Source organism: Xyrauchen texanus, chromosome 37, assembly GCF_025860055.1.
Source record: "Xyrauchen texanus isolate HMW12.3.18 chromosome 37, RBS_HiC_50CHRs, whole genome shotgun sequence".
Lineage (NCBI taxonomy): Eukaryota > Metazoa > Chordata > Actinopteri > Cypriniformes > Catostomidae > Xyrauchen > Xyrauchen texanus.
This window is the reverse complement of record NC_068312.1, coordinates 15,170,711-15,240,627: the sequence shown is the minus strand read 5'-3', so window position 1 is coordinate 15,240,627 and position 69,917 is coordinate 15,170,711. Positions and strand designations below refer to the sequence as shown.

At 37.0% G+C, this 69,917-nt stretch overlaps 6 protein-coding genes across 10 annotated transcripts; 4 read left to right on the top strand and 2 right to left on the bottom strand.

Moving 5' to 3' along the window:
* Positions 1-12,830: 12,830 nt before the first annotated feature.
* LOC127631322 (RNA-binding protein Musashi homolog 1-like) lies at positions 12,831-30,691 on the top strand. The gene is made up of 15 exons (XM_052109415.1): positions 12,831-13,100; positions 13,345-13,385; positions 14,264-14,345; positions 14,487-14,571; positions 20,803-20,844; positions 22,763-22,855; positions 24,898-24,946; positions 26,848-26,930; positions 27,061-27,178; positions 27,487-27,567; positions 28,257-28,313; positions 28,651-28,713; positions 28,871-29,022; positions 29,189-29,249; positions 29,377-30,691. The coding sequence occupies exons 1-14, from the start codon at positions 13,042-13,044 to the stop codon at positions 29,228-29,230; spliced, it is 1,047 nt and encodes a 348-aa protein (XP_051965375.1). The 5' UTR covers positions 12,831-13,041; the 3' UTR covers positions 29,231-29,249; positions 29,377-30,691.
* A 1,322-nt stretch (positions 30,692-32,013) lies between these two features.
* On the bottom strand, positions 32,014-33,651 carry LOC127631324 (uncharacterized). 2 transcript variants are annotated; one of them, XM_052109418.1, is made up of 7 exons: positions 33,552-33,651; positions 33,358-33,428; positions 33,087-33,246; positions 32,792-32,968; positions 32,557-32,594; positions 32,354-32,458; positions 32,014-32,214 (listed from the first exon to the last, which is right to left on the bottom strand). In XM_052109418.1, the coding sequence occupies exons 1-7, from the start codon at positions 33,598-33,600 to the stop codon at positions 32,116-32,118; spliced, it is 699 nt and encodes a 232-aa protein (XP_051965378.1). In that variant the 5' UTR covers positions 33,601-33,651; the 3' UTR covers positions 32,014-32,115. The 2 variants fall into 2 exon arrangements, with proteins under 2 accessions (XP_051965378.1, XP_051965377.1); XM_052109417.1 differs by having other exon boundaries at positions 33,087-33,428.
* A 2,270-nt stretch (positions 33,652-35,921) lies between these two features.
* Positions 35,922-39,872, top strand: LOC127631329 (transmembrane protein 233-like). The gene is made up of 3 exons (XM_052109426.1): positions 35,922-36,258; positions 39,477-39,611; positions 39,774-39,872. Exons 1-3 carry the CDS (start codon positions 36,067-36,069, stop codon positions 39,783-39,785), a joined length of 339 nt encoding a protein of 112 aa, XP_051965386.1. The 5' UTR covers positions 35,922-36,066; the 3' UTR covers positions 39,786-39,872.
* A 2,416-nt stretch (positions 39,873-42,288) lies between these two features.
* LOC127631325 (5'-AMP-activated protein kinase subunit beta-1-like) lies at positions 42,289-59,699 on the top strand. Of its 3 annotated transcripts, none has more exons than XM_052109420.1 (8): positions 42,289-42,422; positions 42,850-43,006; positions 46,912-47,063; positions 49,252-49,345; positions 49,459-49,573; positions 49,673-49,806; positions 53,809-53,877; positions 54,003-59,699. In XM_052109420.1, the coding sequence occupies exons 2-8, from the start codon at positions 42,857-42,859 to the stop codon at positions 54,078-54,080; spliced, it is 792 nt and encodes a 263-aa protein (XP_051965380.1). In that variant the 5' UTR covers positions 42,289-42,422; positions 42,850-42,856; the 3' UTR covers positions 54,081-59,699. The 3 variants fall into 3 exon arrangements, with proteins under 3 accessions (XP_051965380.1, XP_051965379.1, XP_051965381.1); XM_052109419.1 differs by having other exon boundaries at positions 42,323-42,422; positions 42,816-43,006; XM_052109421.1 differs by lacking the exons at positions 53,809-53,877; positions 54,003-59,699 and adding an exon at positions 49,908-51,131 and having other exon boundaries at positions 42,323-42,422; positions 42,816-43,006.
* A 2,138-nt stretch (positions 59,700-61,837) lies between these two features.
* Positions 61,838-65,351, top strand: LOC127631328 (phospholipase A2, minor isoenzyme-like). Its single transcript, XM_052109424.1, has 4 exons — positions 61,838-61,945; positions 64,082-64,232; positions 64,756-64,889; positions 65,039-65,351. Exons 1-4 carry the CDS (start codon positions 61,897-61,899, stop codon positions 65,158-65,160), a joined length of 456 nt encoding a protein of 151 aa, XP_051965384.1. The 5' UTR covers positions 61,838-61,896; the 3' UTR covers positions 65,161-65,351.
* Positions 65,352-65,501: 150 nt separating this feature from the next.
* asgrl1 (asialoglycoprotein receptor-like 1) lies at positions 65,502-69,709 on the bottom strand. 2 transcript variants are annotated; one of them, XM_052109422.1, is made up of 8 exons: positions 69,612-69,709; positions 68,931-69,014; positions 68,763-68,846; positions 68,557-68,646; positions 68,346-68,384; positions 68,088-68,227; positions 67,883-67,995; positions 65,502-67,358 (listed from the first exon to the last, which is right to left on the bottom strand). In XM_052109422.1, the coding sequence occupies exons 2-8, from the start codon at positions 69,010-69,012 to the stop codon at positions 67,193-67,195; spliced, it is 714 nt and encodes a 237-aa protein (XP_051965382.1). In that variant the 5' UTR covers positions 69,013-69,014; positions 69,612-69,709; the 3' UTR covers positions 65,502-67,192. The 2 variants fall into 2 exon arrangements, with proteins under 2 accessions (XP_051965382.1, XP_051965383.1); XM_052109423.1 differs by lacking the exon at positions 69,612-69,709 and adding an exon at positions 69,122-69,508.
* Between the last annotated feature and the right edge of the window lie 208 nt (positions 69,710-69,917).

The window sequence follows — 69,917 nt, the reverse complement described above, 5'->3', positions numbered from 1 at the left end:
CGGGTAGGGGCACGTGAAGCATTCACCTGTACCTTCCCGATACCCCATGAAACCTCTCTATTCCCTCTACCTCTGGTGTTTCGGGAGTTAGAGGTTTCCAGCAAAATGTTGGGTGTTCCGACACTTCCTGCCTTAGTCCAGGACACAGAATACTCAACATCCTTTCAACAGGAAGTGTCAAAATTGATACCCATCTCAGATAACATGGCAGCGTGGAAGCTACTGCCAGATGTTTCTATGTGGGTTCTAAGAACAGTAGAAAAAGGCTACAGAATTGCCGTCCTCCGTGTCTCAATGGCGTGGTCTCCACTACCGTGAAACCGAAACAAGCATGTCTACTGTGGAAAGAACTGCAAAATCTCTTGGTCAAAGGGGCCATATAACATGTTCCCCTTCCAGAGAAAGAGTCAGGTTACTACAGCAGATACTTCCTGGTTCCCAAGAAGGGTGGGGGGTTGCGTCTGATTTTAGACCTTCGAGGCTTGATTCGCTCAATCAGGGTGTTCAAGTTCAAGATGCTAACTGTCAAGAAGGTCATGTCTCAAATCCAATATTACGATTGGTTGGTCACGATCGATCTCATGGATGCATATTTTCATATAGAAATTCTGCCACAACACAGGAAGTTCCTGAGGTTCGCTTTTGGAGGCAAAGCTTTCCAATATCGGGTTCTTCCATTCGGCCTAGCCCTATCACCCTGCACATTCACGAAATGCATGGATGCAGCATAGGCTCCTTTGCGACTCCGGGGCATCTGCATTCTGAATTACATAGACGACTGGCTGGTACTAGCACAGTCACAAGAACTGGCAGTTCATCACAGGGATATCAGCTTAGCTCATCTGGTTTCTTTCAACGTCAAAAAGAGCGTTCTCTGACCCACTCAGGAAATTACCTATCTGGGCATTGTATGGAATTCGATCATAATGCGGGCACAATTGTCTCCTGCTCGAATCATGTCCATTCAGAACACCCTGAGCAAAGTCAGTCAACGAATACTAGGTCTCATAGCATCTGCGTCCTCAGTGATCCCTTTGGGCCTTCTACACATGAGACCGTTTCAGTATGGCTCAAAGCCAGGGGATTTCAGCCAGTCCCCTAAGGCAGATAAGGATTACATTCCATGCACTTCGTACCCTTTCTATGTGGTTCAGAACCCAGTTCCTCACTTTGGGTCCCACTCTTGGTGCATCTTTCCGTCGCAAATTGCTAACAACAGATGCCTCCCTGATGGGCTGGGGAGCGGTCTTAAGTGGTTGTCCAGCTCAAGGGGAATGGTATGGTCATCAGCAAAATTGGCACATCAACTGCCTTGAGTTGATGGTGGTATTTCTGGCTCTGAAATACTTCCTCCAGTATTTGAGAGGCTGCCATGTCCTGGTGGACAACACAGCAGTAGTCTCTTATATAAACCATCAAGGAGGTCTACGTTCACGACAGCACAACAGACTGGCACGGCAGATTCTCCTTTGGGCTCAGGGCAAGCTCCTGTAAATCAGAGCAGTTTATATCCCTGGATGCCTGAATGTGGAAGCAGATTTACTGTCCAGACAGAGTGGGAGTGGAAACTCCACTCCGAGGTAGTGGAACAAATCTGAGTGAGATTTTACAAAGCGGAAGTGGACCTCTTCGCCTCCCAACAGACAGCGCAATGTCCCCTCTACTTCTTCTGAATGCGCCTGTATGCGTTTCCTCCAGTTTCTCTGCTCCTTGGCTAGAGTTCGCCAGCAAGGGTCTTGCCTCTTAATGATGGCCGAACAGGGTATGGTTTTCGGAGATAATGTCTCTCCTCGATGCCTCCCCAGCCCTAGCTGTGGAACTTTCATATTTGGCCCCTGAAGGGTACCAACTGAGGGACACTGAGTTTTCACCTGAAGTTTACGGACACTGGGTTTCCACTCTATCGGCTTGCCATGCCTTGATTGACGGGGTGCCATTGGGGAGACATCCTCTGCTCACTCGCTTCATTCGTGGAGCCATGCCACTGAGACCTCCTGCTAGGACCAGGATCCCTTCATGGAACTTAGCAATAGTCCTTGAGGGTCTGGTTGATACCCCCTTTGAACCTCTAGAGTCAGCGTCTGATAAACTTCTGACTCTCAAGATGGTTTTTCTTATGGCAATTACTTCTCTAAAAAGAATTGGGGATCTACAGGCTCTGTCTGTCTTGACAGCCTGCTTAGATTTTGCCCCAGGAATGGCTAAAGCAATTTTGCACCCTCATCCTGACTACCTGCCTAAGGTTCCTTTCTCGACTGTACATCACTCTCGAAGCCTTCTTCTCCCCGCCGTTTACAACGCTGGAGCATGAAAGTCTTCACGGACTTTGTCCAGTCCGTGCCCTTCAGACTTATGTCCACCGCACTAACCAGTGGCATAAGTCAGGGCAACTATTAGTTTGCCATTTGGGCCTCAACAAGGGGGCAGCCTCACCAAGCAGACTATGTCGTATTGGATGAGGGATGCTATTGCCCTGGCCTACGAGGCGTGCTGTCAAGCTTCGCCAGTAGGTATCAGGGCTCACTCTACCAGAGGGGTCGCCTCCTCTAAAGCCTTGGCTAAAGGTGTCCCTCTGCAGCATGTTTGTGATGCGGCAGGCCTCTCCGCACACATTCATAAGATTTTATAGTTTGGATGTTCATGCCACTCCGGGCTCTTATGTCCTTGAGTCAACATCACAAGCTCATATCTGAGACTCCTCGCGCTCTTTTGAGCACAACTACACAACCGTAAGTGGTCCAGACATCCACAGTGCAGCGCAGTGGGTATTCTCGTTCCCAAAGTACTAAATCAGCGCAGCATCAAAGTGTAGCTTTTTGACATGAACGTCTCGGGTTACTTAACTGTAACCCCTGTTCCCTGATAAAAGCGGAACAAGATGCTGCACTTTATTGCCGCACTGAGATGCCCCAGGACTGCTCTTCAGACAAAATACCTGACGATGTACTTGTGACGCATCTATTTATAGCCCTGCTACAGGTGCATCCAATGATGTCACCAGCAGAGGCTTTAAATTCTGGTCAATTTCATTGACGTGTTGCACACTTATTCATAGCTGGTCACACCTAAAGTTATTCCCAAAGCGCTAAATCAGTGCAGCATCTTGTTCCCCTTTTATCAGGGAACAGGGGTTACAGTTAAGTAACCAGAGACGTGTTTCCTCAAGACATATTTTAGTGGTATCAGACATGTAGTAGCGACATTTTTCTTGTGGTATTAAAAAAAACCTGCACATGGCCTAGCATAATCTTCATGAAAATGTCATTATGAATATGATAACAAACTGAATAAAGACTTATACAATATAAAGACTATATTGTATAATATACTATATATTAAACCACAAAGCTGGCATGTATAGTTGCAAAATAAAACAATTATAATTTCCAAAGTAAGGTATATGTCAGATAGAAGTACCAACACACAGTGTACACATGAGCATCCAAATTTGGGCAATATAGTAGTGTACTCACTTTCGCTTTACAAAATATTTAATGAGTGAATGTGATTTTGGATACAGTACAGCTCACAAGTCGTATGGACTTTCATGATAATAGTATGGTGCTTTTTTATGTGATAGTATGGTGCTTTTTTATGTGATTTCTGGAGCTTAAATCTCCCAGTCCTCATTCACTGTCATCACAGTACATGGAAAAAGAGGGGCCAGGATTTTCTTCAAAACTTCAACTTTTGTGTTCCACAGAAGAAAGAAAATCATACAGGTTTGGAATGACATTACTTTTAGAAAATGATATGTGAACTATCACTTTTAGTCTTTCTTTGCATGATGTCATGATTAAACCATTAATAATTAGCCATAACAATATCAACAAATCCTAACATCATAAAAAAGTGTGTGTGAGATAGCGTGTGTGTCGGTGTGTGTGTGACAAAACAACGTCAAACCCACATTCACTGGACCAGACAGGCCTGGCAAAAAGTGAGTGTTACACTGAGGGCTGTACTCTGGAGCGGGAACGATTTGTAGGTGGAGGGTCCGTCATGTTCTGGAGCGGTGTGTTACAGCATTATCGGACTGATCTTATTGTAATTGCAGGCAATCTTAACACTGTGCATTACAGGGAAGACATCCTCCTCCCTAATGTGGTACCCTTCCTGCAGGCTCATCCTGACATGACCCTCCAGCATGACAATGCCACCAGCCATACTGCTCATTCTGTGCGTGAAATTTGGCTTTTAAATAAATTAATGTACAAGCACAGCTGGTTTGCTTGCATTAATGCTTGAATGACCTTCAAACAACAACGTCAATTGTTGCGCATTAACTTAAGGTAAAATGGTGCCCTCTAGTGGTAGACATGTAGCATGTAATGTCAAGGTCTGAGTAGCCGGGCACCTTGGAACTGCTATAACACAGCCCTTTTAGCAATAATTAAAGAGTAAAGTGATTATGAAACCTAAAACTATTCATTAAATAGAAAAATTTAATAGGAGATGTTCAAAAATATTAAACCATTGTTTTTCCCAATAAATATTGTAATTAATAAATTGTACATTAAATTGAACATTTAATCTTGCCCATATTTAAATTAAAGCTTCATATTTTTTCTGTGGTTTTAGTTCTCCATACAAGAGACATTAGTACACAAATCTTTTAAAATGTTCCCTATTCTTATGTTCTTTAGTGAGAAGCATCAACACTGACTGAGAAAAATGACAGATGAAATGAAAAACCCTTTACTTGAGAACACAGTTTGCCCTTTCAGTTCAAATCTGCTTCATTATTGACCCTTGCCTGAATATATGCTAGGGTTGTAATTGTGATACCCACCAGCTATAGCAGAATATATTGTGATTTGGAAAGGACAAAATTCACAAGTTATTCTATTATTAAACTGTCTTGAAGTGTTTGAAATCAACATACAAAACCACTGCTAGAGAAAATCGAGAAACTCAAAATTTTGAAGTTATAGAAACAGCCCTTGTGACAACTTTCCTGTTTCAATGACTTCTAGCATGCTGTCCTCTATATAGTGTGCAGAAATGTGCCCTGTACTATTTTAAAGTCTTTTAAATGTTTGACAAGTACAACACTGTTTAGTTCACTAGCAGTACTGCAGCCCTACAAGTCCTCCTCTGTACACCATGTGATTAAGCATTCTGGGGAGGTTGGGTAATCCTGTAGTGATAGGGTCACATGTTGAGGTGTGTGTGTGTGTGCATGTGTGCGTGTGTGTGTGTGTGTGTGTGTGTGTGTGTGTGTGTGTGTGTGTGTGTGTGTGTGTGTGTGTGTGTGTGTGTGTGTGTGTGCGATTGTGAGTTTATGTGTATGTGCTTAAGGGGGGACGGAGAGATTAACAATGGCTGGCACTAATTAAATACTTAAGACTCAGCCATAAGCAGTGAACATGCTGACTAAAACCTCAGCAACACTTGGAGACTGATATGAAATATAAAATAGCTGCTGAAAATCATATGGCAAATGACAATAAATAAATTGTTTAATTGCATGTAATCAAAATCTATGTGGGTGGAAGAATAATTCCAAATATGTTAGAATTAACTGATTGAATTGGGTAGGTGTAAAAGTAGCATACAGGAGGTGAGCTGTAGTTTCTCTCAAAAGTTGGGTGATACTGTAGGATCTTCTTACTGCTTAGCAGCTGAACTAGGCTGATATTTCATTTTGGTAAGTGTTATTAAAGGTAACATATGTTGGGTTTTCCATCCAATTCCATCATTCCATCCACACTGAAAACATTTTTAGTTGGTTTTACATAATTCAATTATGGGCATCAGTTCCACATAATCAAAATGCTCTACTTAAAAGTTTTGTGTTGCATAAACCCAAAGGAATTAAGGTAATCTCACTCTTCTTCGCAATGGTAACATCAAAAAAATATCCATCATTAACGAAACTTCTCTATATCCCTACATAACAGAACATTAAACACTAACAAGTCTCCTAGTTCTTTCATTTTGTGTAGAAATACATTAAAATAACACTTAGTTTAAAAAATGTAGTCTCTCCAATCCAGTCTCATGCAAAGCATGTTGGGAAATGTTAAAACCCTGTTCCGTTTCAAAAATGCTTTGATGCAACAAATCTTTTTCACATAGTCCCAACACAATTGGATTAAGTAAGCATAGTTAGATTGAACACAATTAAATTAAATTGAGACCAAATGCTAAAGAATTGTGTTGGATTCATTTAATTGAATTAAGTAAATTGAGAAAGCATTAAAAATCATGCTGCGTGAACACAATCAGTTAGAATTTGATCATTTCACATCAATGTAATCAAAACACCTTTTTATGGGTTTGTTGAATTTTACTTGGATTTTACACAATATAATTATGTTCTCATCTCAAACAAAAATGATTTAGGCTGATTTTAAGTGTACTGTTTTAATATATTCAATAGAGCTGCTTTCCATTTTTTTCTGTGCATTATAATGAGGGAGCCGCCTCGTCATGATGGAGAAGCTGAATGACCTCTACCTGCTTTGGGGACAGTTTTATTTGCAAGACTGGGGCAAGTATCTACTTTATTAAATGCATTCACGAGACAACGCAGAATAAGCGTAATATCTGATATAATGTGGGCTGAAATAGCTGCGATGCCCACACACTGCCAAGTCTCCGCATACCTGGGAGCACCCGCTCTCAAAACTGTTCAGGTGGATTGTGAGGACCAGCTGTGGGTTAAACACCTCCGAATGTCAAGCGCTATGTTCAAAGAATTGTGTGCCAATGTTGGACCTTTAAGTGGGCTAGTCACATCAAGCTATCGCATACTCATTACAATTGCAAGATTGGTCAAAACAGGTCATCATTTTGCCAATAAACTGTAAAATTCACCTCCTCCTAGCACCTTAAATTTTAAGCAAATTTAGAGAGTTTATTTGCATATCAAGCATTTCTATTCAGGATTTTTTATGTGCAATTTCAAAATGCACATAGAAATAGTTGGCTGGAAACCCACCTGTAGTTACAGAATGATCATTTATATTAAAAAAAAGATTATCTTGCAAAAATAAAATATTAAAATTTTACAATGTAAAGTGAGGTGATTTTTACACAGCAACCACCACGCATGTTGATGCTTTTTGAGGAGAATATAATCTCTTTTTATGCGAGTGAGATGAGAAAAGAGCTCTCTTGGATATTTATTTGCACATGTATTTTGCTATGAGTGTATTACAAATGGAAACCTGAAGCCAACTTCTTTTTTTTATAATGCCTGTATTAATGCCTGTATTATATAACATAAGGTACAGTGATATAAATACACGTGGAATGATGTACATTAAGAATAACATGTATATTTTACAATTTTAAAACATTTCTCTTTTTTTATAATGGCAATGCTGTTATATTACACTTGCGATAAAATTAACAGTGGGGTTCTGAAATTCATTTGTGTAGAGTAAAATATAGCATGTAAAGAGTCTTTTTCATGGATTTTGCTATGAGCTTAGTGCAAACGAATGCGCCTAGCACCCTGACAAAAAGCTTTTATCTCATTGGTCGGTCAGTTTCCATCACAGTCCGAAGGAAACACTCTGAACACTCTTCATAAAAAAAAAATTTGGAATGTTGGGGGAACGATTTGTTGGACAGGATGTGAAGAGTAAATTACTTTTCCCTTGAAGTAATTGGTAAATTAATCTGAGAGAGAAGTAATTAATTTGTAGTGGATTACCATTTGAGGAACTTGCCTCACATGTGGTAACACATATGAAATCTATATGCTGATGTATATGCATAGGCGGAAATCGTTGTCCCCCCCTAAAATATCATTAAAATATGTGTATTGTAAATAATATAATGATATATTCTTAAAATAATTGTTTAAGAAATAAAATAATATAAATGCAAACGGGGAAACAACAAAAAACCCCTTGGTGTCCCCTTCAAAAATTGCTCTTGAGAATTGTTATGTTTATTGTCCCCCCCAACATTTTGATGAAATTTTCGCCCCTGTATACACTCACCTAAAGGATTATTAGGAAAACCATACTAATACTGTGTTTGACCCCCTTTCGCCTTCAGAACTGCCTTAATTCTACGTGGCATTGATTCAACAAGGTGCTGAAAGCATTCTTTAGAAATGTTGGCCCATATTGATAGGATAGCATCTTGCAGTTGATGGAGATTTGTGGGATGCACATCCAGGGCACGAAGCTCCCGTTCCACCACATCCCAAAGATGCTCTATTGGGTTGAGATCTGGTGATTGTGGGGGCCATTTTAGTACAGTGAACTCATTGTCATGTTCAAGAAACCAATTTGAAATGATTCGAGCTTTGTGACATGGTGCATTATCCTGCTGGAAGTAGCCATCAGAGGATGGGTACATGGTGGCCATAAAGGGATGGACAGGGTCAGAAACAATGCTCAGGTAGGCCGTGGCATTTAAACGATGCCCAATTGGCACTAAGGGGCCTAAAGTGTGCCAAGAAAACATCCCCCACACCATTACACCACCACCACCAGCCTGCACAGTGGTAACAAGGCATGATGGATCCATGTTCTCATTCTGTTTACACCATATTCTGACTCTACCATCTGAATGTCTCAACAGAAATCGAGACTCATCAGACCAGGCAACATTTTTCCAGTCTTCAACTGTCCAATTTTGGTGAGCTCTTGCAAATTGTAGCCTCTTTTTCCTATTTGTAGTGGAGATGAGTGGTACCCAGTGGGGTCTTCTGCTGTTGTAGCCCATCCGCCTCAAGGTTGTGCGTGTTGTGGCTTCACAAATGCTTTGCTGCATACCTCGGTTGTAACGAGTGGTTATTTCAGGCAAAGTTGCTCTTCTATCAGCTTGAATCAGTCGGCCCATTCTCCTCTGACCTCTAGCATCAACAAGGCATTTTCGCCCACAGGACTGCCGGATACTGGATGTTTTTCCCTTTTCACACCATTCTTTGTAAACCCTAGAAATGGTTGTGTGTGAAAATCCCAGTAACTGAGTAGATTGTGAAATACTCAGACCGGCCCGTCTGGCACCAACAATCCTGCCACGCTCAAAATTGCTTAAATCACCTTTCTTTCCCATTCTGACATTCAGTTTGGAGTTCAGGAGATTGTCTTGACCAGGACCACACCCCTAAATGCATTGAAGCAACTGCCATGTGATTGGTTGATTAGATAATTGCATTAATGAGAAATTTAACAGGTATTCCTAATAATCCTTTAGGTGAGTGTATATGCCATGCAAGTTTGAGTTAAGATATTAAAGTTTTGGGGGGTAATCAATGCATAAATAAATGCACACTAAGAGCAATTTGATGTTTGCACCAGCCAAACCAAGATGCATTTTAGTTTGTTGGTGTATTACACATTAATGCCAGTTCGATTTTTGCTTTAAAGGCTTCCTGTGCATGTGCCTGAAAGGGATAACTGAGGTATGATTGCTAAATCAATTTAGATTTACATTTAAGATAAAATGTGAATGGAGACCAAGTATATTGCAGAAGAAAACTACATTAACATTCACTGACATATGTGTACAGAATTGATCCAATCATATAAGAGGACCAGCCGAAGACCAAAATGTAAGTAGTGAGGATTAATGTCTTAAATTCAAAATGTTAATACCATACGTTTACAAGTATGTGAATTAGATAGAATGAGTAGCAGGAGTGAGGCAGACAACTCAAGCACATACATTCAGGCAGCCAAGCACTGCTTACCCACAATCCTATTAAGATATTTAAATCTCCAGAAGATCTGGCCAGTTGTAGAGAGCCACTTGACAATGTGCAGTGGCCTTTTACCATCTCACATTCATGTCAAACTAAGCCATACAGGCAGATAAATCTGTATTGATTTGAAGGTGCCCCCAATAGCACTTGCTCAGTCTCAACTGGACTCAGTCAGTATTGATGCCTTTCTCACTAAAGAACTTAAGAATAGGGAACATTTTAAAATATTAGTGTTCTAACGTATTTTGTATGGAGAACTAAAACAACAGAAATAAACTAACTGAAACACATGTCTATCAAGCTGGTAACAATTATTTAGCTGAATCCCTCCTTCTGAAATTGTTGTTATAGTGATGCTGATATGCTGCCCTGATATGGACAGCCCCTAGAGAGTAGAGCACGACTAAACTGTGTTTCCACCAGAGCAGTTTCACCAACAGGTGTCAGAGAAAAGAAAAAAGGAATATGGGTCTTTCCTAAAATTCAGTGCCTTTTCAGATTTAAATCTTTTCGGGAATGTAAACACAGGAATGATAAGTACAGTATCTTTATGTTTCAGCATTAAAGGGACATGCTAAAGATTTTATAAGACATAGGTAAAGCTAAATTACTTAATAAGGTAACACTAAAATAACATTCAATTCATTAACATAAGTTATTCCTTAATAAGGTAAACAAACTTAAATACAATTTTTCAATGTTAGTTTGTGTTAGTTAATAGTACATTAACTAATGTTAACTAACACAACGTTTATTATCTATTAGTATATGTTTAAATTAACATTTACTAAGATTAATAAATGCTTTAAAAGTGTTGTTCATTGTTAGTTCATGTTAAAGAATGTTGCTAACTAATCTTAACAAATGGAGCCTTAATGTAAATTGTTACCCTTAAAATATATTACTGTTAAAGTAATGTTCCGGGTTCATTACATGTTAAGCTCAGTCGACAGAATTTGTGGCATAATGTTGATTTCACAACATTTTATTTTGACTTGTGTATTCTTTTATTTAAAAAATCAAAAATCTGTTACAGTGAGACATTTGCATTGGAAGTAAATTGGGCCAACTAGTAAACATTAAAATACTCACTGTTTCAAAGGTTTAGCCAAAAAACATACACAATATGCCTGTTAACATGATTTTAGTGTGATAAAATCGCTTACTAACTTATACTAGCCATATATATATATATATATATATATATATATATATATATATATATATATATATATATATATATATATATATCGTCATTCCATGGTGATGTAATGTAAAAAAAAATCTTCAGTATTAAAATGACTATTTAAACAACTTTACATCAGAGTTTTAACTGAAGAATAAATCTGTCTTTTTTTTTTCAATTGTAAGCTTCACATTCCTGCTTTTAAACCCTAAAAAAAATTGGCTCCATTCACTTTCATTATAAAGTGCCTCACTGTTTTATTTTTATGAAAAGGAGGGACGAGTCGATATTACTAATTTTGGTAAATAACATTATGCCACAAATGCTGTCGATTGAGCTTAACTTGTATTAAACCCAGAATAATCTTTTAACATAATTTTAAAATGATATAATTTTACGTGTGACTTCATTTCATGGCATAGATCTTCAATTAAATGTAAAAGGATCATGACATAATGGGGAGGAGAATAAGTCAAGGGGCAAAAACATATCCACTATGAGTGTTAAAACTATACTTTTACCACGTTAAAGAGAGAATGTTTTACTAAACACTTAACGGTATGGAAATGTAGAAATACAATGATTTAGCATGTATTGTTGTTATAGAGATGTTTGATGTGCAACTCTGGGGAAATGGGGGATACGACAATGATTTTATTTATTTTAAAATTTGACTTTTAGGACCACAACAGTGTGCAATATTATAAATTGTCTTTAATCTTTTTAACAAGCATTGGCTTCTAGTTATCTAAACTTTGTTTATTTATATATATATATATATATATATATATATATATATATATATATATATATATATATATATATATATATATATATATGCACACACATCGGAAGTTCGTCCTTCGTTTTCGAAGAAGACCAATTTCGTCACCATCGTAGAGTAGGGAAGGGGAAGGGAAGATATGTTCATTGACCAGGGTGTGAAACTAGCACCCGCCAATACATACAAATGTATGTCATGCATGGGTAATCTTTTCTTTAGGCAGCATTAACTGTTTTACTAAAATGCAATAACACACAAATTCGATATGAACACACATTTGGTAGCATTATTTTGGAAACACAAGGGAATTTATTAGGCTTATTTATTTTGATTATATTGTCTTTACATTTGTAATTGTCTTTAATTCTTAATCGGTAGGCTATTAGTAATTTTTTGACAGATACTCGTGTGATGACAAATTGAGTCGACGGTGAATGTCTGGATTTCGGGAGGTGATTAAATGCATTATTTTTTTTTTATCACTTTTTTGTTTAGTGTAAAGTGCTATTTGAATTTAGAAATGTCTTTTGTTTCAGTTTATTATTTCAATATAGGAATACAATTTTTAAATCAAAATCAATAAAGCAAAAAAATTCACCGACCCTTAGCAGGTGGGCTGACGATGTAATCGGATATCGCAATATTTTTTAAGGCAATTATTAGGCCTACTAAAATATTTTTTAGGGCTGTCGATTTAATGCGTTAATTTAGTGCGATTAATTTTACAAAAAATAATGCGTTAAAAAAAATAACGCATTTAATCGCATTTGACACTGTTGAATTTGACAGCCACATGAACAAACAATGCTGCTCTTTTGCACAGTTTTGGTCTCAAAATTATCTTGGAGGGCGGGTTTGGAACGAGGGGGCGTGGTCAATTCAACAGCTCAGTCAAGTGAGCTTCAGAGCCCTAAAATCACTTACAGCACCTTTAAAATGTACCAAACTATTGGAATGACCCATATCCCATATTGTGTGTGTGTGTGTGTGTGTGTGTGTGTGTGTGTGTGTGTGTGTGTGTGTGTGTGTATATAATTATTGACTGGCCTCAGCTGGTTTTAGGCGTTTGTTTTATTTTTATAAAGTAAATAGGTTGGGGAGTAAATAGTGTAAATTGATAGATAACGCAAAATAATTTGACTGGTTATTCGGTGCAGAGACGTACAGTTAACATAATCCCAAATCGTTGAAGATCTGATTTGATCACCGTATTACTGAGGTAGGTAATCCACTGACTCGCGGTCAGTTCTCGAGGGCTCCCGTGTCTCACACCGGGACTGGACCAAGAGAGAGGTGGAGTCTTTGGGCTTTGAGCTCTAACTCACCCTATGCCAATTCCCCTCTCCACACTTTCTGCCTCCTTTCTCACACCACACTCGGACGGGACACAGCCTCGCGATGGAGTCGGAAGGCAGCCAGAGTAACCTGTCCTCATCGGACTCTCCCCACGACCCCTGGTAAAAATCAATTCACTCTCTTCGTCCGATATCAATTACAAAGTAACTGTAACAAAGAGGGATGGCGTGTTTGGCGGTGTCCAGCGCACCTCACATCCATTCAGTAAAGGTTCATCGAGATTCACTGCCGTTATTTGAATGACTGAAGATCTTAATGGCGCTCCTCAATGTCCATTGAATGTCTCTGATTTACATGCAAACGCACAGCACTTGTTGATCGCCCGTTTGTCTTGTTTTCAAACAGCAAGATGTTCATTGGTGGTCTGAGTTGGCAGACAACGCAAGGTGAGTAACACTTTTATAAAGTGTCTAAGCATGTCAGCACAGGAGACAGTGCGCTCTGTTTTGTTAGAATCTGGTTAATAATAATAATAATAATGAATAGTTAATTTCTAATTATAATCAAACACTCATTTATCACGTTATGCCCCTTAGAAATACAAACTTCTCTATCAATTGAACACAAAATCAAAATTGGATTCTTTAGAGACTTCTTAAAATCAAAAAGTCCTAGATGAAGAAAGTAAATCCCATGGGTTGCTCTGTAATTTGGCTTGATCCTTTATACAAAGACCATACAACAGGTTTAGCTGTGTGAATTGAGAAAGTTTCACTGCTGTCATGCTGTAGGCTGTTCTCAGTATGTAGGACGCATTGTTGTTTTGAATTACGGCAATGTATTGTTCAAGGCACAGAACCCTTAACGGCCTTCCTGACATCTGATTCTACCATTATTATTATAATTTCATAGATGTACATTTATGATCTCAGCTGACACTTACATTGCAAAAATGGCAAATAAAATAATATTTATGCACCTAATCTGTATTTTTAGTCATATGTTAGCCTTCAACTGAAGAGATACACTATATTTTACAATCAAAAATCATACATGACATTTCTAGATGTGTGTATCTGAATAATGGATTCATAAAGACAGTTAGTTACAATGTTATTCATATTTAAATAGTCAGAAACAGACTTATGTATTTCTGTACATGATGACCTCACCTTATATATTTTACACCAGGCTTCATAGGTCATCTCCATTGATTATGTCATTCATTTATTGTTGAAGTCATCAGCAAATAATCCCCTTGTAAGATTTTTGCCCATCTGAATGTTAAATGCAATAAAGAATTCTACTTTTCGTCCTTTTTCAGAGGGTTTGAAAGACTACTTCTGCAAGTTTGGTGAAGTGAAAGAGAGCATGGTGATGAGAGATCCAGTTACAAAGCGCTCCAGGTAAGGGAACAAGCAACCTGCCTGTGACACCACAGCAAACATACAAAGCATCTACAAAGGCTCTCAATAATGACTGTATTGTCAGTATACAGTATGCAGAATAGGTGGAGATTTTGTAATTTAGATCCCTCTTTTGCCTAGGGGTTTTGGATTTGTCACGTTTGTTGACCAAGATGGTGTGGACAAAGTTCTGTCCCAGAACACACATGAACTGGACTCAAAAACTGTGAGTTTTTCCCTCATTACTTACACTGCTTTTAGTTATAGCCAGAGATTGCAACTCAATGATTTTGATTTATTTTGTCAGAGGGTTGATGAAGTATTGATAGGATAGTGCCTTGATATGGTGATTAATAGTCACTCAGTGATGTTGTGTGCTGTCATGCATTTTCAGTTTGGGTTTTGGTCAAGCAGTTTGGAAAGACACAGAACGGAGAAAGGGATGGGAAGAAACTTCCCATCTCAGCCTCCCCTTTCCTCAATGAGGTTGTCAGGGAAGCATTCCTATTCTGTGGCAATCGCTATGGTAACTAGGGGACCCGGACAGGGTATGCTGGGAAGCCTTTGTGGTGCACACTAGACACATTAGACATTTAACTCATGTGGAATTCAGACCTTTCCTTTTTATTTAAACTTATCCCTCTGTCCTATGAGCTTTCATGTCTAATTTTTAAATGTGCAAGATGTTATGTTAAATGTTAAGTTTGAATGTTATGAACTGGGCCAAATAATGTTATGATTATTGAATCCAGTTAATGAAATACGCAATATTCTGCATCAAAATTGATTACTACTATCAGTTAGGGTGTTAATCAACCAAGAAAAGTGGGAAACTTTAATGAGTGGTTTTGTGCGTTGTAGTGCATCTATTCTTGAAAGTCTTTGTCATTGTTTAGAGCAGGCGGGTCCTGGGACAATGGTGCCTGTTGGTTTCCATGGTGACAGTGGAGTCACCCCCCCAGGGGGTCAGGCCTGATTGAGAGGGGAAAAAACTTTCTCCTCTCTCTCTCTTTCTCTCTCTCTGTCTGTCTCTCTCTCTCCCTCTTCTGAAAGTTTGAACTAGTTACTCTATTGAGTGCCTAAAAACTGCCTTGCACTATGGCAACAGGTAATACATGGCTGACCACAATGTACCCGTGCGTTTCTGTTCTTCAGATATATTCGGCATGCCAAGTAAAGTTGTTAAAGAGATAGTTTACCAAAAATGAAAATTCTGTCATCATTATACAACCTCACGTTATTCCAAATAACACAAAATAAGATGTTAGCTTGATTCACCTTCCACTTTGAATGCATAAGATGAAAGTAAATGTTGACTGAGGCTGTCATTCTGCCTTTTATGTGCTTCAGAATTAAAAAAGTCACACAGGTTTTGCACCACTCACTCACTAACTCAATGATGACAGAAATTGCATTTTTGGAAGAATTATCCTGATACAACTAAAATCAAGTCATTGTAGTTGACACAGAGCTCTCCGGTGACTTATTCTAACAGTTTCCTGAGGCTAACTGCAAAAGCTCATCTGACTCTTAAATAAAACCAACATAACAACTAAAGTGAACATTTTAGAGTGTGTCTCCCAGCTCCAGTCTTCCACAGCATGGCCGCTGTGCTGTTTTCTAAGTGCCTCCCCCCTGAGAGAGGCAGGCAGAGCCAGGGGAACATGGAGGCCTTTGTCCTGCTTTACCTCTATGACTGTGCCCCTGTGAAGGTGCCTTATGGCTGCTCGCATGGGCCGACTTTAAACTGGAGATTAGCTTAACGAGCTCAGCGATGGGGTGGTGAAGGAGGGGAGGCCAGAAAAGAAAGAGAGAAATGTTTGCGGTGCAATACATAAAAATCTGAATTTGCAGTCAACAGTCTTTCCATGCATCTTTTAAACATTTGCGTGGACAGTGCAATCGTTGTGTAAGGTGGTGTGCATGCGTGTGTATGTGATTGATCCACACACTGCTACAAGGAACCAGAGATTGACCCTGAAAGATTGACCCGGTTTGTTAAATCCACTGACTTAAAATAGTTTTGACAGGGGCGGCAATTGTTGCTGTTTAAGGACACATCTTGTCCAAATGTTATTATAATATATTAGAAATACCCTTCTGTTAGCAAGTGAGTAGAGATTATTTTTACATGTTAGAGAAAAAATGTACAGTATGTATGTTTATTTTTCCCCAAAAAGGAACACTCCTGAGTCAAAGAGGATTCTTATTCCCAGAGCCACAGAAAAATATTGACAACTTCTTAGAAACACCCTCACAGTAAACGCACAAATTGAGATCTCTATATGAAATGTACATCTGTAGATCATGTAAGACTGAAATGTGCATTGCTTTAAATAATTGGTTGGGGAAAAATTAAGCAAAAAAAATGATCGCAATAACATCAACTTCTTTACAAATCACGAGTAAAATGGCAGATTATCGGTTCATAAACACTTACTTTTCACCCTGTTCTTCACACAGTGCTATCTTATTATATCCAAACACTTTCATTATAGTAAAGGGGCACATTTTAGCATTCCCCTCAGTGTCTGTTCTTGTTACAGGCCCTGGCAAAATGTCTAAACAAGCTCCTACAGATTCCATTAGTTTTAAATGTCTGTCGACACTGTCTTGGATCAAAAGAATCTCTAATGACAGTAATATATTTTGTGTGACCGTATATTTGCGTCAGTGGCTGTATGTTGATTTATTTGTCTGTGTGTGTGTGTGTGTGTGTGTGTGTGTGTGTGTGTGTGTGTGCTATTTGTTTGTTTTTGATTGTGCACAGGAGTGGTCGGGCCTCAGCAATGTAATGGACCGGAGGTGACTATCAGAGTAGTCTAGACATAAAATGTAGTTACTGCATCAGATGTTCAGATTAGCTTAGCCTCTTCATTTTACTCTCTACATTCACAACTTATAGTCTTAATTTGTATAAAATAATGGGGTGACTCTGGTAAACTGCTGTAGTTTACTTCAGAGGTGCTAGCCCTTTAGTGTAGCTCTATTCGAACCCTCTCTCGGTCAGACTAATCATTATTGTTGCTAGAGCTGTACTGCCTTCACTGTCTTCTAGAATTTAACCTCAGTACAGCATGATGTAGACTAGTGTTTGGTAAATAGCTGGACTAGAAATGTATAGACTAATATAGAGGTCTGGGTATCTGTAATGTAGTATGTCTATTTTCGCATCTTGCAACGGGGTGCTAATCAGTTGTTTTTATTTTCTGCAAATATCCAAATGTTTTTGCTCAAATTACACAAATCTACTATTACTTTAGCTACATTATTTCAATGCTATGAATTACAAATGTAGTTTCTGAGTTTTCAAGGAGCTGGATAATATGAGTGGTCTTTTACGGCTCATTGATAGAAGTGCATACATTTTCAGATTTCATGCTGATGACAGTCTCAATGAAAGAAAGAAAGTAAGAAAGACATGCAAAAACAAACAAACAAACAAAATAATTTTTGTTTGCCTGACAAAAGAGTGTGTGGGTCAAGGGTGCTCTTCTGCTTGCGGTTTCTGTGCTTTCTTTTGTTTGCTGACCATACTTTCTCCACAAAAACATGGTTGTGGTGTTTTTCTGAGTGTTTTGTAATGTCGTCCGGTGATGTTTACAGGAAAGCTGACCCTTCTCTTGTCCTGTACATGAAGTCACTGATGGCCATGGCACCCTCTTCTGTGTAGTCATGCTCTTTCATTTCTTCTTGTCTCTCATAGAAACTAGGGCTGGGCGATATGTCTTAAAAAATGATTGATGATATTCAATATATATCTCAATAATTATGTATTTGCTCTAAAATGGCTCAAAAGTGTTAGATTTTTTATCAGAGGAACCGTCATTTCATCAAAAGCAAGAATATTCAATATTTTAAAGACATTAAAGGAAAATCTAATAAATCGTTTTTCATTAAATATACATATGGGAGAATGAAATTCAATCATTTAGACTGATATGCACTTTATATTTATATTTCATACACAATGATATGTAGTAGTTTAATAAAAGCATAACTTACCTTCAAATGTTTTACAGTGCAAAGCAACTTCACTGACTTATTTTTGAAACCCCAGTTGAACATTGCATAATAAAAGATTATAACATTGGGACACGTCAGGTTTATTATTATAATATATTGCTGAATTATTATTTTTATTCTGATTATTACATTTGCGTTATACAAAAGTAATATATTTCTGTCCTGTTTACTTCACCTTCACCCGGGGCTTTTATTTTGACACTGAAAGTGCTGCAGTATTTACTTAAATTTTACAAGGAACTTTTATTACGACACAAAAAAGGCAATGGACCTTTTTCACACTGTTTGCAATGCTGAAGTAAACATTTGTAGGGTAAACTTCGACAGCGGTGAATGGGAGTGAATGGAAGACCATAGCAAATATTATTTTCACTTACCTCATTTCATTTGATTTTCATTTAATTTGCTCTAAGACCAAAAGAAAAAAATTATGTTTACATTTGAATGACTTTCCAGAAGAAAAACAAAATAGAGAGTTGTGGATTAAGACAGATGGGAGAAGATGCCAGATTTTACTGTCACTCTCTCAGCAGCTGTAATTGAAACCCCCTCACAGCTGTGGTAATAATTTTTTTAAACGAATTCCAGGGCAATATAACACAAAAAATAATGTTATAACTTACACTCAATGTTGGAAGTGCGCAAATGCTTGAACCTGCATCACTTTGATATCGCAATGAATGTGAACTGATCTGAGAGTGTTGCACACAGATCAGTCCATCACCGGTTTGTTCTGAATCGCACTCAGACGTGTTTATCTGTCTTTAAATCACAGCTTTTTGTGGAATAATAATCACTTATGACCATCTTGCCATTTTGATATTATTTTGATTAATTGTGCAGCCCTGAAGGATTGTGAAATTAGTCTACTGATGCGCTCTTTATGAAACTTTATGGTCACATGAAAGCACATTAAAATCAGATATTCACGATATTGGTCAATTTTACATCATCAGCAAAATTATTTCGATTATATCATTAATATTCGATGTATCGCCCAGCCCTAATAGAAACCTGTAAACTTTTCACCGCGTTTCTTTACTGTTTGTGAACGTTAACACAGATTAATTTATTCTGTTCTTAAAGGGCTAGTTCAGCCAAAAATGAAAATAAAGTAAATGTTTACTTATCCTCATGTTGTTCCAAATCTGTATAACTTTCTTCCTTAGAACACCAAAGAAGACGTTTATTAGATTGTCAGAGCTGCTCTCTTCCAGAAAAGAGAATGGTAGACTGTTAAGCTTCATAATGGACAAAAAAAACACCATAAAAGAATTCCATACACTGTAAAAGTGGTAACCTGTAATTTTTACCTTATGGATATATTTCTACTTGACCTAAACCATAAAATTAATTTGTTGGGATAACTTAGTGTTGTGATTTTGATTTTAGTCATATTCAAATATTTTTTTAGTATTATTGACTAAACACACTTAACCAAACAAAATAAATGTTTTTAGGTTATCTGACAAATCAAAGGAGTAGTTCACCCAAAAATTATAATTAACTCATCATTTACGCACCCTTGTGCTATCTCAAACTTTTCACTTTCTTTCTTCCGCGTAACACAAAGAAAGTTATTTTGAAGGATGTGTGATGTGTTTTTTTCTGTACAGTGTAGTCAATGGGGTCCAAAAATTTCAAGTTCCAAAAAGGACATAAAGGCAGCATAAAAGTAATCTATATGACTCGAGTGGTTTAATCCATGTCTTTTGCAGCGGTACGATCGCTTCGCAACAGACCAATATTTCTCAGAAATCTTTTAATTTGTATTCTGCAGAAGTAAGAACAAGTCATACAGCTCAAGTTTGTGATGGCATGAAGGTAAGTAAATGATGAAGCAGTTTTGGTTTTCTGGGGAACTTGTAAATCTTGCTTAACAGTCGTGGTCATCATTCACTTGCATTGTATGGGAAAGAGCAGCTTGGACATTCTGCTAGAAATAACTCCTTTCGTGTTTCATGGAGTAAAAAAGAAAGTCATATGGGTTTGGAACAACGTGGGTTTTTAAATGATGACAAAAGTTTCATGATAGATAGATTCCATTTTTTTGGGTGAACTACTGTATTTCATTATAGAGAGCTGCCACTGTCACTATTGTTCTCTTTACATGAAACAGCGCTGCGTCTCATTTCTCATCTCTCTTGTCCTTTTCTCTGCATGTATGAATGTACCATCATTCTTAAACAGTACAAAGTTAATATAGGGTGCAGTCAGCAGCTTTAAATCACACAGGCTTCTGAAAGGGCCAAGACAGCAACTGAAACCAGAGTGCAGAGGATGTGAGCACTGAGGCCTTAAAAGATGTTGGGGTTCTGTCAGTGTACTTCACACTGATGTTCTCATTTATAGTCGCAGGTGTGTTGATGCCAATGTTTCCCTTTCTTCATAGTTTCTAAACTAAACATTCTCTTCTCAACCTCTCCTCTAGATTGACCCAAAAGTTGCCTTCCCGCGACGAGCCCAGCCTAAGGTATGTGCTTCTACATGTGTCATTGTGACCTGTCCAGAATGGCTGACTTTCTTGGTAGCTTATAAAGCAATATGCCACGAAAGGCTGCAATGTAAAAAGTGGTAGTGTGCAATTGTTACCTTAAAAGCCCCTGCACACTTCCTACAAAATCAAAGAATGAATGGGTGTGACGTCATTAAGAACTAAATCTGGCCAAAATGAAGGTGTATTTGAGTTCGTACAATGGCTCGTAACAGTTTGCCAGGGTGAAATTTCAGGAAAAACTCTTACCGGCTGCTAAACACCTTTTAACTGCTATTGTTCCACGTCATCGGTATGTTTGACCTGGAGCTCCACCTACTTTGAGGCTGACAGCTGATTCCTTTTCAGTCGGCTAAGATCAGTCAACATGAACACACCGGCGAGTTATTAGTGAGCTGGTGCAAACTTACCTATGTCTGTATGAACATTTACATAGAGACATTTTCCAAGAAAATGTCATGTGATTTTTTTTTTGTTTAATTAGTCTACAAAAGGAATTAAATCAACTCAAATACACTTAAGTTCCCATTTTATTAATGTGCCATCTGCAGCCGAAGCTTTTCACTCAACAGCCCAAAGTAAGACATGCCCATCATAATTTTTTGTCTGTATTCCACCCATTAACACTCTTTTATACACCCATAAATAGTATTAGTGTCATTATAAATTGAGAGTTTAATCGGTTCATATTATGGCCGTGTATAGTGTGTTAGAGCGTTATCTCCATGCTCTAAATGTAAACATTCAAAATGTAAACAAGACAAATTACACATTATCTACTGTATTATATTATTTTAAATCAGCTTCTTTACTGATCTCGTGTGAATGCAATTCCGAGAATGAGGTTTTAAGTCAGTAATAGTATTTGTTGTTAAACATATTGTCTTTAGCATCCTCATATTTACCTCTAAACACCTCCCCCAGCAGCGTGGCTGGTGTCTGAATGTTCGCAAACTGTATGTCATTGCTCAGCTGTTTCTGTCACGATCCCCTGTTGTCTGCTCTGTGTTTCTCCCCTGTCACCAATTCCGAACTACACTTCCCACAATTCCCTGCCCTCATCACTGCCAGTGTCATTGTTTTCACCTGTATGTAATTTAATCATCATCACCCTTCTGTATTTAAACCCTGTTTGTTTGTTCATTCATTGTCGGTCGTCAATTTATGTTATGGTTGTCTTTGACTGTGTTCCTGCCGTGCCCGCCGTGGATGTTTCTAGTGTTTATATTTTTGTTATCCCCTCGTGGATGTTTTGTTTGTTCCCGGTGTTTTTATTTATTCTGTGTTTTTCTTGTTTATTTAATAAAAAACATAAAATTACATACAGGTGAAAACAATGACACTGGCAGTGATGAGGGCAGGGAATTGTGGGAAGTGTAGTTCGGAATTGGTGACAGGGGAGAAACACAGAGCAGACAACAGGGGATCATGACAGTTTCTAACTTCATTTTGGCTCTGAGTGAAAAATGAAGACTTAGCTCTGAGTGTGCTGTGGCCTTAACTTTTTCTAACTTTAAAAAATGACTTTCGTTGGTGTAACCTAATATAATCAGGTTTATTTAGACTTTAATAAAAATATTACAAATATTTCTAATTATTTTTATGTTACAGAATCTTCTAATCTTTCATTGAAACATATGCAGATTCGAAGTGATTTGGGTGTAAAACTTTGGTAAAGCACTTGTTTTAGGTGTCCTGACAAAACATAAATTTTACAGCGAGTGCATTACAATGATTTTACCTCCAGTTAGTGGTGTTCTTAGGGATCATAGCAGCTTATTGCATTACTGTAACATAAAATGTGCAGTCACATGTGTGCATTTATAATAGTAATGTTTAGTTACTGTTTTTTTTTTCTCTTTACATGTTAACATCTTCACCCTCTCTCCTTCTTCAGTTGGTAACTCGGACAAAGAAAATCTTTGTTGGTGGCCTGTCAGTGAACACAACTATTGAAGATGTAAAACAGTACTTTGACCAGTTTGGAAAGGTAAGCTGCCTTTGTGTGAAGCAATTGAAGACATTACAGGATGATAAAAACCATCTTTGAATGAACTAGTTTAGATAAAATGGGAGAAGCTATTCTTTTCGTGTACAGAGTGAAATCTGAGCCAGTTCTGTAGGGAAGCGTGAAGGAGGAAGAGAGAAAGGCACAGGGAGACTCAGAGAAAGAGTTGGTCAATATTTCAAGACTTGTTGAAGGAGTGAGTTTTGTTTGCTGGGTAAAGTGGGGGAGATTACTTGAATCTGAATTAATCTGATGGAACAGCTGCTCCTGCCCTCAACCCCCTCCCACCCTGTTACCACAGTGACCCTACCCATCCATTGTCCCAAAGTAATTTAGCAGGCAAATTGTTTAGTGTTTGGGGTGTGTTTTTCTGTGAGTGTGTAGGAGAGAAAAAGAAGGAGAGACTGTGTGTTTAGGGGAGGATGAATGTTCATAACAGAATACAAAAACAGTACCTCAAAACAGAATCTTCTAATCTTTCATTGAAACATATGCAGATTGGAAGTGATTTGGGTGTAAAACTTTGGTAAAAAGATTTCTGCATTCTTAAGCCGTACTTGATTTTGGAATGCAGAGAGAGAGAGAAAGAGTGAAAGAGGGATGATAGTCGTAGCCACTGTGGGAAGTAGCAGATTAGTTTGCCTCACTGGTCACTTTGTGTGTTGGCCTGGTTTGGACAAGGGATGGAGAGAGGGAATGATGAAGAGAGAAAAACAGACACCATGAAAAGAAGCTAACAGAATAAAGCACTCTTTTGGGATGACTGTACTCATTAATAACTGCTCAGTTACAAAAGATACTAGTTGATATTTGTTTATAGAAAAGTTACTAAAGTAGACAGACTGATTGATTGATTGATTGATTGATTGATTGATTGATTGATTGATTGATTGATTGATTGATTGATTGAAAAAAGAAAGAGTAGATAGATAGATAGATAGATAGATAGATAGATAGATAGAAAAGAAAGAGTAGATAGATAGATAGATAGATAGATAGATAGATAGATAGATAGATAGATAGATAGATAGATAGATAGATAGATAGATAGATAGATAGATAGATAGAAAAGAAAGAGTAGATGGATGGATAATAACACAAATATTAATTTATACTTACTTCTAGCAGAACCTCTTTGGTATTTGAATACTTATGATCTTGTTACTGATCTTCATATTTTAGTTTGGCCACATCCACACTTATACATTTTCAGTTGATAACATAATTTCACAAAGTATACGGTACTAGAGAGCGTTTTCAAAAGTCTCTGTTTGCAGTGGAGGAAAATACCGATTCATTGTGGATGAGAAGTGTTTTAAACTGAAAACATAAACAGTATGTGTGGACATGACCTTAGTATTTGAAAAACCTTATGAAACAAAGTTGTGTTATTATATTGTGTGTCATAATATCTTAATATCATATTACCTTAAGGGGCCTGACTTTAGACAAAATGAGTTTCTCTGGTGTAACGAATATAGTTTGGTTGATTCAGTCACATATAGAAATATTTTTAAAGCCAGTTGATGCATCAATATTACCACATGAAGCCCATTGTTTGAGTTATATGACAAAACAGTCTGCAAATATGTAAATGTAAACATTAAAAGTGTGTGTCAGTGTCCAATGTACCCTATCAGTTTGTGTTTTTTTATTTGGAGGTTGTGCTTTGGGTAAAAGCTATGCTAAATTGATGTTTTACCTGAATTATAGTTATTAAATGTAATCAAAAAGACTAAATATTTGGGTCTAATGAAATGCAGAAGTGTTCCTGCTGCTCAACTAGTAGAGAATGGCACTAACAACAATGAGGTTCACAGAGAACATACTGATGGTAAAAAAGTATTCCTTGAATGCACTGTAAGTTACTTTGCATACAATCTGCCACAAGTGATAATTTAAATGCTAAGACTGCATATTTTTGGGGAAAATATGACTAAAACCATTTTGCTTTAGATGTTTGTATGGACTAATGGTTGATAACAAATCGTAAATGCATTCATCTCTCTCTCTCTTTCCTACAGGTGGATGATGCAATGCTTATGTTCGACAAAACAACCAACAGGCACAGAGGTACATTTTCTTTATTTCATTAAACAACCAAACATTGGCAGGTCAATGGCAGCCGTTCAGAGTTAAGACTCCTTTCCTATTTGTTTCTTCTTACCTAAACCTGGTCCAATCTGTCTCCTCTCCGTGGCCCTCCATCCTGTACTCTGTTGGATAAGCGGTAGGTGAGGAGAGAGATTGAGTAATTAGTGTGTTCGATAATCAGGGTTTAGGCTAAAACCTCGTTAAGCACCCTTCCCTCCCCCACCCGGTCCCACTGCACATTGATTATGACAGCTTGCATGGCTTTACAGCAGCCTTTCAACCCAGCAGAGAGGTGGAGTAAAGGAGGCACATGGAGAGACAGAGTAAGAGAAAAGCAAGAATCTGTTTATAAAGATGCAAAAGTCGACACGTGTTTTTTAGAGGTTTTAAATAGAATATAGTGCAAAGAAAGCTTGTATAATGTCAGTCTTAAAGAGTATCTCTCAGGGCTACTCAGCTTCACAAATAGACAGCTGCAAGTGGAGAGGTTAGTGCAAGAGCAAAAAACTTTTTATCATGTATACCACTTACAAAAAAAGAACTGTGGCTGTACCATGGTCCAGTGATGCATAAGATGGTAATACCATGATACTTTGATATATACCCTTTTACTGAATGAGTACCATATTCATGAACAGTAACATAGTATTTACATTTTACTCCAAGTCACTTTTAAGATACCATAGATCTACATTGGTACATGCTACTGAAAACATGGTAGTACTATAGTGCCTTAAAAGAAAAAAAAACTTGCTAGTATGGTCATTTTATATATATATATTCTTTATGTTTGTGGCATTGCAATCATTCTGGAATAAAGGACAGAAATGCTTATGGTTTACTGAAATTATGACTGATTGGATCAGTGAAGTTCTTGCATACCCTTAAGTACAATGAAATAAAAATGTTGACCTAAAAATTTGCTTCATGTGGTAATAACAAAAATAACTGATTTAATTCAAGTCAGACATGATTTAACATCACTGAGTCAATTGTAATACATTAGGTTGCACCAACAAACCTAATCTTAATGGTTAGATCAGGTAGAGATTGTTCCTTAAGGTAACAATTCTTAAAGGGATAGTTCACTCAAAAATTAAAATTCTCATCATTTACTCACCCTCATGCCATCCCAGATGTGTATGACTTTCTTTCTTCTTCTGAACACAAACGAATATTTTTAGAAGAATATCTCAGCTCTTCAATGTAAGGGAATGGTGGCCAGAACTATAAAGCTCCATAAAGCACATAAAGCCAGCGTAAAAGTAATCCATAAGACTCCAGTGGTTAAATCCATGTCTTCAGAAGTGATATGATAGGTGTGGTTGAGAAAAAGATCAATATTGAAATCCTTTTTTATTATAAATCTCCACTTTGACTTCCACATCCATCTTGGCGATTTGCATTATTCATGCATATCCCTACCGACTGGTTGGGGCTTGTCAAACATGGAGATTTATAGAAAAACGTTCTTAAATATTGATCTGTTCCTCACCCACACCTATCATATCACTTCTGAAGACTGTAGACATGGATTTAACCACTGGAGTAATATAGATTACTTTTATGTTATATTTATATGGTTTTGGGAGCTTCAAAGTTTTGGTCACCATTCTTGCATTGTATGGACCTACAGAGCTGAGATAAAAATAATTTGTGTTCAGTAGAAGAAAAAAGTCATACACATCTGGGATGTCATGAGGGTGAGTAAATGATGAGAGAATTTTCGTTTTTGTTCAAACTGTTCCTTTAAGGTTATCACTTTTTGCAGTGTGTATGAATTTTAGACATTGTTTATAATGATGGCTGAAGTGGAAATCCAAAAGCAAACAGTGATCTGTCCACTGTGTCTGAATGTCTGGTCTCTTTCTTGCCTTCAGGATTTGGATTTGTGACTTTTGAGAATGAAGATGTAGTGGAGAAAATCTGTGAGATCCACTTCCACGAGATCAACAATAAAATGGTGCGGATTCATTGTTCTGATGTTTTGTTTTCATCTACTCAATCACCAATGTTGCTGCTACAACTTTATTATCAGTTCCTGAATTTATTGTCTGACCATCTTACATCCTCCTTTTCGTTTTCATTCATAGGTGGAGTGTAAGAAGGCCCAACCCAAGGAAGTGATGTCACCCACAGGTTCTTCAAGAGGTCGCGCTCGTGTCATGCCCTATGGGATGGACGCCTTTATGCTTGGAATAGGAATGCTGGGTAAGAGTGTTGCTCTTAACAGCGATTACAAAGATGACTAGTATCCAAGCTATCCACAGGATCATTTGGACTCTTCTGCCCTCTGCTGTTAAGAGTATGAAGTGCAGTCTGTCAGGCCAGAAATATAATGTAGATGAATCTGTTCTGAATTCACAAATCCTGTTGTTTTAATCTAAAATTTTGAACTAAAATGTAATTATAAATATTAATTTAATAGTAATATATTGACCAGAACATGTTGATACAATGTTTTACCACACTATGGTTTATAAATATACGCTATTTTGTTTTATAATATTTCCTCACAGGGTATCCAGGGTTTCAGGCAGCAACGTATGCCGGTCGCAGCTATACAAGTCTTGCACCAGGATACACGTATCAGTTTCCTGGTAAGGTTCAATGTCTAGCCCATACAGTGCATTATATTGTGTTAATGTCTCTGTAGACCTTTTCACACATTAGTTCATGGGCATTAACTCTTTCTTGGGTTCTGTCCATGCAGACACTCAATATAATCAAATATTGAGTTTTTGTAGGCAGCAAATGATTATTTATTTAGCAATGTATCATTGCATATGCATTATTCTGTATATTTGATTCAGGATATACAGTATAGTATATATGTATATTATGCAATGGTTTGTTGGTATTACTGTGTATGCTTGTGAATATTATACTAAGATAGTTTTATATAAACTTATATATATATATATATATATATATATATATATGTATGTGTGTATGTGTATATGTATGTGTGTAGTGTGTGTGTGTGTGTGTGTGTGTGTGTGTGTGTGTATTTTACATAGGTATTTTAAGTTTTACAACTTATTATTATACAACTTATGTTATTTAAATAACTCAAACTCATGGCTGCTTGTAAATCTCAGGGGGGCAGTCTAACACTTGTCTTTCTGTTTGCTTTTGAGGCCTGTCTGCTTGCATGTCTTATTAGAACTAACCAGTGTCTCTCATGTTTGTTGCACTATAGGCCCTGTATTGCTTGTCCATGTGTGTAGTTTGAACTGCGCACTTGTGTGTACATTTTAACAGCTTTCTGTGTTTATCTCTATTCTAGAATTCCACTTAGAGAGGACCCCCCTCCTGACATCACCCCACCCCTCTGAGCTCACAGGTTAGTTCCTTTACAAGCAGCTACATGTTACCTGGTCATCATATTGCAATACACAGAATAAACAGCAACATAAAGTGATACAGCATCAGTTTAGCAATAAGATTGCAGGGAGTTATAGCAGGCTGTAACACCACCCAGGAAATCCTGCAGAACAGATCACTGTCGGTTGTTTTCACACATTATCAGACCAATCTTCATCTGTATGATGTAAAACTGTGGTCATCATAAATGAAAGCTTTTGTGCCTTACACTTTTTTTAAGTGATCTCATGCCATGCTGATACTCATTGGATTCTCTTTCTTGCTTGTTTGCTTGTTCTGTGTGTACGTTTTTGTAGCCATTCCTCTAACGGCGTACAACCCCATGGCAGCAGCGGCTGCAGCAGCAGCTGTGGTCAGAGGTGCGAGAATTTTGTTGTTTTTACATCCCACACATGACTTGTGCTCAGGAAATGTGCTCACACCCAAATGTGCATTTTCACTCCATGGCTGTGCCGTATTGAGATTTACTGTTGATGGACGAATTTCTGTAGGTAATTTGTAGAATTTGCTTTTTAGGCTCTACTCCTCGCTCAGCTGGGTTTCTAGGTACCAGCAGCCCGGGGCCGATGGCAGACCTGTATGGAACGGCCAGTCAGGACTCAACAGTCAGTAGCTATATCAGCGCTGCAAGTCCTGCTCCTAGTACTGGCTTCAGCCACAGCCTTGGGGTGAGTCAAAACAGGGCCTCGTCTGATGACCGAATGATATTAATGAAGTACATTTTAGTTTGTTAATTCCAGATTTGGCTATTCAGTCAGAAAGAATCGATTGCCACTTTCTGTACCGTATGAGCAATTTGTTGAAAGAATTTACCTTTCTGTTTTTCCTTTGCAGGGCCCTTTGATTGCTACAGCATTTACTAATGGCTACCACTGAAATGTAAAATGAGTGACAGGTACAATAAGGTTCATTGTTCTTACGTCTTCCTTAAATCTAAAGGAAAGATACTTAAAGTGTGTTCTGATTGGTGCCGCAGGGTTTTATTGTTATTTTCTCAAGCCGTCTGTCTTTGAATGTTTTAGGATTAGATGGATCAGCCCTACGCCAGACTCATACCGATGTGATGGCGGCTGAAGCACTATTAATGTGTTGTGACATATTTCCTGTGTTACGAATCACTGTCACATCAGTCTATAAACTAACCTCCTGTTCCTCTTATATAGAGCTAAACCTGTAAATAATTAGAAGATTCCTCTGTTTGAAAAAATAACATCTTAAGTTTTTTGCTTCTTTCTGTATTTTGTCTTTTTTCTCTTAGTTGTTCAAAGTTTTGTCTTTTTTGTGATGCCTTTTTTTAGGCATGTTGTAGGTTTGTAATTGTAGAAAAATCTATCTAGTTTAACTCCAGTTACAAGAGCAATAATATGTGTCTGAACCATTTGGATCTTTGTAGTGTATAAAGGACTAAATCAGTTTCAGATGCATTTGGTACAGTTTTTACAGAAGTATGTAGTGATATCAAATTGTATATTTGGTAGCTTCACAACTGGATTTATTACATTGATCATGAAAATAGTAGAAATTATAACAAGAACATGTTTCTCAGACTTAGATTGAACTTTGTTTTGTTTTTTTGTGTGTGTGTAAAATATTGTACATAACCTACTGTGTTTTTGATCTTGGTGAGATGTTTATTCCATTATGGGATACGTCTGTATTTGTGATGAAGAATTAGTTTTTTACACTCAAGAACAGAAACACCTGATAGTCTTTGTTTGAAAAGTTGTTGTTGTTTGTTTGTTTTTGTTTGATTATTTTCATTATATGATGAACTTGAATTTGTTTTATTTTGTTCATTGTGTTTTCGTTTAAAGAAGTGTGTGTGTGTGTGTGTGCGTGTGTGTGTGCGTGTGTGTGTTTTAAGTACGCAGGGTAAATGGTTGCAAGAGAGTGAGTGCATGTTTGATGCTGTCATAATCTAATGTATTATCTTTAGAAAGATGATTTCAAATGTGAATTTTAACCCCCTTATGTCCCCCAATGTTCATATTTTACATTACTTTTACCAAGTTTATATCCATAACACAATTCCATTAATCTCCTTTAGAGGTTTAAAGTCTTGTAATAATTGGATTATAAATATCCTTCGATTAATTGAAGATTCACAACTGGTAAATATAACACTAATATAATGACACTTTCAACAAAGTAAATTGTATTAACAGGATGACTGTTAATAACTGAAACTCTTGTTGTTTCTTGTTTTAAGCCTGACCCTGTCTGATAAAATAAAATAAAAAAGTTATCAAGTAAATTTGGAAATTCTGAATAAATGATTTCAAGTATCATTGACACTTCAGAACTCCTACATGACTTAAAACCGTCTGCAGTGAGTCAAGGACACCAGATGTTGCCTATTAATTTAATTAGTTCTTTTTTATTCACCTCATCTGTGGCTGCACCGCATAGGAGACGCTGTGCTAAATCACCCACATATACATCTCTTTTTCTGACTTGTCAGGAACATTCAAACAAAACAAGATTTTTATCTGTTTGAAACAGCATTATCTTGTTATTGACGCACGTCAAATGACTGGCACATTAAGTCTCTAAATGGTGTCGCAAAGGAGGTGTTTTGATTCCTCACAACTTGCCTGTTCTTTCAATAAACTCTTTATTAATTATAATGTATTTATTCATTTGGGAAAGTTGTTGCAACCACACATATCTGTCTCTCTATTTCTTTGCTCTTTGATGGTTCAACCATCTATTTCCTATTTAAGTTCAATTTTGAAGCAGTTTGTTTTGAGGGCACTTAATGAAGAGCTGACCTAAAAATAAATTAACCAAAATAAAAGGGCCAACAAAGAAACCACACTGGGAAAAATGTTATCTTAAAAATGTGCTTCATGTGGTAACGGCTAAATTCAAGTCAAAAATAATGAACATGTTTGAATCAACCTGAATACATTAGGCTACACCAACAAAACTCATTTTAAGGGTTAGGTAGAAATAGCCCCTTATTGCAGGTTGCCACTGTGGGTTGGTAAGCATAAAACACACCGGTTATAGCTGTTCCGTTGGATTGCATGCACCTTTCCACTAAATCTGTTTTTTTAAAAGCACACAATAAAGTTTTTTCCATATGCATCACTAAGACCAACCCCAATCTGATCACACAGAGGACCTGAGAAATAAATGTATTTCTGCCATGATACCTGCAGATTTTGTTCTTCTGTGGGAAAATATTTAAAGAAAATTTAAAAATCCTTTTAAACCTCTATATTTGAATTAGACCTTGGCTATAATCCCTAGAAAGAATGATAGAGGACAGTTCGACGCTTCCCTACATAGCATGTGTGTATAGGCAATTATAGAAATTGTTGGATGGGTTTATTATAATTGACTGCATCATTATTTTATCTTTCTTATACTGTAATTTCTTGACTGAGTGGGCAAATATTCAGTCCTACACTGATGAGACAACAAGAACTCAATTGTGCTGTGTCATGATCATGCTTTATATTTAAATGTGCACTTTGCAATTCAAGCTTCAATATAAAAAAAAATAAGAAATAAAAATACAGAAAGAACAGATCTTTGTTTTTTATTTACAGCAATGTATTCACAAAATCATTTTTCACACTTTCAGTTTAACAAACTTGTTTGAGACAAATCTGTTGATAGCCTGCTAACAACAATGTCAAAAAAGACATTGAACGTCTATCAATAAATATGCGATAACAAGTAGAGATTAAAAAAAAAAACAAAAAAACAATGTGAAAAAAAATCTGGCCAAGTCAAATAAAAATACAGAAAAATCAACCTTCGTCCTTTGGTCCTTTCTTTATGTGGACTTCAGAGTATGTCACTGAATCTTCAGAGCAGATCCCTGTGGAGGGTGCCAGAGCTAAACAGTCCTGAAAAACAATTTGTTGCAAATGTGCAAATGCAACAAATTGGGTTAATTAGAAGCAGTTAACTAAGCAAATGCACCCTATCAAAAGTGCATTTGTTTTAATCACTTTAATAATACAGAATACCCAAAGTACCATTTACCTCATTTCTTGTTTTTGCACTGTCTGCAGATTTTGGAATGTTTAGTGCAGCGTAAACAATAGTTTCAGAAGGAACCGGGCACAGAGATCCACTGAAAGCATCTACCTGGAAGTATTAACTTCTTTAAAAAATTCCATATCTTTTTAAAATGACTATCAGTTCTGCCTCTATGCACCATCAAATAAATAATAAATGTCACTCACATTGGACTCTTTTGCTTTAACTTGACTTCTGCAGTGTCCTAATTTAAGAAAGCATACAGATTAGACTTGAACACTACAATTGTAAACTTTACTTGACAATGATTTTCACTAATCCTCATGGCCTTTTTACCTCTTATGCCTATTATACAGTCACAAATTCTAAATTCAATTAATGATTGATTCTGATAGACTCATAGATATCCAAGTGTTTAAGAAGTTTCACAATTTCACTTACCTTTGTTATATATGTAAATGACACAGGCGATGCCGATAACAAGCAAAAGAATTGCACACCCTGAAAGCGGTAGCCACATCACTATATACTTATAGTGGTTTGCTGGACCCATAGTCGAAGGTGGACCTGGCGATGTCACAAGTGTTGAAAAAGTAATGTTTGATATTTGAGAAGTACCTGTTTAAAATAAGGACTGTTCAATATTATGATGTAAATACAAATAATTCTCCATTCTCAGTCAAAAAGTGTAAAATCTGAAAAATGAATGCTAACAAAAGTCAAAGGTAAAGCTCACCCACATATACATGGGACCCCTCTCCATAAGCTTCAAAAAGTTTGGGTAAATCTGACCATACTTTGCAGTAATAAACACCACTATGATTTAGATATACTGAAGGGATGTGAATTGATGCGTTGATGCACATATATCCAGTAGAACAGGTAGAGAACTGATTCTTAGAAACATTAAATATTTCATAGTCCATTATTGAGACATTATTTTTTAACCACAAAACATGTAATCTTTCTGTTCTTGAATCCACTTCAATATGACAGGTGATGCTCACATTCGAGCCCTCAGTTGTGTTTATTCTCTCAGGTGTTTGCTGCAGAGATAGTTGAAATCCAGGGACAAGCCCTGAAAAAAGGACAAGATTTTCATTATGAAACCTCTGTTTGATACTCCAACTCACTCATTATTAAATACAAAAATTATATTAATTTGTGCCATCAAGGAAAAATAACAAGGACAATACATTACCTGTGAGACAGATTATGATGAGAGCACCGGGACATATGGTGTGTATCATTTTATCTAAACTGTAGAGACAGTATGTTTCACAAGTTAGCAGAGGCAGGTGTTTTTCATTTGTTTTTCGTGTGTGTGTGTGTGTGATGTATCCTGCCTGTTGAAACCAAACGTTTCCTCACATATTTTAGTAACACCCACAGACAGGCCACCGGGTTGAGTCTTGTGAGTTTGTATAGTGTTCCCGCCTTTTTAAACTACAGTTTTTTTGTTACATTTCATGCCTGATAGAACACTTCCTGTTGTGGTTACAGAGGTGTTGATTTTGCTCTTTGGTGAATGGAGTTCATACAAAGGATCTGTTGAGAGTTCTCATAACGTTTCAATGATACATCAACCTTTGATCCGCTTTGAAATGCATTGGTTTCATTCTCATGAAAAAATGCTCTAAAATCAACATCTATAAGCCCATTTTGGCCATTAAGATTTTTCACATTGTAGCATTATTTTCATGACAGTTGTGCATATTTTACTCCCAAATTCTCATTATTGCAATGCAATTTTTTCAACATGAATCAAAAAATATATTATTTAAATTGTAAAGTATTTATAACTCAGAGTACTCTGAGTGAACTGTCTTTCATTTTTGCTGGTTTCAATTTGTTTAAAATCATTGTACAACAGCATATTTGTTTACTGCAGTAAGTGTTTGTGACAAGTTTCTAGCTTTCATTCTTCAAAGGAGGAAGTGGGATCCCTATAAACAATCCAAGCGTAAATTTTGTTTGATATACAAAGAATGAAAAATTATTTTTCAGAATAGCACTCAATGTGCACATAATCTCTGCTGCATGTGTTTCTTTCTCTCCCGAGTTTGACCGCTGGATTATAAATGTGTTTAAACTCACGGTCAGGAGTAGATGCATCCATGAGTATTGCCCCTACTCATCTGGAATCAATGAGCAGGAGTCAAGTAGCACACTATGACTTGGTTCATAACTTACCAAGTAGTCCAACTTCAACTCACTTTGCTCAGGATATCTTTTTCATCCGGTCTCTGTACATGTATGACGTTGTGTCCTACAATTCCAGGTGCCCATACACCACTACAACAATCGCATTGTATGTGAACACACCATTAGAAGTGATTTCCCACAGGTGTCAATCCTTACCGTTCTGTCTCTCTTGGCCTTGCACTCTGCAAATGTTGTTGGCCGTATTTGCATGTGTGAGCTCCTAAATTATCCACAGAGGGGCACCAAAAGTGAGTTGTGAGCAGATGTTTTCAACAGCACAGTCTATGCAGTGAAGAGGAATGCATATTTTCTCAACCTTTCCCCCAAACCCTAACCAATCCAAATCACGTTTGTCACGAATTATGTGAACGTGATTACTTCCTGGTTTCAATGTGGGATACAAATCCCTGTCTCCTACACTGCTGACGCAGCTCTCAGAAACAACATGACAGCTTCCCATTTAATCATGTTGCCTGAAAATAATGCCAGAATGCAAATAATCTTAATGGTCCTAAATGTAGGCTTCATTTTATCCAAGCAAAATATGATTTCATATTTATTTTTCTTGATTTTAGTATGGAAGCCAATTCTCATTATTTCAATGCAAAAAAGACATCATTATGACATTCTTAACATGAAAGAAAGTAAATATTATTTAAATTGTAAAGTGTTGTATTAATCTGCTTTTAATTTTTGCTGGTTTTAATTTGTAAAAAATCATTGTACAACAGCATCCTTTTCCTGTAATACAGTAAAAAAAAAAATTAAATCGGAAACAGTAGGTTGACTTTAAGTAAATTCGGTCAGTGCTAACTGAAATTCGAAACACTGCCCCCAGTGGCCAAAGCAGTAAGTGTTGGAATGTGATGCAAATGGGATTCCATGATTTTGGGTTAAATATGATAGGACATTTCCTTGACAGGTTTCCCACCTGCATTTGTAACGTGTGATGCAGCTTTCATCCTCAGAGCTTCACTGTTTGCATTCTCCTCACTACTGTAGCCTACTTTGAGAAAACCGTGGGAAAATTGCCAGTGTGCATTTCTTGGCAGCCTTGTAATGTGATTTTGGGGCCATTATCCATTATAAGTTGTAACATTAACACTCACTTCTCCCTTTGAAGATAATGGTAATATGGGCAAGTAGTCAGACCTTTTTCTCTCTGCTTGCCTCTCCTCTTACATCTTACATCGTTTTAAAGTCTTGCACACATTCTCTCTCTCTCTCCCTCTCTCTACTTTTTCCTTTCTGAAGTGGGATAGTGTTCAGCCCCAGTGGTAATTAGGTCATAAGCCGTCTCTGACTCACTCAACTTTCTCATCCATCGCCTCTTACACTTACTCAATCATCGGACATCCCCAAAGAGTGTCTTCTCTTTCCTTTTAGTTTCTCCTCCTGACTTTCATTCAGTTTCCTGAGCTTCTCCTCACATCTCTTGTAAATGTTCTGTCTCACCATAGTCTGCTCCTTCTTAACTTACACCGCTTGATACGCCTGGTTTGTTTTGCATCATGAACCCTGGTATTCAACAGTCAGATGGAAAGGCAAAGCGCTCTATAGATGGGAGTGTTGATCACAGTTTGGGAAGGGGTGTTGAGGAAGAGGGGCCACCGCCGCTGAAGAATTACATTTTTCTGACCATTTTCACCTGCTTTTGCCCAGCATGGCCTATCAACATTGTGGCATTGGTTTTTTCTCTGATGGTGAGTAGAAAACTTAATTAGTCAATAACTGAATTAAAAACAATTACGTTATATTTAAAATTTATAGCAAAAAATTGTTTAAAGTTGATAAAAAGACAGACATCACACTGTGAAAAGTGGATAAAAGCAGTTGTTAAGAATCTCTTTCTACATGATCTAACCATTAACCATTACATTCATTGGTGTAACCTAACGTATTAATGTTGATTCCAACATATTAAATATTATTAAAGATAATTTGGACATTACTACATGTTTTTCTTACAAAACATTTTTACAGTACACTTGCCTTTTCAAACTAAACTTTATGAAATACTAATGGTTTGGCCAGCGCTACAGAAGGCAGAGATAAAATATTGATAAAATATATTTTCCTTTAGTGTTGTGTTTTTGTGGGTTTACGGTCCTGTACTGGAGAGATTATGATACCTGTGGCTTTGAAATCTGACTAAAACTAATGTACTCATGCTTCATATAGACTGATAAGTGTTATAAATAGCCAAGCCTCAAGTATCTTTGCAGTAAACTTTTGTGGCACTCCCACACATGCAAGCAAGACTGCATACACTCTCACACACATCTCAAACACACCCTTTCCCACACATTCACTGCAGATGTGCTTACTTGCACGAGGCACGTGGAAAGTAGAGATTATGATGACACTTAAAGAAACTTAAACAAAACAATTTTAGGAGAATATCTCAGCTCTGTAGATACATATGTACAATGCAAGTCAACTAGGTCAAAAATGTATAATAAAAAAGTACTTAAATATTGATCTATTTCTCACCCACACCTATCATATCACTACTGAAAACATGGATTTGACCACTGGAGTTGTATAGACTACTTTTATGCTGCCTTTATGTGCTTTTTAGGGCTTCAAAGTTTTGGACCCTGTTGACTTGCATTGTATGGACATACAGAGCTGAGATATTCTTCTAAAAAATTGTCGTTTGTGTTCAACAAAAGAAAGTCATTCACATCTGGGAAGGTATGAGGGTGAGTAGATGATTAGAGAATTTTTAATTTTGGGTGAACTATTCCTTTAATGTTGCAAGAGCTATTCTTTTTAAATTGCTCAGGTTGTTTCTACAGTTACCGTTTATTTATTTATTTTATTTTTTGCAGTAGATGAGTAGAGGAAGTTTTTTCAGTGGTTTGCTACCTGACTTTTCACACCTTAACCTCAAAATGTGAGACATGTATACACAGCATCTCATTTTCACCTTAATGTCAGTACTCCATGTGTTATTTTTGTTATGAATATACTTTATAATTGGCTTTAGAGGAATAACACAATATGTGGACACCAGAACACCACACCCAAACAGTTTGTGATTGTTGAGCACGTAGTTACAAACCATGGGCATTTATAAAGTGTTGGACCTCCTTTTGTTGCTGTAACAGCTTCAACTCTGCTTGGAAAGCTTTCCACTAGGTGTTAGAGAATGGCTGCATGGATTTGCAGAGGAGCATCAGTGAGGTCAGGTGTTGATTTTGGATGTTGGCCGATGGGGCCTGTCTCATATTCTTGCAATTTATCTCAAATATGTTGAGTGGGATTCAGGTCTGGGTTTTGTGCAAGCCAGTCAAGTTCTTCCACACCAGACTCAGTAAACCATTTTACTGGTGGCATCCTATGACAGTGCCATGTTTAATGTCACTGAGCTCATCAGTACACCCCATTCCACTGAAAAGGTTTGCCATGAAAAGAAAATTCCATGGCAGTATGCTTATTTTATACACTATAAAGTAATGAGTGTGGCTAAAATAACCAAACCACTTAATATGTAGAGTGTGTCCACATACCTTTGGCCTTACAGTATTTGCACAATGTCAATTTCTATATTGAGTTTGTAAGGTAGAATGTGGATTGATTCATGGAATAGGCTGATTCATCCACATTAAGACATGAAGATGTATCACCAGTTGCCCATTCCCGTCATAGATTTACCCTTTATTTAAACAATCAATCTGTGCTTCTCAAACAGTAGTACCAGTCCAGAGATAGGGGGTCTGAATGAGGCAAAGTGCAGAGGTTTGCAGTGAAGAGCAACACCTCCAGTTTCAGTTTGACTCCGCCACTTGTGTCTCCCACACAGTAACGCTACAGGGCTCACTGACTACAGCAGCTGCAGCTGCCACCACGAAGGCTGTAAGAAACTAGATGAGCATCACAAATCACGCAATCCGCCTCATTGCCCTATGACCCACCGGGGGGTTTATGCAAACTGTATCACTGTCAACAGTGGTTAAGGCAAAAAAAAAAAAAAATGAATTATAGGTGCAGAGATTTAGTACTTAAACGGATCTTTGTCTCACTTTCACAACTTTTGCAATCATTTCCTTAATATTTTTGTCATTTTACAGTAAAACTGTCTAAAACATCCTTAAAATAAGATCATACTTGCTTTACATATTTAGTCATATTTACATAGAAACTAAAGTGTGCAAGAAAATAAGAGGGTTTTTTTAGAGAATACATTTTTTTAAAAGTGGATTATTCTTTATTGGCAGTTTCTTTAGTTTTTAAACCTCAAATAATTTAGTGTGATCTTTGCTAAAAAAAATAAATAGAACTGGGCAAGAAATAAACTTAATTCAAGATATAGTCAAAGAAAGCATTAATGCAATTTTGCTTCTCAAGTAAACATGTCTTGTTTTAAGAATGTTTATGTATTTTACTGTCAACAACAAAAAATAAGATAATTAAATAAAAATGTAGCCTACTGTGTATTTCTTACACTTCATGAACTTCCATTTATACCTACTTCCATTTACATTTAGATGACCGCCTCATTTCAAGTAGACTTTTTGTTTCAAATGTTATCTCAACATGAAATCCATCCGATTCATCTGACGCCAGATCATAATTGTCATCCCACTGTACGTGATTTAGTGCCAGTGATCTATGTCCAAGTCTCGGTTTGCTGTCTGAGCTTATTAAAAGGGCAGAAATGAGACTGGCATCATCACTATGTTCATCACTCACTGCTGCCTGCTTTATGGGCCATGAGGTCAAGTTCTCACTTGGAGACCTGCCCGCATCTCAATATGCTAAAAACAAATGCATATATGCCAAGACTTACAATATCTTATTTCTACAGCACCTGAATTTATTTATTTTTATCTTAAAAAAAAACTAATAATTTGGCAGATTGTGCCAACTCACTTTACTATTACGATTTCTCAGTTTCTTTCTCCTTCTTTCTCAGTCTCAGAGCAGTTATGATGCAGACGACTATGAAGGAGCTCAGCGGCTGGGGAGGAAGGCTCTTCACATGGGAATCGCTTCCTTAGTCATTGGCCTATTGATCATTATGATCTACTGTATTGTCCACTTCACCAAGGTACCTATCTGCACAAAGTTAGGGTCACTTTTATAAACATTAAGTATTTGTCAAATTATGAGTTATAAATTATATTCCTTTTGGTAAGAACATATCTGCTAAGAAAACAACTGTAAATATAAAGGTCTATAATCACCTTCTTTGTTTATATCAACTCCACAGAATGCAGTCTGATCTTGAAGAGATGAGCAAAGCTGGAAATTATGTTGTGAACTGGTGGCGATCAGTTCCAGTGAACATGAGAGGACACTGTGAGCGCTAAACCCAGAACGTGGTTTCACTGGGGTGGCGCCATGTGCTTGAACCATCCTGGATTTATAAGTTATCAACATTTTGAAATGGAATGTATAAAAAGGTCTGTATTTGCTAAAAGCATGGTCTAAAGGAGTCTGAAATACAGAAAATCACTTCATATTCATATCATACCATCGTATAAATATTTCAGAGTGATGTCATTTATTTGTGCATCTATGTTGAATATAATGGCACCTCAAATCGTGTAAATGTGTATATTTTAGAGGTGTAAATTATGTTTGTCCTGAAACATGCTAAAAGAGTTATATCTCCCAAACAGCTAACTGATGCTTTAAAAGACAAATGAAAAAAAATCTATGTTGTATGTATGGATGTAAAATAACATTTGTGATTGCATTTTATTTTTAAGAGAAAAACAAGAAGAAATGTCTGAAATGACTCAGTACACTACATACATGAATGTCTGTCGCAGATTTATAATGCCTTATAGCAGGCACCAGTGCTTAAGGATATTAGGGTACAACAGGGATAAAGGCTCTGTGGGGTAAAATGCTCCATTGATTTTATTTCCTCCCAAAATGCTAAATACAATCAAAATCTGTCACAGCACTTTCCTAAACACTTGTTTGTCACTATACACTGGAAAATTGTCCTGATCCATGAGATCTTTGCGTGTGGTGTCTACAGGCTGATTTTGAGGCAATTTGATCTCATTTTTATAATTTTTTAAAATGTTGCAAATGTATGTAGTTAATGACAATCCCTGAAATTAACACATTTCTTTTGAGACATAAAACGTATTTATTAATTTTGTTGAAGTTCATTAAATCAAAAATTTTTCAATAACTGTCCAATAAGTGAAAGGATAGTATTTGGAGTTAAAAGCCCCCTGTTGCAGGGGCTAAAGGCCCCTATTAAACACATTGGGGGTGTTAAAGTGGGGGAATAGATTTGTATGAAAAATGTTCAAAGTGGGCTCACATGACTGATCCCATCACAATAGAGTTCAGTTTGTTTATAGAATACTTCAGATGTAATAAAATACCAAATGTGTTTGAAATGAACAGGAAATGTTTGACTTTTTCTGAAGTTTATTTTGAGTAAGCATCATCCTAATTTGTTACTCAAAAAACATCTTGCTGTCTCAAAATGATTTGCATTAGTTGACAAATTTTGCACTATAACTAGTCTATATCTACTATACCAATGAAATATCACTTTAAACTCCCTAAGGGTCTTTTACCCCAAGTGTGGGGTACATTTTATTTAACTTGATTTTAATAGAAACAACCATTCGTTTTTATTATTTTTCACACAAATAATGTTGCTCTATCAATATTCAATAATAAAACAGACGTTTTGATCTTGATACATTTTGTGACCAGTTAAAAAGCCAACTTTACTTAAGCGGTGCTTTAGCCCCGTTGTACCCTACACTTTCTTACTCTTACTGTCTCTACCCATAGCCCTGCCTCTCCTCCTTTACACCCAATGTAATCTGCAGCGTTTGGCGTATTATGTATTCTGATATGTAATATTATAGCTAGCTAAGGTTAAATATAGCTAAATCTTTCTCCAGACTTGGCAATCAGAGCAAACAGCTACATGTTACAACTGAACATAAATATGTTCCGCTAGCAGAAGAATTTTACACTTTTTGTAAGGGTCTTGCTGACGAGTTTTCATTGTACCTTAACATAAGGGCTCATATTTACAGCAATCATTTATAGTGTCATTACAATCAATCTCACTTAAATTGCTAACTATTTTATTTTGAGGAGGTACCCCACTGGTGGTCTAACTCTCTCTTGTTCACACCCATGTCTGTGTTTATTGAAGCAATCACCAGACATTTCATGACTCTGTGAAACTTGATAGCCGTGAGAATGTCGCAAGATTCTGAGAGACACACATTCAAACACAGCTGGTTGATTTCATCAAAACAACACAGCCCAAAACTGTCTAAAAATATACAATCATTATTACTATTATTATTTGTATTATTATTATTGGTGTTGTTGTTGTTGTTGTTGTTTTGCTATTATTATATTTAAAAATATAAATAATAAAGATGATAAAATACTGTATATTATTAGTAAATATTGCTTAATTGTTCATGTACATTTATGAATATTATACGCTCAAAAATATATATTTATCCTATTTTAAGATTTAACTATTAAAATTTCATAACGAAATCTCATCCAATTGTGCAAAGTTTATTAATATTTAATGAATACAACTTTTAATTGTTTTAATTTTTTTAGTTTGTGCCAATGTAGAAATTAGTACAATTCTACTGATATTTTTTAAATTGCAGTGTATATAATTAAAATGACGTATATATATGATTTTATGATATATAATGTAATCATGTTCTAGTGATAATTAGATGAAAATAGACATCATTTTCTGTATCATGTCTGAAGCATGTTTATTTCCCTCGTCCTCAGCAGCAGGCGGAAGAGGTGTGCTTAACCTTTTTTACCAGACAATGTGAACATGGCGTTATGAAAGGAAATAACTACGAGCAACGGGCAAATAAAGTATTCTGAGGTAAGATAATTAATCATAAGGGAAATTACCTCTGTCCGACATGAAACGGAGATAGACTGCAGTTGTTAACGTAGGCGACACTTACAAGCACGAAAAATCTTTACGAATATGTCAACATATCTCCAAAACAGCATTTTCTTTTGCTTTGTGAGTATTTATGAGGTCCCCTTCAACTGTAGTGGCAGCTATATTATTTGCAATCGATAAAACTGCTTATTAGCTAATATTAGGTGAATGTATGCACAAACAATCCGTAAACAACGGCCAAAGGTCACTTCTTCCATCTTGTATGTGTACTGCACTGTTTGGCAAGAATTGTTCTTAAAAGTGTTATAAGTTAGAGCAGATGCATGATCGCTAATAAGAGGACTGATAAAGAAAGCTGTTGTTTAGAATCAGAAGTCTCATTGAAATGCATGTAAATAAGGAGCAGTATGGGGAACACGAGCAGTGAGAGGAGCGGAGCGGCTCAAGCGGAGAAGGCGCAGAGACGAGAGTGTCGCGGCGCCAAAGATGGAGCTCGACCCAAAATACTGATGGACAGCCCGGATGACGGGGACATTTTTCAATCCGATGATGCAAAGGTGACGAAGCTGGTGTGGTTACATTGAAGCATTAAAGTGAAACAAGTTCTGGCAAACTTTGGACACACCAACTCATTCTTTATTACTACCCATATCAAAATAGTTAATACTAGTTATGACAACAAACTATTAAAAGAATAGTTCATCCAAAAATTAAATTTCTCTCATTATTTACTCACTATCATGCCATCCCAGATGTGTGACTTTCTATCTTCTGAAGATTTTGTTTTAAGTATCTCTGCTCTGTGGGTCCATGCAATGCAAGTGAATGGTGTCCAGAACTCTGAAGGTCCAAATGACACAAAGGTATCAAAAAGTAATCCTATGACTCCAGTGGTTTACTAAATGTCTTCTGGAGCAATCCAGTCGGTTTGGGGTGAGAACAGACCAGAACATAATTCCTTTTTCACTGTTCATCTTGCCATTGCATTCGAGCTTGAAATCATGATTGCCAAGGAGACTGCTGTCAAGATTTATAGTGAAAAATGAGTTATATTTCAGTCTGTTCTCACACAAAACCAACTGGATCACTTCAGAACATTGATTTAATCACTGGAGTTTGATGGATTATGTTTACACTGACTTGATGTGCTTTTTGGAGCTTCAAAGTTCTGCTACCATTCAGTTGCATTGTATGGACCTACAGAGCTGAGATGTTCTTCTAAAAATCTTTGTGTTCTGCAGAAGTCGTACACATCTGGGATGGCATGATGGTGAGTAGAAGATGAGTCAGTTTTCATTTTTGGGTGAACTATCATTTTAAAGTAATGCTCAATAAAAGTTAAAGGGATAGTTCACCCTAAAATTAAATTCTCTCCTCATTTACTCACCCTCATGCCATCCCAGATGTGTATGACTTTTTCTTCTGCTGAACACAAATTAAGAATATCCCAGCTCTGTTGGTCCATACAATGCAAGTGAATGGTGACCAGAACTTTGAAACTCCAAAAATCACATAAAGGTATCAAAAGGTAATCCATGAGACTCCAGTTGTTAAATCCATGTCTTCAGACGTGATATTATAGGTGTGGATGAGAAACAGCTTAATAATTAATTCCTTTTTTATACTATAAATCTACTTTAAAACAGCCCTTCTATGCATGTTCACATTACTTTTTCTTCTGTTGTTTGCCAATTTGCATTATTTGAGCATTTCGCCAACTACTGGGCTGTTGTGCAAATATGATTTATTCTTTTCCTTTACTTGATCACTCCCTTTTTTGGTTTTCCTTGTTGCCCAATAGGTGGCGATATTTACAAAGAATGCAAATCTTTGAAATATTCTTTCTTATTTAAAAAAAAAAGGTATTATAGCATACCTGTCAACACTCCCGTTTTTCCCGGGTTTCTCCCGTTTTTTAGCCCTATCTCCCGGACCCCTCCCGGTTTGTTATTTCTCCCGGGAAACTCCCGTAATTTGCATGGCCCAAACTCCTTTATGAATAATCGCCGATTATTATTATTAATCGGACCAATATGTTTGTCTAATGTTGATCAGTTGCCAGATTGTATTAAATGCATTATATTCACACAATCCACACACCATTTACAATCTCAACCCATTTGTCACCTCAACCTGGCAACCTAGTATAACCCAGTTGCGCAGTCGCGGAAAGTTTAACCCAAAGCGAGCCGATAGACATGATGGCAGGTGAAGGCGGTGTCCCCGAAAAGAAACTGAAGTACAATTGTAAATTTCAACAATGTTGGACGCAACAATGTACGTGCATCTTACCCAGTCATATAGACAACCTCCACGCTTTTTGTAAGGTATGTCGCATTGATTTTAATGTAGGCCACGGCGGAAAAATGACATTAGCCAGCACATTAAAACACAGCGGCACCATCGCGCAGATGAGGCACGTAAGGGCACACAGGCGATCTCATCCTTCATCATGAAAGGACAGACAGAGAGTTACAGAAAATCGCATGAGCATGAATAACAGCACTCTTTGCTCTCTCCTATCCTGCAAAATAAACCACACCGGTTTGGTTTCAAAATACACTCCGTCCAAGAGGGCACTGAGAGCAGCAAAATCTGCCACATACAATTACAACACTTCAAAAAAAAAGTGAGCACATATTCATGTTTACAAAACATACTGTACTTATGTTTACAAAAGAGAGACAGTTATTGATGCTCAAGGAATGAACTGTAAATAAATGTGTTAAATTAGTTTGTACCACAGTGTTATGTGTTTGTACCAGTGTTAAAAACTGTGATGTTTTGTTGTAATAAAATGACAAATAAAAAAATTAAGAAATATTAATAAATTAAGTTATGTTTTCATTTATGGGTATTGCAATGTAAATAATACACTTAACACGTGCAGTACACTTAACAGCATGAGCCTACCTCTTACAGCATGAAGAGGTAGGCTCATAACAACCCCCCCAAAAAAAATCTCCCGGATTTTGAAAACCAAATGTTGACAGGTATGTATTATAGTTAAAAAATAACTTGAATATTGATCTGTTTCTTACCCACACCTATCATATTGTTTGATATGGAAGTTACCACTGCAGTCATATGGATTACATTTATGCTGCCTTTATGTGCTTTTTGGGGCTTCAAAGTTCTGGTCACCATTCACTTGCATTGTGAGGACCAACGGAGAGGAGATATTTTTCTAAAACTCTTTATTTGTGTTCTGCTGAAAAAAGAAAGTCATACACATCTGGGATGGCATGAGGGTGTGTAAATAATTGTTCATTTTTTGGGTGAATGGACTGCATTTGTGGCGTAATGTTGATTACTACAAAAAGTAAGTGGGGGATAGTCCATAAACATTAAAATACTCATAAATAGTAGCCAAAAGATGTAAACAATGTACGTATTTATATGATTTTAGTGTGATTAATTTTGCAGGTTTGATCAAATCAATGCGTTAACCAGGTTACAGGGTTTATCAGTTTTATGTCATCATGACAACAAGTTGAAATATTGGGAATAACTACATAGATAAGGTTAGTAAATTATTTTATTACACTAAAATCATGTTAACATCTATAATGTTTATATCTTGTGGCAATACTTATTTTAAACTGTGTTTTTTTACGTTTATGGACTGGCCCCATTCACTTCCATTGAATGTGACAATGTTAATGTGAGTTTTTTTATATATATATATATATATATAAAGAAGGTCGCTGGTTCGATCCCCACCACCATTGTGTCCTTGAGCAAGGCACTTAACTCCAGGTTGCTCCGGGGGAATTGTCCCTGTAATAAGGGCTCTGTAAGTCGCTTTGGATAAAAGCATCTGCCAAATGCGTAAATGTAAATATATATATGTAAATGAGGGAGAGGGACTATCAAAAATTATTTTATGGTTATAATCAAAATGCCACAAATGCTGTGAATTGAGCATAAATTATATTTGAGTCCGGAGCATTCCTTTAAATAACACAAATGGAAGTGTGGGAATTATGTTGAGACCACATACACAAATCAAAATAGTCTTATACTTAAGTTTCCTTGTAGTAGACACTCTTTAACTAAATTACAGCTTCGACTTCAATCTTTTAGGCCAAGTCATCCATTAAAATATATATAAATATATATATCATTATATTTGTGTCAAGAAACAACAGTCATGTGTGTCAACTTTTGACTGTTCGTGTATGTTTTTTCATAGTAAATTAATAATACATTTGGATGCTTGTAATTTATAAGAGGTGTTCTTGACACGTTTACTGCTGCATAAAAAAAAAGTGTACTTTAATGCTATTAATGTCAGCACTTTTCATTCATCAGCATATTAGTTTGGCAAGTCACAAGTTAATTACGTATGTAGGAAGACAGAACAGACATCAGCAAGCAATAATGGTCATACAATGTGTTTATTGGTATGAAATCTTGCACCACTGCTTATTGAACACACCTCCATCTTTCCTTCTTTCAGGAGTTTCTAGCCTGGCAACATGATCAGGAATCAGATTCAAAAGCTCCACCAGAGGAAAGGCCCACGGTGTTCCGCTATAATGGTCCAGGAAAAGAGATCTACTTGTCTGGCTCGTTTAATAACTGGGCCAGCAAAATCCCTTTGAATAAGAGGTGAGTCCTGACAGACAGTAGATCATTACATGTAATTGATTTCATCACACTGAAATCATGTTAGCATGTTTACGTTTTGCAGCTATACTTCTGAAACGGTGTATATTTTTGGACTGGCCCCATTCACTTCCATTGTAAGTGTCTTACGGTATCTGTATTTTTTGCATTTTTGGAATAAACAATGGAGTCAAAGGTATTTTTGGTGGTAATCAACATTATGCAACAAATGCTGTCGATTAACTCCGCAGGTGTTGAACCCAGAATATTCCTTAAAAAGACAGTAAGTAGGCTACCTTGCAATGTATTTAAATCTCCAACACTAGGGGTCAGTGTACACACCAAATGATGTAGTCATATGTAAAACCTTTAGGCTGAATATTCCTGAATGGAAATCAGGAATAAATAAAATGCATTTATAGAGATTTGTTTAAGATATTTTACTTTAGGAACCAATGTCCAGGAATTCATTGTTGTTGTAAAACACATGTTCACAGTCAACCTTATCTGAACATATAGTTTTAGTCAGAAGTTTACATACACTTAGGTTCAAGTCATTAAAACTAATTTTTAAAACACTCCACAGATTTAATATTAGCAAACTATAGTTTGGCAAGTCATTTAGGACATCTAATTTGTGCATGACAAGTCATTTTTCTAACAATTGTTTACAGTCAGATTGTTTCACTTTTAATTGACTAAATCACAATTCCAGTGAGTCAGATGTTTACGTACACTAAGTTAACTGTGCCTTTAAGCAGCTTGGAAAATTCCAGAAAATGATGTCAAGCCTTTAGACAATTAGCCAATTAGCTTCTGATAGAAGGTGTACCTGTGGATGTATTTTAAGGCCTAACTTCAAACTCAGTGCCTCTTTGCTTGACATCATGGAAAAATCAAAATAAATCAGCCAAGTTCTCAATCAAAATTGAGAACCTCCACAAGACTGGTTCATCCTTGTGAGCAATTTCCAAATGCCTGAAGGTACCACGAAGGTTCATCTGTACAAACAAGTATGCAAGTATAAACACCATGGGACCACGCAGGATCAAACTGTTTAGGAACGAGACGCATTCTGTCTCCTAGAGATGAACGTAGTTTGGTGCAAAAAGTGAAAATCAATCCCAGAACAACAGCAAAGGACCTTGTGAAAATGCTGGAGGAAACAGGTAGACAAGTGTCTATATCTACAGTAAAACGAGTCCTATAGCGACATAACCTGAAAGGCTGCTCAGCAAGGAAGAAGCCACTGCTCCAAAACCACCATAAAAAGCCAGACTTACATTTTGCAACTGCACATGGGGACAAAGATCTTACTTTTTGGTGAAATGTGCTCTGGTCTGATGAAACAAATATTGAACTGTTGGCCAGAATAACCATCGTTATGTTTGGAGAAAAAAGGGTGAGGCTTGCAAGCCGAAGAACTCCATCCCAACCATGAAGTATAGGGGTGGCAGCATCATGTTGTGGGGGTGCTTTGCTGCAGGAGGGACTGGTGCACTTCACAAAATAGATGGCATCATGAGGAAGGAAAATGATGTGGATATATTGAAGCAACATCTCAAGACATCAGCCAGGAAGTTGAAGCTCAGTTGCAAATGGGTCTTCCAAATAGACAATGACCCCAAGCATATACCTCCAAATTTGTGGCTAAATGACTTAAGGACAAAATAAGTAAAGGTATTAGAGTGGCTATCACAAAGCCCTGACCTCAATCCGATAGAAAATTTGTGGGCAGAACTGAAAAAGCGTGTGCGAACAAGGAGGCCTACAAACCTGACACAGTTACATCAGTTCTGTCTGGAGGAATGGGCCAAAATTCCAGCAATTTATTGTGAGAAGCTTGTGGAACAATTTAAAGCCAATGCTACCAAATACTAACAAAGTGTATGTAAACATCTGACCCACTGGGAATGTGATGAAAGAAATAAAAGCTGAAATAAATAATTCTCTCTAGAATTATTCTGACATTTAACATTCTTAAAATTAAGTATTGATCCTAACTGAACTAAGACAGGGAACGTTTTCTATGAGTAAATGTCAGGAATTGTATTTAGTTTAAATGTATTTGGCTAAGGTTTATGTAAACTCCTGACTTCAACTGCATCATTATTTGTATAAAGAAACACTGTTTACCAATTTTTCTGTCTCGCTTTCCCTTACTGTTTTTCTCTCTGTATCTTTTTTCCAGTCATAATAATTTTGTGGCAATAATTGACCTGCCGGAGGGAGAGCACCAGTATAAGTACTATGTAGACGGACACTGGGCATTAGATCCCAAAGAGGTGCAGGAGAGAACATTTCTGTATTTTACAAATGGTTATACTGTATTAACTTATAGCGACCTATTTGAAAGCCTTAATCTGCCATTAAGTTTCAAAGTGGCATTCTTTTCCAGCCCTTTGTGACCAATAAGTCAGGTGTTGTGAATAATGTAATTAACGTGAGGAAAACAGACTTTGAGGTATTCGACGCACTGAAGACAGACTCTGAGAAATGTGCCGACATGTCAGGTAACTCAAAATCAATGTAAATGCAATAAACCTCTTTACTGTGAAGCATCAGAAATAAGCTATTAGTTGTGATCCTTGTGGTGCGCTTGTCTCTGTCAGACTTGTCCAGCTCCCCTCCTGGACCTTACCACCAGGATCCCTACTCAACCAAATCAGAGGACAGATTGCGCTCTCCCCCCATCCTTCCACCACACCTGCTGCAGGTGCTCCTCAACAAAGATACTGGAATCTCTGTAAGTAATTTTCCTGAACATATATTTTACTGTTGCTTTTGCATTCTAACAGAGAGTAGAAGTCTGTCCAGGACTGATTTTTTTTATCTCGTTCCCGCAAGATTTATCCCTCTTCCAGACTACTACATATGGTTCCCACCCTCTCCTACTCTTCTTTTAGTTTTCTGAACATAAGTCATTTTTATTCATAAATTTTTTTGGTCATCTTAAAATTCCAAAGCACCTTAAGTTACATAATTTATACATAATTGATGTCAGACGGTCAAACACACTGCACACCAAAAAATTAGGGCTGTCGATTTAATGCGTAAAAATTTTTCAAAAAATAACGCGCTAAAAAAATTAACGCAATTAATCGCAATGCTTTCCTGAGAAATTCCTGAGAAATGCAAGTTTGTAGTACCACCTGTTTACTCCAGAGGGCAGTAAGTGACCTTTCAGCTGTGTGAGCAACACACAGTTTATTACAGTGAACAAAACATGAACAACCCATCAGTGGACACACAACACAAACATGCGTGACGTTCTTGCGTTCAAAACACTTGAAGGAGCGCAAATGTGAACCAAGGGATCTCAAGATGTGTTTAAAGATTGAGTATTAAACTATATTTAACTTGACACAGTGACCTAAACATTTAATTTTTTTGACGCAACACAACCGAGACACTACACAAGCATGTCTGATGCAGGTCGTACAGTCTTTACCTCACAAATATTTAATTACCAACAAGGTTAAGGAGGTGTCCTTTAAACTGTTACACTGTTTTTACCCAGTCAATCTTTATTTAAGAAACATGCTCCCTGAAATAGATCCACTTTGCTCCTTCAGTAATGCTGTAGATGAATCTGCCCCTCACCTTTTTTGGGAACGTGTCCACACTGTAGTATTTTGGAGAAGATTTTGTTTGTTTGTTTGTACCTCTATTTGAACTAGTTTTTCTTTGCTTTATAAAGATGTTTTATTTGGTTTTCACAGTTTTGATTACTTAAATTAATATTTTTTGATTAATCTGTTTATTTTTATTGCCAAGTGTTTTTATACATTAGTTTAAATTTATGTCTATAAAGCCCCTATTTGCACTTTTTTGTAAAGACTTGAAATATTATTTAAAACTCTTTGTAACTCCAACAACTCCAAAGCATTGTAAAGCATTGCACTATGATATGAATATAAAGTCTTGACATTATTGTAAAATATATCTGTAGTATTGTGTACTATGTATACCCCTGGCTTGTTTCTAAAAATAAATAAAATGTCTGACGCAGGTGTACATTGACGGGTCCTTAAACAAGCTCTCATAATAAATCTCTGACTGATTGACAAATTCACTTGTGAAATGGTTTGCTGTGAATTGTGTGCCAATGATTGACTTATGATCAATAATATGGTAGTAAACAATACATTGTTATATTACATTGTATGTATAATACATTCTAAAGCCGCTATTTGTATTGTCTTATCAATGATTAACTCTTCTGCCACAAGAATGTAATGCATTTAAATAATCTGAATATTTTTTTATTTTATGTATGTGTGTATATATATATATATAATATATATATATAGATACACTCACCTAAATGATTATTAGGAACACCATACTAATACTGCGTTTGACCCCCTTTCGCCTTCAGAACTGCCTTAATTCTACGTGGCATTGATTCAACAAGGTGCTGAAAGCATTCTTTAGAAATGTTGGCCCATATTGATAGGATAGCATCTTGCAGTTGATGGAGATTTGTGGGATGCACATCCAGGGCACGAAGCTCCTGCTCCACCACATCCCAAAGATGCTCTATTGGGTTGAGATCTGGTGACTGTGGGGGCCATTTTAGTACAGTGAACTCATTGTCATGTTCAAGAAACCAATTTGAAATGATTCGAGCTTTGTGACATGGTGCATTATCCTGCTGGAAGTAGCCATCAGAGGATGGGTACATGGTGGCCATAAAGGGATGGACATGGTCAGAAACAATGCTCAGGTAGGACGTGGCATTTAAATGATGCCCAATTGGCACTAAGGAGCCTAAAGTGTGCCAAGAAAACATCCCCCACACCATTACACCACCACCACCAGCCTGCACAGTGGTAACAAGGCATGATGGATCCATGTTCTCATTCTGTTTACGCCAAATTCTGACTCTACCATCTGAATGTCTCAACAGAAATCGAGACTCATCAGACCAGGCAACATTTTTCCAGTCTTCAACTATCCAATTTTGGTGAGCTCTTGCAAATTGTAGCCTCTTTTTCCTATTTGTAGTGGAGATGAGTGGTACCCGGTGGGGTCTTCTGCTGTTGTAGCCCATCCGCCTCAAGGTTGTGCGTGTTGTGGCTTCACAAATGCTTTGCTGCATACCTCGGTTGTAACAAGTGGTTATTTCAGACAAAGTTGCTCTTCTATCAGCTTGAATCAGTCGGCCCATTCTCCTCTGACCTCTAGCATCAACAAGGCATTTTCGCCCACAGGACTGCCGCATACTGGATGTTTTTCCCTTTTCACACCATTCTTTGTAAACCCTAGAAATGGTTGTGTGTGAAAATCCCAGTAACTGAGCAGATTGTGAAATACTCAGACCGGCCCGTCTGGCACCAACAACCATGCCACGCTCAAAATCGCTTAAATCACCTTTCTTTCCAAACATTCAGTTTGGAGTTCAGGAGATTGTCTTGACCAGGACCACACCCCTAAATGCATTGAAGCAACTGCCATGTGATTGGTTGATTAGATAATTGCATTAATAAGAAATTGAACAGGTGTTCCTAATAATCCTTTAGGTGAGTGTATAAAAATGTTTAATATTTAAAGATAACTATGTATAATTATTTCATTTATATATTGAATTATTGTTATATTAGGGGCTTTCTCAGCAAATATTTGTATATGTGATTAATCGCAATTAGTTAATCGGGACACCATGCAATTAATTTGATTTTAAAAAAATAATCGATTGACATCCCTACAAAAAATGCTTACACAAATGGATGAAAGCATCAATCATAGGGATGGTAGTAGCCTATTCTGAGTATTGCTTATATAAATTATTTTATGCAACCAGTTTAGAGGGATAGTTCACCCAAAAATGTAAATGCTCTCATCTTTTATTCACACTCATGCCATCCCATATGTGTGGCTTTCATTCATCTCCAGAACATAACGATTTTTAGAAGAATGTCTCAGCTCTGTAGGTCCATACAATGCAATTAAATGGTGACCAGAACTTTGAAGCTCCAAAAAGTATGTAAAGGTTTGATAAAAGTTATATAAAAGTTATAAAAGTGTTCAGCAGAAGAGTCATATGCATCTGAGATGGCATGAAGGTAAGAATATTATGAAAGAATTAAAAATTTGGGGTGCACTATCCTTTTAATATTCTGCCCACCATAACATTATTGTGCTAATAAACATGATTACTGTTAGACAGCTGTCACACACAACCTCACGTTTGCCACCAGCTGAATTTGCAAAAAAAAACTAAAAAAAAATGTTAAAGGAGTAACAATCAATTGAGCAGATGTGGATTCTTCGTCACAGCCTAAATATAGTTTTGCAGTTACTAGTTGTCGTAAGATTAGATGTTCCATTATGTTTTTAAAGAGATAAGAAAACCTGTGGTTGGAAATTTCTTAGTGTGTGCAGCTTGAAGGCCCCATTCACACTGCCAACAACTCACAGCAAAAACATCAGTGACCTGATGTCATTCATTTTCAACAAGAGAAAAGTTCCACTTTATGCAAATGCAGTGTGACATAATGGAGCTCACATGTTAATGCAAGCAAGCTTTTCCACTCCAGAATATACATTTTTATTAGCATTGCAACTGATTCACTGTCAGCATGGGATTGACATTTACACCCATTACTAGGGCAACCAGAACAAAGAATGCCTACAAGTGACCAACCAGCACAGCGACTGATGACATGAAGCAACAAAGTCGGCCGGAGGGTGAATGGAGCAAAAGAGAGCAATGACTTTAACTAATGTGTTTGTGCTTTAACAGTGTGATCCCACTCTGCTGCCTGAACCAAACCATGTGATGCTCAACCACCTATATGCCCTGTCCATCAAGGTTCAGTAGCTTCTTTAACTTAAAGAGGAGATTAATTGAAGGGAATTCTGTTCTTGTGTCTTGTTGAGATGACCAGTATATTTCGGTTGATATTATTACTGAGCATGTATTTGCTCTCCTCACAGGATGGTGTGATGGTTCTCAGTGCAACACATCGCTACAAAAAGAAGTATGTGACCACACTGCTGTACAAGCTTATATGACCAAATTCAACCTGTTTGAACTCCAGAACAATTCTCTCTGCTTTCTGTCTGATACAGTCTTGTACATAAAATGTTAACCATCAAGGAAAGGGACCATATCTGTCAAAGCTCATGTGTCTGTGTAAGCTTGTGTGTTTCTAAATGTCAGGCAGGTTGCTGGTGTAAACCAGAATCATCTTCCAAGTTTGTCTATCAAATTTAATGCATTTGCCAAATGTAAAAAAGGTATACAGTATATTATTGCTGAATTGTTTTAGGCTTTTCAGTATGTACTAAGCTGCGTTTTTGGTCATAAATGTGCCTTGGTTGAATTTTTCTTGACCTGCAGATTTACATGATTTTTGAAATTAGTAATTTTTTAATATCATCACTCCCACAAAGTTTCAATGAGCTGGTATAATAAAGCAGTGGCCACTGTTAGATTGTGGGTGTGATGTGATATCAGCAGGTGACAGAGTTCTGAGTCCTGCTAAGCTCAGTGTTTCCCATTTATTACCTTGACTGTGGCGCCCGCTGGGATGTCTTCAACCACAAGTTATTTTAAGCAAATCCAAATCACAGGGCAGAGAAACCACATGGTGCATTAGAGAAGAACTTCACATGAGACGATTCTTGCCATATGTAATTGCTAAAAGACTAAACCATGCTCTCAGTTGATGGCACGTAACGTCAAGGTTTTGTTGCCAGTTTGTAAATGTGATTGTTTGCTGCAAAGCGTGGAACTGCAACTCGGTCACACTTACTGTACATACAGCAGCCTGAAAAGAAGTCAATCAAAGTTAGTATGAGCTATTATGAGAAGATATCAGACCATTTGTTATGAAAGCACATGAAAGGTGCTTTATTACCGAGCAGGTAACCTTTCCTCTGGAGCATGTGAAGTCATAGACCTTTAGATGTGGCAGTGTTTCCATGGCCGAATTTTTCTACTGTCTCTATAGCAATTATCACTTGGAAGTTGACTTGGAAGCACCTACACATACTATTAATATCATGTAAGGTTAGTTACCAGTGGCCAGTTACTTTGACTATTTTTGCTCCGCTAAGGGAGTTCTCTACAATCACTCAGACAATCACTCACAGAATTACAAGTAGATGCAAATCTTCACTTTTATGCTGATGATTTTGTAGTTTATGTAGTTTTGATGTAGTTTATTGTTGTGCTTCTAACAGGGTCCCCAGGTGTCCTGGAAAACCTGGAATTTTGCAATGTAAACAGTACAAATGGCCTTTGAAAATTGCCTTAGAGAATTTACAAGTAGCTTTTGGAAACTTTCCTTGAAATTACAAACACTAATGCCTATAAATGTATTTAGGAGTCAAGTAAAATACTTTTTAATCAGCAACTTTGGGGCATCAGTGCTTTAATATAGTATATTAATCTTAATTTTGCTTTGTTTTATTTACCATATTTTGTGTACATCTTTCTACTTTTATATTCATTCTTACAATGGTTTATGCTGCCATTTTTGTCTGATCTTTCACATAAAATAGATTTGTGATCTCAAGAGTTTAACCTGTTAAAATAAGAGTCTAAATACATTTTTTAAATAAAAACAAACAGTGAAGCATCCCAGTGGTGTTACACTAAATATCAGGGCTCTCTGAGCACTGCTTGACCAATCAGAATACAGACATAAACCTAACTGTTTATAGTTATTGTTATATACTGTATGTTGTCAGTCTTGACATCCAACCAGACAGAGAACAATGGTCTGAGCAAATTTTATTCCTTACCTATCTACAGCATATTTATGGGTTCTACTTTCTCTAATTCTACACCAGCAGCCATACTCATTGTAAATGAAGGGGTTCATCCCAGGCTTGACTCATGTGATCATCTTCCCAAACTGCCACAGCCAGGGCACATGGCAACACTCCACCATGGGTGGCACAGACTGGCGCAAGCACAGCAAAGAATGTTGCAGAAACATGGATGCATTTCCCAAATAGAGCAAAAATGAACACTGTCAATTGGGATTCAACATTCAAAAGTGTTCATAATTAATTTCCTTCATTTGTGCTTGGGAAGCCAAGGGAACAACAAGGAAATGGGGTTAATTAGCTATTGCTACAAAATACGTATTTACATTGTAATCTACATTCTTGTAGATGATTGAAAAACAAAACAGGATTATTATTTCTGCTCACTGTGCATGATGCTCATTCAGTGATTATTTCAGTTTGAATCAAGTAGAATCACACCCACCTTGTTAGGCCAAGAATCTGTGCTTTTTTTCAATTGGATTTCTAATGTGACCCTCAGATAAAAAAATCAAAACCCAAACACACATTTAGATTCAATACGAATGCACTGAAGATCAATTTAACAAATGTAGCTCACATGTTAGTAGTAACACAAGTCCGGAGAGTTGCATTAGGGTCAGATGCTTCAGTGTAGCCGCAGCTTTTTATACAAAAACAGGAGCAAATGGGCAGAGAAAGGAAAATGCTATGTTACTGAAAGGAGGACATGGCAAAATCTGCTGCTAAAATTGGTGGCTGCAATCATGAATATCACTTACTTTGAGATTTGAAGTTAATAATCAATGTCGATGGCAGATTGGTTTAATGGAGTATGCAACAGATCAGTTGCCACACATCATTAAACAAATACTCTTAAAAAATAAAAGAAAGATGGAATGCTCTAATAGTATGCAACATCAGATTGCTTTATTTCCCTTTTATAGCATTTTGTTTTCATACACTAAAGTGAATGGTTAAAATTCAAAATCACACATTGTAAACTAAACCCTAACACTAATTTTTTAAATACAATAATACACTAACACACAATACACTATGTTTACCAAAACACAGCAAACATCAAAATCAAATAATTATTCCAAAACACTAAGTATGTTTACTTCCAACAGGAACATTTAATCAGTCATAGCACAATGTCATAAAAACACTAACATCAGATGGAATTACAGAAACTGCATTACTTTATATGTGTCAGGTCTGCCCTTATACTATAGACAGTATATTGTATTGATCATGGATTGTGTTTTGCATTGCAGTTTTTTTTTTTGAAGCCTCTCTGCATTTTTGTTTTGTTGGGTTTAGTAAATGTGTGCATTTTGTATCTTTTGCTGCAGAAATTCAGTACAAAATATGAATGACCCATCTCAGAGTCGCTTTATAGAATGCACGGTTTATGAAAAAAATAAGACAGAATTGCTGCAGTAAAGGCTTTATTTGCAACAGGACATTACTGTAAGATAACAAAAATATGCAATATCGCTGCCATTTATTATTTTAAAATACAAAATATACAAACAGAAAAAGCCACAGAAGAATAAAAAAAAAGGCAAAAATGCAACAATGCTTCTGCATTTGGCCACATGTTCTCATCCACATCACACCTGATATCTTCTCTTGCAAGGCATCTGGGAAAAATCTTTTGGCATGTCTTATCCACCCCTGGCAGTGTTCAGCTGTGATGTCTTGGCATGCAGCATCCATTGCATCCAGGAGGGGACATTTGGTCCTGTGGACGAGGGTCAATAACCTTCCATCTCCAGACTGTGAAAAACAGCCTGTTTCAATGGGGTTGAGGATATGGGGAGGAAGGGACAAGGAGTAGGTACATCATCCTCGCATGGGCTTCAAACCAGTCTGTGACTGCAAGGCAATGGTGGAATGCCACATTGTCCCATGTAATTTTGGCAAGTGGTCTCCCACCTGTCCCATTTCTTCCTCTGGCACCAGTTTTATTGAAGATCTTCTAAAAACAGGAGAAGGCGGTCGGTGTTGTAGGGGCCAAACTGATATTTATGCAAGAGTGCACTGTTGTTTGAGATTGTGGTGCACATGTTGATGTTGGCTCCTCCCTGGTCCTGCACGGTAACTGTGGCCCTTTTGCCAATTATGTTTCTTCCACACTGACGCCTTTTCGTCAAATTGAAGCCAGCCTCGTCAATGTAGATAATTTCATGTAGGACTTGATTGGCCTCCAAATCCATGACTCTCTGAAAGTAATCAGACACTGTGTGTGTAAATGCTTTGCTTTATACCTACTATATGTCCTACTGTACTCCAGGTTTATAGAGTAGTTTACTGCAAAACACACTATGTATAGTACAGTAATGACTGTATTGCATAACCTTACCTGGACGTATTGGTTACGGAGTTCTTTGATGCATTCACCATTCCTTTCAAAAGGAACTTTGAATAGTTGTTTCATTCGGACTCTGTGTTTAGCTAGAGTACGAGAAATGGATATTATGCCGATTGCTGCAATGTTCCCAAAGAGAAAGTTGTCCTATACAACTCTGGACTGATTGTCCTTCAGTTTTATTTAATTGACAGCAATCACCATGTTGACAATAGCAAGTTCCTGTTCTTCTTTTAGGATCTTTACTCTGCCCCCTGAGAGAGGTAGACGTTGAATCCTTAGAGAGACAAAATACAGTTACATATTAGAGACTGGAGGCATACAGGCACTGTAATACATTGTAAAATGATTTACACTTTGCAGTAGGAGAAGCCCTTATACAACGTCCTACCTGTTGGTTTCTCGAAAAATCCGGACAATGGATGCCACTGTGTCCCGGCTGAGATTTGGCTGTACTTGTTCACCAGCCTTTCTGTATGATAGCCTGTGGTTTATGACATGGTCTATGATAGTAGCTCTTATTTCATCAGTTACCCTAGCTCTGGCCCTTCTTTGAGCGCCATCACGCATTCTAACTCCTTGCCCTTGTCCCACTCCTCTCCCATGTCCTAGTACTTGTCTTCCTCTCCCTTGACCTGGTACTCATCTTCCTCTCACTCCTGCAGGCATTTTTCTTATTTTCTTTGTGTTGCTCTATATTGTTCCTTTTCCACACAAGATCAGCCCAAAGAGGTCCTCTTTTACTCTATACCATATGGTCATGCAATTGAAAGAACCTCAACACCTGAGTGTGTTTCCTAGATGGTAATCAACTGTTTCTCAGTAGCAATGGGATAAAATACAGGGGATATATTTGTGTTTCAATTCACAATGTGAACAGCTGTTCACTTTGACTTTAGCCTATAAGTTAGGTTTAGAACATGATGTTATATGTTCTGACATACAGTGTGAAAGCATTTGTAAATTTGGCATTCAAAATCCATTGTTTTGGTCTTGGCTGAGCTTGTGTATAAAAGAAGTTCAAGCATTTTAAATGTGTGTTAACTGTATTCTTTTTGTGTCAAAGCAACAATAAATGTGTTAATTGAATAGCCTACACAGACGGATGTTGTGATAACTGTTAAAAGTATTGAAAACTTTGTCAAAGCGATTGTAAACAACTGTAATATTCTTGTGAGGCTCATACATGGACCAAAGAGATTAGCAAGGATTTTCAACACAGGTAGCCAATCAACACTGCACATTGTGGATGTCTGCTCAACACATGCAGCTTTCAAACTGGGGTCAGGGTGTCACAGAGAAGTGCTAGGGTGTGAAGAAAAACATGTGCAAAGATTTCAGTGGGGTGCGAGTTAATAAGTTGACATTTACCAAATTTGAAATTGTTTCATTGTGCATTCTAAAGACTGATTGGATATTTTTTCATTTGGTTGGTTTATTTTATTCTATTGACTGCCAATTTTTACAGTAAGAAATAAATAAAACAATCTGCATGTAGTTTTGTGAGTAAAATATTTCTTAATTATTTCTAAGTGTCCATCTTTCCTTCATTGCATTGTCTTAACATATCATACACTTACTATTTTTCTCAGTCTTTATACATGAAATGTATAGCTGCCTTTACTGTATATTGTAGGAAGGGAGTCCCTTGCAAGGGGATGATTGTTTTGGTCTTGGCTATGCACCTATGCACGCAAACACCTATGCACGCATGCTGTTTGTTGACTTCAGCTCAGCATTCAATACTGTCATCCCAACTAAGCTAATAGCCAAACTTGGAGACCTGGGCATCAACACCTCCATGTGCAACTGGATTTTGGACTTTTTGACCAACAGACCCCAGAATGTTCGATCTGGCTTCACCTGCTCCACGTCCATCACACTCAACACTGGTGTACCACAGGGCTGTGTGCTAAGCCCGTTCTCTACTCCCTCTTCACCTCCGACTGCAAACCTGTGTACCGAATCTAATTCCATCATCAAGTTTCGTGGATCGACACTCACGGTGATTGGTCTCATCAGCAACAACGATGAGACTGCCTATAGGGAGGAGATCAAGCACCTGGCCACATGGTGCACTGAAAATAACCAGCTCCTCAACACCACCAAAGCGAAGGAGCTCATCGTGGACTTCAGAAAAGAGCCAAGAGGCATACACGACACCATCCACATCAATGGAATGGCTGTTGAGCGTGTCTCTAGTTTCAAGTTCTTGGGAACCCACATCTCGGCGGACATGTCCTGGACAACCAACACCTCCTGCCTGGTCAAGAAGGCTCACCAGCGCCTCTTCTTCCTGAGGACACTGAGGAAGAATCAGCTTTCCTCGACTATCCTGGTGAACTTCTATCGCTGTGCAATAGAAAGCATCCTGACCAACTGTGCTACAGTGTGGTATGGGAGCTGTTCTGTTGCAGAGCATAAGGCACTGCAGCGGTGGTGAAAACCGCCCAGCGCATCACTGGGACTCAACTACCTGCCATCGAGCACATCCAGAGAACGCTGTCTGCACCGAGCTACGCAGCATCATTGAGGACTCCTCTCACCCAGCCCACAGACTGTTTTTCTCTCCTGCCCTCTGGCAGGCGTTTCAGGTGCCTCCAGACCAGGACCAGCAGACTAAAGAACAGCTTTTTCCCCAGAGCTGTCTCTTTACTGAACTCTAACCCTCACTGATCCCACTCCCCTCATATACTGATAAACTCTCCTCTCCCTCCTCATACCTCATACACTTTGTTATTTGCACTGCTATAATGTTCATTTGCACTGCTGACTATATTATAGTAACAACTGTTTACATATGCATCTTGCACTACTTATCTGACTGGAATATCATTTGCACTGCCGACTGTTTATTTACAGTACCAATTGTTTACATATACATTTGCAAAACCGTACTTTAACTGTAATATGCAATTACTTTCCACTGCACTTTTACTCGGATAGTTTTTGTCCAATTTAATTTGTACTAATAGTATTTATTGCACTTCTGGTTAGACCCAAACTGCATTTCGTTGCCTTGTACCCGTACTTGTGTAATGACAATAAAGTTGAATCTAATCTAATCTAATGATCATATTTTAGGGTCGTTAGCATCGAAATATTTGAAATCCCTATATCTAACATACATGGTTACACTGTTCAGTGGGGTTTAGGTCTAGTTCTTCTAAACCAGACTAAAGAGTAAATCTTGGACCTCACTTTGTACACAGGGACATTATGCACAAAAGGGCCCTGCCCATAGTTAAAAGCACACAATACACACGATATATGGCACAATATATGTAAATACATAAATACCAGTATATATATATATATATATAAACATAAATACATTCCTCCTGAGGCAATGTGTTGCATGTAGTCAAAACCTTCACAATTGTGGCTTTTTACAGGCCTTTTCCATATTTGAGAAAACTGAATTCTTGAACCAGCTGCGCAAATGGCAAACACATGTCGATGTTCCCAATGAATACGCATTGGCAAACACACACACTTGCCCTAAGTTGAAAGGGTCTATGCAGATGTGTTTTGTGCTTTTTCTGTGTGTGTGTGTGTGTGTGTGTGTGTGTGTGTGTGTGTGTGTATGCACATGTGTTAAATACACCACGTTGGTTTATCAATGTGGCCCGCCCATCAAGGTAATAGAAATATATAAATAATTAGCTGCTAACACCTGTTACTGTAGTTTTTACTATGCAAGCCTTTTTGCATCTCGTGTTCCTGACTGTAAGTCTGCCCGCCTGTGAGTATATTGAAATTGTGTTCCATCATCAAACTCATGTATTAGAACTTATTATATTCATATATGATATCTTATGTATGAAATGCTCTAACATATTTAACATATAGAAATGCTGGAATACAAAACCTAAATAAGCTATATGAAAAACAGCATATACTTCTCACTGGTCAGTCCAATAACTCAGCTGAAGACTTCTTGTTCTTTTGTTAGATAAATAACTTATATTTATTATTAAATGAGTGTTGTAATAATAGTACATTAATAAAATTTCAAACTAGTTGTGCAGATGAAAGACACAAGTCACTAGGAGACTGTTGGATAAAGAAGAAACAAGTCATTTGAAACTGCAATATCCTTGAGAAAAATGGTGAATTATTGTATGATTTGACTCATTTGACCTGGTGCTGTTCAACTAAATAATGACGTCTATTTGAGGTCTACTTTATGTTTTAAGTTTCTTAGGAAAATTATGTGGTAAGAAAGCAATTAACATTATATTTTTGAAGAGCTGTCATGTCAAATAATAATTGTAAAATCATCATTGCATAAAGCTGAATCAGATATTTAGATAGTACCTATATTTCCTGTATCTTGGAAGGCAGAGCATGACACTATAATGCCAAGTTCATGAGTTAAATTGCCTGGAAATAGATAAAACATAGTCTTAACTTACTTAAAGTGCCTTTCAAATTAATGTAAACATCACACTATATGGTCTGAATAGGACGTTTGTAGAAACACAAATATTAGCAAAACTATATTAGGTGAAAGGCTGATTATTCAGCAAATAATAATAACAAAAAACTATAGTAAACTCAATTTGAAATGTTGGTATCACTTTACACTTTATAACATTTGTTAATATTAGTAAATGCACAAGGTAACATGAACTAACAATATATTTTTACAGTATTCATAACTCTTAGTTAATGTTATTTTTTATTATAATTGATCATTGTTAATGTTAGTTTATAATGTATTAAATAATATCATGTATTAAAGGAATAGTTTTCATTGAAATCATTTAATCACCCTCATTCTATTCCAGATGCATATGACATTCATTCGTTCAAAACACAAAGGAAGATTTTTAGAAGAATATTTCAACACTATGGGTCCAGTCAGTGCACGTAATCTATTCATGCAATCCATGTCTGCTGAAGTGATATGATCAGACAGATCAATATTTAAGTCCTTTTTTACAACAAATCTCCACTTTCACTTTCACTTTCCTATTTATGTGCTTCACATTCTTCATGCATATCGCCACCTACTGGGCAGGGAGGACAATTTAAAGTTGATCTCACCCAAACCTATCATATCTCTTCTGAAGACATGAATTTAACCACATATTCACTTGCATTTAATGAGCTGCGATATTCTTATAAAAATCTTCATTTGTCTTCAGCAAAAAAATAAATAAAATGTACCCACATCTTTGATGGCATGAGGGTGAGGTGAGTAAATGATGAGTGAATTTTAATTATTCAGTGAACCTTTCCTTTAACTAATGCTAGCACATATAGCTTTAATTTTAAATTAAGTATTAGTACATGCTACAACTAAAAATGTAACAAAATAAATGTGTGGTGTAAAATGAATGTTCATTGTTAGTTCATGTTAAAAAGTGTCGTTAACAAATGTTCACAAAAGTTACCTAATTTTAAAGTGCTACCACAATTCCTTTAATAAGATTCACTGTATTCGCTATACACTACTCTTAATTTGTTTTTATATTGAAATATAAAGGTTCTCTTATATTTTTCATGCTGTGATGGTAAAGCACATAATAAAAATTGCTCACCCAGTCCCAGGTAAAGATTTTAATATGTTACGCAGAAAGTTAGGCTCAGTCACCATTGACTTTAATATTAAGGAAGAAACATGCAATGAAAGTGAATGGTGAGTCTAACATTCTGCCTAACATCTCCTTTTGTGTTTCATAGAAGAAAGAATGTCTTGCGGGTTTAGAACAGCATAAGTGTGAATTAATGATGACAGAATTTTCCTCTTTGCTTTAGGCATGCATGTGCAGTTTGCATAGTCACTTAATGACACATGTAGAATAATTGATTTATTAGATCATAATGTGTGCTAATGAATATAAAGAACTAATAAAATACAACTGTTCAACAGTGCTGGCGAGTCCAGACTACCGTGCTCTGTGGCAGTTCAGGGCCATGATCCTCTGTAACATCCCTGAAAGCTGGCCACTTTTGGATTACGCAGACTACGGATGCTACTGTGGAAAGGGAGGCTCGGGAACACCAGTGGATGAATTGGACAGGTTAGATTTACAGGTCATATTGCAACAGAACACGGGAATCAGTAGATCAATATTTAGCAATTTAACCAGTCACAACTTATAAGTTAACTATACTGTTCTCTGGGCTGTCAATTTTGTCTTATACAGCTAAGAACTGAAACAGAAAATTTGCTTCAAAGTTTTTTGATTGTCTAGACAAATATGGAATCTGGGCATAGTTGAGCCAAACTCACAGTCAGAGGAAAGATCATTGTCTAAAAGACCCAATTGCAGATATAATTTTGACCAAATGTGTATGTGACCGCGTTTTGGCTTTTGTAGGCCATTATAAAAAGCTAATGAAAAATGATTGATTGAAAATGTATTGAGTATTGAGTTTAGCATGGATATTTGTCTTGGATGGTCTATAGTTTTCAGTTATGAATGTGGAAAACTGCTCTTTTTAATGCAATTTTGTTTGCAGAGCTTTTGAATTCAGCATTTCTTGCTGCAAATATTTAAAGGCCACAATTTATTTTAACAAATGCAGTCTCTATACTTCTAGGTGCTGTGAAGTGCATGATCGATGCTATTCTGACTCATGGCAACAGGATGACTGCTGGGGTATCTTAGACAACCCCTACACTGAAGTTTACGCCTTCTCATGTGATTCCCCAGCAAGGAAAGTCACCTGTAACGGTAAGGCTCACAGGAGGATAGATTCTGTGTATCAAAGAAGCCAATTTACAATCATTATTAATACATCATATAAGGCCAGACCTTTCACTTGAAGTACATTCCACTGAAATTTTACATAGTTGGCATGTTGTTTTGTTTGCTTCTTGCAGCTGAAAAGAATCGGCCCTGTGAGATGTTCATATGTGAATGTGACAGAAAAGCAGCTGAATGCTTTGCACAAGCAGGTTACAACCCAGAAAATGAGCATTATCCCAGTGAAAATTGCAAATGATCTGGAAAACAACAAACCTAACAGGTTTTTAGATTGTCCATATGGGCAAAAGCAATTTGTTTGATTTTTTGTTTTTTTTAACCTCTTTCTCACTGGATTAATTCATAACAGATTCCAAACAGTATATGGATAATAATGCAATTTCAAATTATCTATTTTAATTTTTTTTATAAATGAATGTTTGAACAAGACCACATGACATTTTTTGAACAGTATTCTGTCTTGTGTTGACATGTTACCTGTTCGTAACAGGAAGTTTGGTTGGGACAAATTGAAGGGCTCCTTCTTTTTTGTTGTCAGTATGCTTTAATAGACCTTATTCACACTAGCGCCATCTTTGGTTTTTAATGGGAATTACAACAAGGCTGTGAGGGATACACTTATGGGGCTTTTCCAATGCACGGTACAACTAGACTCAACTCGACTCTGCTCGCTTTTTGGGGGGTTTTCCACTGTGGATAGTACCTGGTACCTGATACTTTTTTTATTACCACCTCGATCGAGATTCCAAGCGAGCCAAGCCGATACTAAATGTGACTTAAAAATCATGCAGATCACCGATTGGTCAGGGAGAATCGTCACTACCAGCGTCACTGGATTTCCGACACGTGACATCAACCCGCAAGTTTTAAACATAGCAACAGCGGTAACAGTATCATTTGTTCACGTGACTTTTGAATTGTGAAAAAAGAAATGGCTGTGCGCAAAACCACGCCATGGTCAAGGTGCAGAAGGTGCAGAAGGTACATGCATTAGCGATGAGCGAGGCAAATAATTATTTCAGGAAGTGTCTCACACGACTAACACCAGACCTACCAACAGTGTAGGGAAAAGTTAAAAAAAAATTAAAAACTTCAGAATCATCCAGGAAAAGTGGAAGTGGTTCGACCAAATGGACGCTATCTAAACCGGCGAGCAATGGGAGGGAGAGCGCCCTGGAGTGCGTTGATCCACGATGGAGGATGGTATATTTTGTTACGTTAACTCTATATTCTGCTTGAAAGCTTCACTTTATTTAGTTGACCAGCTACTGGAAGCTTGCTTCTAAAACAACCAGGCCAATTCAACTGTTACACTTGTGTAAAATCACCATGCAACAACTGCTTTATGCAGCACAATGAGCTAGTAGCTAACAGCTAGTGGTTGTGTTGTTGTTTTGGTCAGTTTGTGTTGTGTTTAAGATGATGTCACGGCAGTAGAGGCAGCTGAACTATAACGATCATCCTATAATCCCACCCATGTTGAGGTGGCACTAAACTGCAGTGGAAATGCAAGCTCAGAAATGTAGAGTGAGTAGAATTGAGGCGAGTCGAACTGTAACATGCAGTGGAAAATTGTCTCTTCAATGGTCTGTATTGAAGTTTGAATAGTTTTTGGATTGTTCTGCAGATAAAACATTAATAAAATATCTGTCAAATGACATTCACTATACAAAGAACTCCAGACAACATGAGTTGTGGAAAACCAGATGTGATCTAGTAGCTTTAAACAACTTTATAGCATCCGTGCCATTGAAGAGATGGTAAGTTTATCCCTCACAGCCTCTTTGTCATTCCCATTAAAAATCAAAGATGATGCTAGCTTGAATAAGGTCTATTATGTCACAAAGCCATGAACCATGATAGGGTATTTGCTGGTCAGTTGCAGGGGGAGAGACATTCTCATTCTAGAGAGAATTTGATTGGACAAAAATCTGTGGGGTGATACATGAGTCATCAAAATGTTTGGTCCGTTTTCCAAGGAGATAAAACTGTTCATTTTAAATGTGTATACCTTTAATAGTAGGCCTGCACTAGAATAAAGATGGCTTAAGAGCTAACACACATGCATTACAAGCCACAAAACTCTAGAACTCTAATTTCATGGGGTCTTCAAGCAGGTTAATGCCATTTACATTTACCATTATTGACTCTAAATATCAGCTCTCATTATACAAACAAAGCATATTTCAGACAGCCTGCATGGAAAGTAGTTTCTTAAATTCATGTTAGAAATTATAAAATTAAATTGTATTAAAGGTTCATTTTGTTTGTCAATGGCTCTTTGGTTTGCCCTCACAGATGAAAGGGTAAAAGAGTGTGCAGTCTGCATCATTCCACATTCTCCGGTTGTCTGTACGCTTCCGTCCGTGAAGCTGCCCACAATCCTCACCATTCACACGGACATCCCAGTTATCTGGTTGACCAACGTCCCAGAGGCTGAAACAAAGATCCGTAGTTGGATTAACCCTTACAATAAATGGATAGGTGTTGTACAAAATGCCCAGATAGTGTCAAATTTTCTAAACATTTTCAAGACAATTAGAAAATAATAGAATAGAATATATTCTGATATATTTGGATATTTAATTTATCATATATCAAAGAGATTCTGCCAAAAATATAAATATGTCAAACACATATTGAGCTCCACATACAGTAACACATAACCTGCACGTATATTTACATTTACATTTATGCATTTGGCAGACGCTTTTATCCAAAGTGACTTACAGTGCACTTATTACAGGGACAATTTCCCCCGAAGCAACCTGGAGTTAAGTGCCTTGCTCAAGGACACAATGGTGGTGGCTGTGGGGATCGAACCAGCGACCTTCTGATTAACAGTTATGCGCTTTAGCCCACTACACCACCACCACGTATATATTTTCCCAGGCACTTATTGCGTTAGTGCTGATTTAGTTTTCAGTTTTTTCCTCTCATTCTGTTATTTATATTCTTACTGTTCAGTAGTGGCAAAGTCTGTTCCATCTACCCAGGACCACTGTCCCTCTTTTTTCTCAATAAGTCCTATCCAGTAGCTGTCAGGCGACTTCAAGATTGAAGACAGGAATTCCTGGGAGACAGACCAAACTCACATTTAGCCACTAATCATTTAGATTATTATGCTTTAGAAAGCAACCAAACAAACAAACAAAAAAATCTTACAAGCTCATCCAAGTCATTAACAACAACCAAGTGTGTTTTTTTCTGGACACAGTTGTCTTCAGCGTTTTGCCAGGTTTTTGCCCTGGTAGACACAAAGTAGCACGAGCCTTTATAGAACAACCAGTCATTCTCACACAAACCTGTACAAACAACCAAGAACAAACACAGTCGCATATGCAGTACATATACAGTTGGGTTGAAAAGTCCATATGCAGTACATATACAGTTGGGTTGAAAAGGAAATATGAAGACCCTCACCTTGCACAGGCATTGTACGCTCAGAAAAATGAACATTTTCTGAAGCGAGAGAGAGAGAGAGAGATAATGAATGAATGCATGAATGTACAATTTAAAAAATTACAACAAATTAACATTAGTAGTTATAGGTAGGCTACTGTAAATATAGGTATTATATTGGTAAACCTATACATTTGTCCATAGTGATAGATAAATAGAGGTGTTTTGTTACCAAATTGCAGTTTAGGGGCCCCTTCAATGGAAGCCCCAATGGTTTTCAGAGAAAGCGTAACATCATCTATCTCTTGGCTGACCTGAGAGACTTTTAAGACAAATTAACGTAATCAAACTCTATGGTGTAAACTACAAACACATATAAAATAAATAAATTAATAATCGATCAAATTAGTGGGTGGAAGAAATATACTGTCAACATACTTTTAATTCCAACAACCAGTGTCAGTATAAACAAATACAGGACGAGAATGCCATACATTATGTACATCTTTCTGTTCTGTCTACCTGCCATAAAGAATAAAGTGAGAGCATTAGATTATTGAACATATATGCTTAAACACAGACTTGTTTGGGGGGTCAGATTCTTACCTGGTGCATGAAATATTTTTGGACCAGTATGATTAATTTCTGCCTCAGATCCGCTAAACCGGTCGTATGCTATGGATTCCATGACTGTGGAAAAAGCAGGATATAGAGTTATATTAGCAATTGAAATGTTTTTCTTCTATGTGTGATATGGTTCTCACTTTTAAATCACTAAAGCATGTAACATATACAACATTATAGTGTCTTTAGTCCCAACATTTCATACTGAAAGCACATATGTGTGGAAAAAGGAGAAAAGAGAGAGAACATAACAAAAACTAAGTAGTAAATAAAGAGACAGTCTAAATGTACTAAATGCAAGTTTCAAGGGCATATAACAGAACTGTTGAAGATTAACTCGACTGGCAAACATTATCTGAACTTCATCCATCACAAACACGTGGAAGAGCTAATAATAATGTCTGCCAGTTTAAAAACATGGACTGTATCTCAGTGATTTATTCTTTGACATACATCACTGTCAAAAACCAAAACACACAAAACAATATTAAGTCAAAACGTATTCCTTCACGTTGGACAGTAAAAACTGTTCAGAACTTTTTTTCAAGAATGACACATTGTTAATGCAAACAAAGACTTTAAAATGAACTTTTATATATTGCGGATAGCAATATGCAGTCATATGAAAAAATAACTAAAATTCTCAAGTGCAATTGATCTTACTCTTTAAAGTGCTGGTTTCTGTCGGCTCTCCCTTTGGTGCTGCTCTCAGTGTCCTGATGATTGTTCTCTGTCATGCTGCTCTTGCGCAACAGTTCCATTTCCGAGAGCAAAATCTTCTGTTGTCCCATTTTTTTTCTCTCTTTATCTAAACACAACCTAAAATAAAAAAATGTACATAAAAACTTGTTTTCTTATGTGGTTTCTTTTTATTCTGATATGTATCGGCAACCCTTATTTCTTCCACCCCTCGATGTGGAAATTTTGTTAGTATGAACCCTGACATTGTTGTTTTTTTTTAAAGCAAAA

Bases quoted from the DNA above. Each gene is read 5' to 3' on its own strand.
- LOC127631322 (XM_052109415.1), top strand. From the start codon at position 13,042: ATGGAGTCGGAAGGCAGCCAGAGTAACCTGTCCTCATCGGACTCTCCC. The intron at 14,572-20,802 runs GTGAGTTTTTCC...CCTCTCCTCTAG, and splicing joins ATGAACTGGACTCAAAAACT to ATTGACCCAAAAGTTGCCTT. The intron at 28,314-28,650 runs GTTAGTTCCTTT...ACGTTTTTGTAG, and splicing joins CCACCCCTCTGAGCTCACAG to CCATTCCTCTAACGGCGTAC.
- LOC127631324 (XM_052109417.1), bottom strand. From the start codon at position 33,600: ATGATACACACCATATGTCCCGGTGCTCTCATCATAATCTGTCTCACA. The intron at 33,429-33,551 runs GTAATGTATTGT...TCCTTTTTTCAG, and splicing joins CATCATAATCTGTCTCACAG to GGCTTGTCCCTGGATTTCAA. The intron at 32,215-32,353 runs GTAAATGGTACT...ATTGTTTTTCAG, and splicing joins GTGCAAAAACAAGAAATGAG to GACTGTTTAGCTCTGGCACC.
- LOC127631329 (XM_052109426.1), top strand. From the start codon at position 36,067: ATGAACCCTGGTATTCAACAGTCAGATGGAAAGGCAAAGCGCTCTATA. The intron at 36,259-39,476 runs GTGAGTAGAAAA...CTTCTTTCTCAG, and splicing joins CATTGGTTTTTTCTCTGATG to TCTCAGAGCAGTTATGATGC.
- LOC127631325 (XM_052109420.1), top strand. From the start codon at position 42,857: ATGGGGAACACGAGCAGTGAGAGGAGCGGAGCGGCTCAAGCGGAGAAG. The intron at 49,807-53,808 runs GTAAGTAATTTT...GTGCTTTAACAG, and splicing joins ACAAAGATACTGGAATCTCT to TGTGATCCCACTCTGCTGCC. The intron at 53,878-54,002 runs GTTCAGTAGCTT...CTCTCCTCACAG, and splicing joins TATATGCCCTGTCCATCAAG to GATGGTGTGATGGTTCTCAG.
- LOC127631328 (XM_052109424.1), top strand. From the start codon at position 61,897: ATGCAAGCCTTTTTGCATCTCGTGTTCCTGACTGTAAGTCTGCCCGCC. The intron at 61,946-64,081 runs GTGAGTATATTG...ACTGTTCAACAG, and splicing joins GACTGTAAGTCTGCCCGCCT to TGCTGGCGAGTCCAGACTAC. The intron at 64,233-64,755 runs GTTAGATTTACA...CTATACTTCTAG, and splicing joins CCAGTGGATGAATTGGACAG to GTGCTGTGAAGTGCATGATC.
- asgrl1 (XM_052109422.1), bottom strand. From the start codon at position 69,012: ATGGAATCCATAGCATACGACCGGTTTAGCGGATCTGAGGCAGAAATT. The intron at 68,647-68,762 runs GTATGTTGACAG...TTGTCTTAAAAG, and splicing joins ACTGGTTGTTGGAATTAAAA to TCTCTCAGGTCAGCCAAGAG. The intron at 68,228-68,345 runs GTGAGGGTCTTC...TTGTTTGTACAG, and splicing joins GCGTACAATGCCTGTGCAAG to GTTTGTGTGAGAATGACTGG.